We start from the raw sequence: 63,220 nt of genomic DNA, 5'->3' as shown, positions 1-63,220 counted from the left end.
TCTGACCAGGAATTGAACCCAAGGCCACAGCAGTGAAAGTGCCAAGTCTTAACCACTGGACTGCCAGGGAATTCCCTGTAAGATATTTAGATGAACTATATTGCACCACCTCTAAGGTGTCTGCATGTGTGTTATTTACAGGTACCCACAAGAGACAAGGCCACCACAAGAAACTAAAGGAGGCACAGTTTTTTTAAGATTTATTTATTTATTATAATAAATCTTATTATAAATTATTTATTTATTTGGTCACGCCAGGTCTTAGGTGTGGCATGGGAACTCTTAGCTGAGGCATGTAGGGTCTAGTTTCCTGACTAGGGATCCAACCCGAGACCCTGCATTGGGAGCGCAGAGTCTGAGCCACTGGACCAGCAGGGAAGTCTCCCAAAGGAGGCACATCTTCACCCCAGTGCCAGAACCTGGGGAAATGCAAACTCGAGACGCAACGTCCTGGACTGGTGAAATCCCTGTAGTGTTCTTTTAGATTAAAGAATGATTAATTCATGCTTTTGTAAAAGCACTGCCAGGGGATATTTTTCAAAAATCCATTTCATTGAGGCATCATTAATATATCATTAAATGCACGCATTCAATGTGTAGAATTCATGAACCTTAACAAACGTGTGTACTCACACAATCACCACTGCAGTCAAGATGTGAAACATTTCTACCACTCCTGGGGGATTCTTAATCCCTATAAATTCCCCTGGTAAGGGGAGGGGGAGGTCACACCTCTGGGTAGTAAGTGGGCTCTGCTAAAAGGGAGAAGGAAGTCATAGTCTAAAGGACTGAGGGACGTGGTTTCATCACCAGAGGAGGATGTGATGGTCGTGGACCACAGGAGAAGGAAGCTGTCTGGGAACCAGAGTTTTCCCTGAGAAGGTCCCAAGTGAAGTCTCTTCCACCTTTTTTTTCCATTTCTATTTTCTCTAAGTCATACTTAGTATTCTGTGGTGGTGTTGTGCTTTAGTTGCTAATTCATGTTCAACTCTTTGCAACCCCATGGCCTGCAGCACGCCAAGCTTCCCTGTCCTTCACTATCTCTCAGAGTTTGCTCAAACTCATGTCCATTGAGCCGGTGATGCCATCCAACCATCTCATCCCCTGTTGCCCCCTTCTCTTCCTGCCTTCAATCTTTCTCAGCATCAAGGTCTTTTCCAATGAGTTGGCTCTTCGCATCAGGTGGCCAAACCATTAGAGCTTCAGCATCAGTCCCTCCAATGAATATTGTGGGTTGATTTCCTTTAGGATTGACTGGTTTGATCTCCTTGCTGTCCAAGGGGACCCTCTAGAATCTTCTCCAGCACCACAATTTGAAAGCATCAGTTTTTTTTTGCACTCAGCCTTCTTTATGGTCCAGCTCTCACATCTGTACATGACTATTAGAAAGATCATAGCTTTGAGTATAAGGACCTTTGTCGGCAAAAGTCTGTGTTGAGTGTCACCAAATCTTTTACAAAGACACAGACTCTGTTAGTGGTGTATGGCGGGTGTCAAGGGGAAAAGAGCAATGGGAAATGCCACTAGCTGAGGCCAGCAAGGCAGAGACTGCACCACTTTAGGATGAACAAGGGCTTGGGAGGTCCTGGAATGAACAGGCACAGAGAATGATGGCTTCAGATGGACTGAAAACAGCAACTGCAGCTTAGGCTGACTCAGAGACAGACATGAGATGAGTTCAACAGAGGAAACCCTTAAAATAAGGTTGTCGTATTTAGCAAACAAAAATTAGGATGCCCGTTTAAATTTGAATTTCAGATAAACAAGGAATAATTTTAGGGTAAGTATGTCTCATGCAGTATTTGAAAAACATTACTCTAAAAAAACTTGTGCTTTATCTGAAATTCCAGTTTAACTGATCATCTTTGTATTTTATCTGGAAACTCTAACTTATAAGAAAGAAACTCTAGTAACTGGATTGCAATGTTAGCCACTTAATCAAAATAATTAAAAGTGAAGAATGAAAAATAAGAATCCACATCTTATGGAGGTTTGAATAAAGGATAATACGTGTGTATATATGTGTGTGTGTGTGTGTATATATATATATATACATATATATATGTATATATATATATATATATATACATACACATTAAAATGATTAAAGAGAATTAAAACTGAAAGACATGGATATATTTTTGGACTTCAACATAAAGTGAACTTGATATTTTATTTACTTGACTTGAATCTGTTTTCTAGGAAGCTAAGGAAGTTTTTTTAGTTCCAAACTGGCTTAGTCTTTAAAAGTCTGAGTAGGTTATGGTTTCCTTAGAGACTTTTGATCTGGGCACCATTTCAACAAGAACAATTTTCTACCTGTGGGCATTTGTTGCTAGAGACTGGATCACAGAGGCCTTTGACCTTTTTTCTTTATTTTTTCCTTATTGGTTTATTTATTATTTTAATTTGTTCCCTATTTCACTTTTATTGAAGTAAAGTTGCATTATAATATTAGTTTCAGCTGTACAGTGTAGGGATTCAGTATTTCAACAGATTATACTCCATTAAAAGTTGTTATAACAGCTATAATTTCCTGTGCTGTACAATGTAACCTCATTTCTCTATTTTATACACAGTAGTTTGTATCTCTTAATCCTACACCCTTATTTTGCTTTTCGTCACTGAGTGTGATGTTAGCTATGGGACTGTCATAAATGGTCTCTATTATGTTGAGACATGTTACCTCTTTACCAAGTTTGATGAGATTTTCTATCATTAATGGATATTGAATTTTGTCAAATGCCCTTTCTGCATTTTTTGAGATGATCATTTGATTTTTATCCTCCTTTTGTTAATGTGGTGTATCACTTTAATTTATTTGCAGATATGGAAGCATCCTTGGGTCCGTGGAATAAAATCCAACTTGAGTGTAAGTGTATGATCCTTTTTTTATATTGTTGGATTTGGTTTGCAAATGATCCTTCTTCACAATTAAAAAATTATTTATATGGAAGTTTCATATGTAAAAAATTCAAGTAGTGTCAAAATACTTATTAGAAAAATAAGTGACCTTCTGTTCAAAACTTTTTCATTCCATACCTCCAATCCCCAGTAATAACCATTTTCAGTCCTTTTTAGAAAATATGTCTGATCTGTAATTCCACATGTTAAATAATATTCTTATGTTAAAGAATCTCTTCAGATTATTTTTTTATTTCCTGCTAGATAGTTGAGAATTTCTCTGTCTTATACTACTCTCTGCAATTCTCTTTCCACTTCTCTCTGCCATCTACCCAATCTTTCCCAACTTTTAGTTCAGTTAAGGATTGTTTACACCATTTCAGTTTATAAAAGTCATTCACTGCTAAGAAATGTAATATATTGTGGTTGCATTTTAATACAATTTTTGTTTGTCTTAATATTTGCCTCTGCATTTTGAAAAAAAAATTATTTATTTATTTTTGGCTGCACTGGGTCTTTGTTGCTTCATTCAGGCTTTCTCTGCTCTTTACTGCAGTGCACGGGCTTCTCATTGCAGTGGCTTCTCTTGTTGTAGAGCACGGGCTCCAGAGCTTGAGCTCAGTAACTATGGCGCACAGGCTTAGTTGCTCCAAGGCATGTGGAATCTTCCCCAATCAGGGACTGAACCCTTGTCTCCTCCATTGGTAGGCGGATTCTTAACCACTGGACCACTGGGGAAGTCCCTTCTTTGGCTTTTTAAATTTTTTGGTCTTTTAAATTGAGGTCTAACTGACACAGAACATTTTATTAGTTTTGGATATACAACACAGTGGTTCGATGTTTGTATATACTGTGAAATGATAAGTCTAACATCTGTCCTCATACATGTTACAAAATTTTTTTTTCTTGTGATAAGAACCCTTAACATTTTCTCTCTTAGCAACTAACTTTTAAATATGTCATACAGAGACTTCCATGGCGGTCCAACGGTTAAGAATTTGCCTTTTAGTGTAGGGTGTGTGGGTTTGATCCCCGGTCGGGGAACTGAGACCCCACATGTCATGGAGCAACTAAGCTATGGAGCCCTCCCCCTCTGGAGTCTGTGGGCCACAACAAAGAGCCCACATGCTGACGCAAGATCTGACACATCTTTTATGCCACGGAGCACTACAAACCATGGTCACCACGCTGCATATTACAGCTCCATGATTATTTATTTCATAACTCCAAGTGTGAACCTTTTGACCCCCTTCACCAATTGTGTTCACCTCCTGCCCCACCTCTTACATCCACAGTTGCCTGTTTTCACTTTTGATTAGTTTTCTACAGACTTCTATTTTTTCCCCAAATGCTCTCATTGATCTGTTAAAGGTAGCAATATATATACATATATTTTCCAGATGATCAAAAGACTCTGATGCTGGGAAGGACTGAAGGCAGGAGGAGAAGGGGATGACAGAGGATGAGATGGTTAGATGGCAAAACCGACTCAATGGACATGAGTTTGAGTAAACTCTGGGAGTTGGTGATGGGCAGGGAGGCCTGGCGTGCTGCAGTCCATGGGGTCGCAAAGAGTTGGACACAACTTAGTGACTGAACAACAACAACAACAAAACACATTAAACAATTTGGTTCTTTTTCCCCACCCTACTCAGATCTTCCTACCTCTGTCTATTGGGTTGGCCAAAAAGTTCATTCAGATTTTCTGTAAGATTGGAGGAAAAGCCCGAACAAACTTTTTGGCTAACCCAGTATCTTCCTGTTGCATCTGAAATGGTTGATCTCAGGGCCTCCACTCTGCTATCAACATGAGTCTTCCCTTCACAATCTGCTTGTGACTTCCCTTCACTATTTCCTTTGGTTGAAGAAGAAAGGATATGTACTAAAACTCTATTCTTCTTCTTTCTTTTACCGAAGCATATTTTTTGAATAGTTTCCCATCAAAAGGGTGCATTAGAGGTTTGCTTATTTGAGGATTTTATGCTTGAAAATGCATTCTCTCCTTATACTGGATCAGTGGTCAGACTTTGCATAGAATTTTAGATTAATAATGACCCTCAAGGACTTGCCTGGCAGTCCAGTGATTAAGAATCTACCTTCCAATGCAGGGGGCATGGTTTTGATCCCTGGTTGGGGAACTAAGATCCCTCATGCCTTGGAGCAACTAAAGCCACGCACTACAAGTAGAGAGCCTGTGTGCCACGACGAGAGAGGCCTGAGAGCTGCGACTGCTGCGCCTGCTCGCGCTGAAGCCCGTGCTCCACAGCCAGGGAAGCCCAGAGACCACAGCGGGAGAAAGCCTGCATGCAGCAACAGAGAAGCTTCATGTCCCAGTGAAGAACCTGCACGGCCAAAAAAAAAAAAACAGAATAAGAACTCTGAGAAATTTGGAGGCACCTAGGTGGTTGCCATGCTTGCTTTCAATATTTGTGTGTGACGTATTTTCTCACTGTAAAAGTGTTTAGTCTTCATTTATCCCAGCTGTTCTGATTTTTCATGAGGGTGTGACTTTGGCTTAGACACTAATAATTCATTGTATTTGTCACTTATGGAACTAGAGACACATGTCTTTAGCCATAGACTATCTTCTTTGCTACTTTAATAATTTTACTCATTGTCTTCCTCTATTATTTCTTGAATTCATATTAATTAGACATTGAACTGCCTGGACTGATTATCTAATTTTGTTTCATTTCCCCGCCCCCATTTCTGTTGTCAGAAAATTGCTCTACTTTCTTGGTAAGTTCCCTTCTTCCAAGTTCCTCAAATTTATCATCTACCCTTTCCATCAAAAATTTAATTTCAGTTAAATTTTACATAGGGCTTCCCAGGTGGTGCAATGGTGAAGAAATAGCTTGCCAATGCAGGAGACACAAGAGAGGCAGGCTGCTCCTCACTGTACTTTGACTGGTACTTTTTACCAGCTTCTTAGTCTTGTTTCACAAATACAAATATCTTAGCATTCTAAAAATACACAGTATAGGTTTTTCAAACTTCATTCACTGTCTCTGTTTCCCTCAGATCCTCCTTTTCTGATTGTTTTGATATTTTTCATGCCAGAAGTCTGCTCTTGTAATGGGTCATCTTTGGCTTTCTATGTATAATTGAGAGGAAAATACAGAAAGAAGACTAGAATCTGTGTGTTGTGGGAAGGGAACCTTTTCACCAGTGGGCTTCATCTGAAGATGAGGAGGTAATGATGGGGCATTTTTACTGGGGGACTTTACCTGTCTCAAAAGATCTTATATTTGTGCTTAGTTTCTCTATAGAGGAGCCTCCAGCTTGCAGATGGAGTTAGATGAAGGGACAGTAAATTGCCTGGCTGCTGTTATTTTGGGACAGGTAGAAGAAGAGGGAAGAGGTTCTTGTAGTTCAGAATGTGGGTTAACTGCTGTTTTCAGTCCCACCTCTAACTTCATTCCTTTGCTAGCTCCTCTATCCTTCTACTCGTCCTCTTGGGTTAACACATTTTTTTTTTTTTAATTAATTTGCTGGAATTTCAGTGGAGTCTGGCTGGAAAGGGAGAAAACCATAGAGGATTATCCATCTTACTTAGAAGTTTAAGACAACTACTCTTCACAAACAATCTTTATCAATCGAGTCCCCTTAATTTCCATATAAATAGACTGTGTTGACTTTAAAGAATGGTATGTATTACTCTCCTTTCCAACCAGACTCTGAGCTAAGTGATATCTTACCACTGATATGGGTCCTATATGGGACCCTGGGGTTCTGAATTTCTATATTTTAGATCATCCTTTCCTTTTTGTGGGCTTGTTGTAATGGATAGAAAGACACAGGCCCACCTGGAAACAGCTCAAAATGTAGGTCTGGGAAGTGGGCTGATGAAAGACATAAGTTCATATCCTCAAAGGTTCAAAGTCCCATTGAGTGCTAAACAGAGATTCTTTGACATTGGGTCCTTTAATCAAGTTACAAAAATTCTGTTGAAGTGAACATGTGCCTTTATTATTAGGAAGCAGGATAGCATTTGAAGTGCAATTGTAGAAGCAGTGAAATACATCCAAGAATTCATGAAGCAGACATAAGTCTATTATCACTCATAATGGACCTGAATATAAAGAGTTTGATTGAAGTCTTTCGCATTTATGACTTCAGAATCTATTTGTGATAGCTAATGACAGTCCTTGGTTATCATTAAGAATATTCCTAGACCCCCCCAGGGGTAAGAGAGATTCTTAAGAATGCCTTGATGTATAATTAGGTGGGAATGCAATCATATTTCTCTTTGAAAGTTCTGAGGATAGTCCCTTAGCTTGCCAACTGGCCTTATTATAAAGCTATTATGCTTATGGAAACTGGTGGAGCTTTTATGATCTCATATGAGTGTGGAGAAGGCAATGAATGGGAAAATATTCCATTAGATCGCTGTGAAAATTTTGGAATGTTTGACTAGGTGAAAAAAATTTTGTTGAGTGTCTACTATATGCTAGGTATTGTGCTAGAATTTAAATCCATTATCATTATTTAAGTCTTTGGGATAACCCCATAAGGTGGGGGCTATGATTATATACATTCTAAAGAGCAGAGGTCCCCAACTTTTTTGGCACTAGGGACCAGTTTCATGGAAGACAATTTTTCCATGGATCAGGGTGGGGGATGATTTCGAGATGATTCACACACATTACATTTACTGTGCACTTATCTCTATTTTGCTACATCAACTCCACCTCAGATCATTAGGCATTAGATCCTGGAGTTTGGGGACCCCTGCTACAGAGCAGAAGACTGAGATCACAGAGGTAGTAAGTGGTGGAAACTTATTTTGAAACTAGGTATTTTAGTTAGTCTGTGTTGTGGATGATACAGGAACTCTTCCAGTCCTCAAGCATCTGATTTTGCTGTGTGTGTGTGTGAATGTTTATGCTGTATGCTTTTGCTTGAGCTGTTTATCACCTGCAGCTCTTTCTTGGAGATCCACACTCAGAACAATGGAGCCTACTTTTCCTGGAGTGGTCTTTAACCAATACCTGCCAGATACGAGACTATGAAAGGTCAGGTTTCTCGTGGTAACTTGGCACAGCTGTGAAGTGTTGTGGCACAGTCTTCCCTCAGAGATACCTCCAGGGAGCAGGCTTAAGCTCCCATCCTTGAAACTCTGCATTCCTCCCCTCTCTTCCTTACTGGCTTCTTCAGGGCGTACTTCCTTATTAAGTGCCTTGACACGAGTCCTTGCCTCGGGGTCCACATCTAGCAAATTTCAGCTAGGACAATAATCTGTTTGCACTGACTAGTTGTGAGCCTGCGCTTACCCAGCTCGTGCACAGTAGGGCTGGAGAGATATGGGGAGGCCACCGAGGCCAGCTCTCCTCACTCTGACTTGTGATGACCACCCTCTACGAGCACGGAGAAATTCACACTTTTTAACCTGGTCTTTAAGACCCCAGGCGATCCAGGTTTGACTTACTGCTCCAGTTTCCTCTCAGCATCCTCCTCCTCACTTCACAGGCACCTGGCCCTCTTTCTGCTCCTTGAAGGCACCAGGCTCATGACTCCCCCCGGGTCTTTGGACATATTCATTCTCATCATTTAGGTCTCAGTTCAAATGACATGACCTTAGAAAACTCTCACCTACTGCTCTATGTGAAGTAACAGCCAACATCTGAGTTAGTTAAAAAAAAAAAAAAATCACCTTTTCTTTTCAAGATTTTGTTCACCTTATTTTGTTTTCTTTTCTTTCTTTTTAAGGTTTTTTTTTTTTTTTTTTTTTGATGTGGAGCATTTTAAAGTCTTTATTGAATTTGTTACAATATCGCTTCTGCTTTGTGCATGCTCAGCTGCACAGTTGTGTCTGACGCCTTCAAACCCCGTGGACTACAGACTGCTAAGCTCCTCTATCTGTGGGATTTCCCAGGCAAGAATACTGGAGTGGGTTGCCATTTTCTCCTCCAGGGGATCTTCCAGACCCAGGGACTGAACCTGAGTCTCCTGTGGCTCCTGCATTGGCAGGTGAGTTCTTTACCACCAGGCCACCTGGGAAGTTTCCTGTTTTGGTTTTCCTGGCTCCCACCAGAGGTGAGCCTGCATACCCTGCACTGAAGGCGGAGTCTTAACCACGGGACTGCAAGGGAAGTCCTCTGTTTTAATTTTCTTCTCACACTTATGATCTGATGTTAGTGCCTGCTCATCTGTTCATTCACTTCCTCGTTGTCTGTTCTTCTCCATTAAAATGTTGCCTCCTTGAGGTCAGGGACCAGGTTGTGCCGTGCGCATCACCACCTCTCGTGTCTTGTGTTCTGCTCTGGTGGTATGTGTGGGACGCTGAGCAGGCTGCCTGCATCGAGGGCGTAAAGTGAGATCCTTTCCTTCTACGCCTGTCATACGCTCTCCTCTCCGTGACACTGTTTGTTAAGAATACCAGATGACTGGCAGTGGAAACAGAAATCTATGTCTCGGAAGCACACAGCAAGAGACAGACTAGAGACAGGATGTTACATGATAAAGGCAACCTGGATAGCTTTCTAGTGTGCTAATGACAGTAGACTTGTGTTCACAACAAGTCTATACCGGCCTTTCGGGGGCTTGAGTCTAGAATTCCTGACGCAAAACTTTCCTGCCAACCAAGGAACGTCCTCTTCCTCTCCCTTCCTGAAAGGGTAATTTTTTAAAAATAAATTGCATCCCTCTGCAAAAAAAAAAAAACAGAAAATCTGACTCCCATTCCCACATCCTCACCCTAGCCCTTGACTCCCAAGAGGAGCTTCAATAAGATTTTTACATTTCCAAGTAGATATTTTGATTTGAACAGGACAAGCCTCCACTTGGACACATTAATTGCCTAAATATGGACAGTTGATTTGTTCTTTTCATCATAATTTCTGAGAGCAAATGCTTGACCACATAACTATGTATGTAAAGATGACTATTACTGATGGCTATATGCCTGCTTCATTAGTACTTTATTTCGCTTCTATTTTTATTTATACTTTATTTTGTTAGTTTACATTTTATTTTCTCTATTTAATATTTTTTTAATCTTATTTTATTTTTGGTGGCTTAAAATAACAGAACTTTATTCTCTCACTGTAGAGAATTCATCAGAAGGCCAGAGGCCAATGGTCTGAAGTCAAGTGTTCGCAGGGCCACACAGGCTCTAGGGAGATGCCTTCCTGGTCTGTTCCTAGTTGGTGGTGATTGTCAGCAACCCCTAGTGTTCCTTGGTGTGCTGATATATTACTCCAATCTCTGCTTTCATCCTCAACATGGTATTTTTTAGGTGTGTCTCAGTGTTGCTATGTCTTCATACAGTCTTCTTTTTTCTCTGTTTCTTTAAACAACTTGTATGCAAATTTTAAAGGTTACACCCCAGTTACAGTTATTATAAAATATCCCCTGTATTCCCTGCATCGTACAATACATCCGTGTAGCTTATTTTAGACAGAATAGTTGTACATCACACTCTTGCATCCCTACATTGCCCCTCCCCACTTCTCCACTGATAACCACTGGTTTGTTCTCAATCTCTGTGAGCCTGCTTCTTTTTGGTTATATTCACTAGAATGCTGCCTTTTTAGATTCCATGTATAAGTGATATCATATAGTATTTGTCTTTGCCTGACTGACTTAGCCTAGGACGTGCCCTCCAACAAAATGAGAAACAACAACCTCATAAAACAATTCTTGGCTGAACCTACACAGGTCTGTGCGCACGTTTCTAACATTTTGCAACAACATCCAGTTTCTTTCTGCTTGTCAGTGTCATTGTTTCACAGCCAGTGTGTTTATGCCAGGAGGTTTTTTTTCTAGAGAATTTGTTGGGGATTAGCATGAGACCTGAATAGTCAGAGGTCAAACAGGATACAGGACAGTCTAGAGAAGGGGCCAAGTCACAGGGCCTTGCCTGCAAACAGCAGGGAAGGAAAGAGGAAGTGGAGCGTAAACACAGGTACACAGAACCCAGCTGTCAGGCCAACGATGGGGCCACAAGGAAACAAAGCTTGTTGTGAGGCTAAGACTGGGATATGACACTGGTCCACATGAAGATCAGGAACACAACAATAAAGGGGGAAATGTCCTGTTGAGGACTTTGGAAAACGGGTTGCACATCATGCTTTTCATTCATCAATTTTTCCAACCTTGCATTCATTGAGCTATCAGGTGTTTATTGAGCACTCACTTTGTTTCGTCTTGATGCTTAGGTCTTAAACTCTCTGGTGTTAAACTCTCTGTATATAATTCAGTGGCTTTCCCAAAAGGTGCTGGTGGTTGAAGCATTTTGCAATCTCGAAAGTTTCTCTAATAGACAGCCTTCTAACTTTCTTTTGCTGGTTTAGATCCTTAGTTGTGGAGTTGGAGCAGAAGAGAAAAGGGGAGAAGAGGGAACATGCTGTTGGGGCTACAGTACAGTTGGGGATGAATGGACCCGACACTGGCTGGGGGATGGGGAAGGCGGCATGTCTGTGTGGGGTAATTCTACCACGAACTCAGGTGAGTCTTGGACAAGGAAAGTGAACATCCTGTGGTCCCAAGAGCCTCTCCGATAGGTCTAGCAACGTGTACTCTTTGAGGCTAGGATGTCCAAAGACAAGATTGTTTTACGAGCTTTCAGTGGCTTCTGCCTACTGTGTCTTCCTGCTTTCCATGTTCTGGGCATGTAGTGGAATTAAGCCTCCTGGTCCCCTGTGATTGTGGGGACCATATGGCTTATTTCTGTCCAACCAACTGAGATGCAAGTCTCCTGAGTTGCAGCATTTAGCAGTAGGTGTGAGACCTTCCTAGGCACTGTTTTCCCTCCGCCACTGGTATCCAGCGATGACAAAACTGGTGGTTGCTTTGTCAGCCTAGATCCTGGGGTAAAGAGATTTGGGAGCAGCCCCCACACCATTCCCTTCCCACCCCTACCATCTGACCCCTGATATACAGGGAAAGTCAGTGAGAAAAAACTTTGTTGTTAAGTAGGTACATGGAAGAACAGACTGGTTCCAAATAGGAAAAGGAGTGTGTCAAGGCTGTATATTGTCACCCTGCTTATTTAACTTATATGCAGAGTACATCATGAGAAACGCTGGACTGGAGGAAGCACAGGCTGGAATCAAGATTGCTGGGACAGATATCAATAACCTCAGATATGCAGATGACACCACCCTTATGGCAGAAAGTGAAGAGGAACTAAAAAGCCTCTTGATGAAAGTGAAAGAGGAGAGTGAAAAAGTTGGCTTAAAGCTTAACATTCAGACAACTAAGATCATGGCATCTGGTCCCATCACTTCATGGCAAATAGGTGGGGAAACAGTGGAAACAGTGTCAGACTTTATTCTTTTGGGCTCCAAAATGACTGCAGATGGTGATTGCAGCCATGAAATTAAAAGACGCTTACTCCTTGGAAGGAAAGTTATGACCAACCTAGATAGCATATTAAAAAGCTGAGACATTACTTTGCCAATGAAGGTCTGTCTAGTCAAGGCTATGGTTTTTCCAGTGGTCATGTATGGATGTGTGAGAGTTGGACTGTGAAGAAAGCTGAGTGCCAAAAAATTGATGCCTTTGAACTGTGGTGTTTGAGAAGACTCTTGAGAGTCCCTTGGACTACAAGGAGATCCAACCAGTCCATCCTAAAGCAGGTCAGTCCTGGGTGTTCATTGGAAGGACTGATGCTGAAGCTGAAACTCCAATACTTTGGCCACCTCATGTGAAGAGCTGACTCATTGGAAAAGACCCTGATGCTGGGAGGGACTGGGGGCAGGAGGAGAAGGGGGCGACAGAGGATGAGATGGCTGGATGGCATCACTGACTCGATGGACATGAGTTTGAGTAAACTCTGGGAGTTGGTGATGGACAGGGAGGCCTGGCATGCTGCGATTCATGGGGTCGCAAAGAGTCAGACACGACTGAGCAACTGAACTGAACTGAACTGAAGATTTTGGATTGTTTGTTACCAAGCAGCATCTAACCTATGCATTCTTAAGAGGAACTATATCACTTCCATGGAGGTAAAAACTGGCTCTTGGAATGGGTGAAAATATAGTCTATACATACAGTAAATAAATAAATATATAAAGTATCTGTGGTAATTAAATTTCATGGGCAGTTTAAGAAAAAAGTCTGAAAAAGACTCCCTGGGGAGGTGATAATGAAAAATAGATTGAGAAAACTGATCTAACTTATCCTGAGTGATATAGTTATGAAGAACATAGTCTTTTTTAAAAAATGAAGTATAGTTAATTTACAATATTGTGTTAGTTTCAGATGTACGGTAAAGTGTTTCAATTTTACATTTTTTCATTTTTTTCCACTACAGGTTATTACAAGATACTGAATATAGTTTCCTGTGCTATATAGTAAATCCTTGTTGTTTACCTAGTTTATGTATAGTAGTATTTGTTAATTCTGTACCCCTAACTTAACCCCCTCTTTCCTCTTTGGTAGCTATAAATTTGTTTTCTATGTCTGTAAGTCTGTTTCTGCTTTGTATATAGATTCATTTGTATTATTTTTTAGATTCCACATAAAAGTGATATCATATAGTATTTGTCTTTCTCTGACTTACTTCACTAAGTATAATGTTCTCTAGGTTCATCCATGATGCTGCAAATGGCAACATTTCATTCTCTTTTATTCCATTGTGTGTGTGTGTGTGTACATACATACACACACATCACATCTTAGTCAATTGTCTGTTGGACACTTGGGTGGTTCCCATGTCTTGGCTATTGTAAACAGATGGAATGCACAGTCTCTCTCTGTTTCTGTTCCTTTCTGCATCCTTTTCCCCCTTCTATGTCAGCTCTAGAACACTTTGGTTACCAGTGCCAAGATGAGTATATGTTTGAAACTTTTTAGGACAAGCCTATTCTTAAATTTTTTTCTTTGTCCCCATAAGTACTTTTGAATATCCAGGCACATTCTTAATTTTTGGCTTGAAAAAATATGCTTGATTTACCCCAGTGCCTTCATGGTCACTTGACTTATCTTGAATAGAAAGGTTTTTAAAATTTTCTTAATGTTCTTTTGTGGGGGATGAGAAAGGGACAGTCAGGGTCAGCTTGTGTCTGGGGAGTTTCCAGAAGTTCATCTCGCCTTGAAGAACAGTGAAGGAAGAAGCACATTTAATTTCTTGGTTAAGACACTGAGAATGTTTGGGCTTAGGGTAGAAAAGTAAACAGATAAGAGTTTTTCTGTCCTTGCGTGCATGTATGCTCAGTAGTTCAGTCAAGTCCTACTCTTTGTGACTTCAGGGGCTGCAGCCCACCAGGCTCCTCTGTCCACGGGATTCTTCAGGCAAGAATACTGGAGTGGGTTGCCGTGTCTTTCTCTAGGGGATCTTCTCGATTCAGAGACTGAACTACGTTGTGGCAGATTCTTTACTGCTGAGCCACCGGGGAAACACTTTTCTGTCCTTAAGACCTGACTAAAAAAGGCTTCTCAGTTGAGCGGGGAGATGCTGAGTACTGGCTCTTTGAGTAGACAGAGGAGCCAGATACCCAGGGGGGCATTCCTGGACAGACTGTCTCCTCAACCTGAGAACATGGGCTTCTGCAAGATAAAGTAAAGAAACCAATATAAACAAGCGCCTATGACTCAAAGCTATTAAACCAGCAATCCCCAACCTTTTTGGCACCAGGGACTGGTTTCACGGAAGACAGTTTTTCCACGGATGTGGGTGGGGGTGGGGGGATGGTTTCAGCCTGATTCAAGCACATTATATTTCTCATGCACTTTATTTCTGTTACTATCACATCAGCTCCACTTCAGGTCATCAGGCAGATCCTGGAGGTTGGGGACCTCTGTATTAAACAACTCAATGAGAAGTAAGACTACTTCTGGGGAGAAGTTTAGCAGACTAGTCAGCGCCCAGACAGACAGGAGTGACAGGAACCTAGTCAGAGTGTGGGACCAGGACAGCGAGCTTCTGCTCCTCTGACTGATCTCATGAGACTCCAGGTGAGCTCTGCCATATACTCAGTGCTTAGTAAGGCCGTTTTTAATGAATGAACACATGAGTGAATAGCTTCCATCAACCACAACGATTCCCAGGGAAAATAGCTGGGCTGTGAAGACATCCTTCCCTGGAAGCAAGGGTGGAGCATCCTTGGGGAACTGCCCCATGTGCCCCCTTCTTTCTTCCTCTCTTTGTCCAGTATTCCCAGTAAATAGGCAACTTTTCTCTTTTAACCTCCCCATCGTTGGGTGCTTAATTTGAACAGTCCTCCTGGGTATCAACTTATTTAGCTAAATTTGGGAGGTCTTCTAACAGTTCCAGGGAGACCTGGGTTTGATCTCTGGGGTGGGAAGAAGAAGGGCAAGGCTACACACTCCAGTGTTCTGGCCTGGAGAATTCCATGGACTATGCAGTCTATGGGGTCACAAAGAGTCGGACACGACTGAGTGCCTTTCACCTCACTAACAGTTCCTCTGTTCTTTATCCTGTTATTCTACACATCCTTACTACTCTAAGTGTGGTTTTTGGACCATCAGAATCAGCCTTACCTGAGAGCCAGTTTGAAATGCAGAATCTCAGGCCCGATCCAAGACCCACTGAATCAGAATCTGTGTTTTATGAAGATCCCCAGGGGATTCATCTGCCAATCAAAGTTTAAGAGGCTTTGCTGAAAATGATTATAAAGGCCATGTATTATGTTGTATAATTAATAAAGCCATAGAAGAAAGGAAAGACTGTGTAAATAAGTAATTATTCACATCTATGAGCTAGAAAAAGAAAGCACTGTGTGAAGGGATGCCCCCAGAGATTCCTACAACCTTCATCTAGTGAATCAGTCATGGGCCCCTCAACCTTGGAGGCGAGGTGTCCCCACTGGATATGTCGTTCATGATACTGGCTGCTTTAGAAACGGAGCTGGTCCATGTCTTTGTGTGATCGTTTAGTAAGAAGAGGATTTGCCCTTTTCTTCATTTTAAATCCACTGCTCCACAACAATTGGTTTTGAAAAGGTTAATGACAAATCAGAACCTTTCTTAAGAGTCAGACTCCTTAATATAAGGATACATATTTTATTTGGAATCCATTTTATGATCAGAACATTTTCTTAATGGAATAGTTTATTGCCCACCTGAGTGCAAGAACTCTTCAGGTACCAGGTGTCATCTTGTAGGAATTTATAAATGTTCATCACAGACCTGTGAATGTGATACTTTACAGCATGGCGGCTCTCAAACTTGGACGTGTATCACTATCTCCTGCAGAGCTCTTTAAAATACAGGCTCCCTGCTCCACCCCCCCAATTTCTGCCTCAGAAAGTCCAGTGCGGTCCAACACTTTGCATGCCTAGCAGTTCCCAGGTGATGCTGGTGTTGTTGGTCCCAGCCACTCTTCAAACCAATGTGATAGAGAAACTTCAAAAATACTGGGACTCGCTCATTAAAGTGGTTGATCTCTGTCTGGCTCAAGAGAAAGCTTCAAGCCTTTGGCTTGATTTCACATACATCATTACATTACTGCTTGCTATTGCAACTTCAGTCCAGGAATTCATATCTCTCTGAGGGGAAAGTCTGAGAGAGGACGTAAGTTATTCCTTGAAATCTCTCCTCCCTTTGTCTATAGTAGTCAAAGCCCTGCTATTTAGCCGGGCATCTGGCTTCCCAGAAAAGTGACTACATTTCCTTGCCTTCCTACACCTAGACATGACCCTGTGACTAAGCTGTAGTCAGTTATACATGGGCAGGAGTGATGTGTGTAATCTGGGTCATGCCTTAAAGGGAAAGGACATTTTTTAAAATGCAAGTTAACCTTATTTTGCTTTTAATTCTGTGGCTGTGCCCCACATACATGGGTGGGGTCTTAGCCACTGGATCACCATGGAAGTCCCAAAAGGACATTTCTCCTTCTCCTTTCTCCATCTTGCTGCCCTGAATGTGGGTGTGATAGGTGCCATTTTGGACCAAGAGGAAAATCCAACCAGATATGCTAGAGGAGAAAGAAAACTGGGCGCCTGACAGAATGGAGCTACCACACCACCCCGGACTGCTAATGTCTGAACTGTTAGGCTGGAAGTAATCATCTTTTTATCAAAGCCAGTGTTATTTTGAGTCTATGACACACAAGCCCAACTAATATTCTCACTAGTGTCAGAGAATAGTGGACAATTCTATTTACTGGAAAGATTCTGTTTACTTTTGAAGATATTCCAGGATGTGGAACCATGAAAGAGTTTGGAAGAATAGCACAGAGACCTTACTGTTTGTTTCACTGGCTTTTTCATCTTTATGTGTTCAGAAGGAAAAAATGCCTGCCCACTTTAAAAAATAATTATGAAAAAGAGAAAGATGAAGCTTGTAGAGAAAAAAGTCTTAAGAGGCTTAATGTTAATCCAGATCAAATATCACAGAAACAAGATATGACACAACACATCTATTATCTTCATTCTTTCCAGGCCAAGAGCAGTGGTTAAAGAGTAAAGCTATAGGACAGTCAAAGGAGGGAAATATCATAGTATCAGTATACTGTGACTTGAGGGGAAAATTGAAATAGTCTTTCATGATACCTTCATGGATGAAATAAAAAAATTAGCATTGGAGTTCACTGTGGCTAGACAGAATTGTGTCTGTTTGATCAACTATACTTTTAATATTGATTCATGGTGACATTTTAACTAAAGGTATGATTCAAGCCATGTTTGACTGTAAAGCACAGAAAACCTAACTAATAGTGGTTTAAGGGATGTCCCAGGTGGTCCAGAGGCTAAGACTCCAGGCTTCCAATGTAGGGGGCCCAAGTTGGATCCCTGGTCAGGGAACTAGATCCCACATTCTGCAACTAAGAGTTCATATGCTGCAAATAAGAGTTCACATGCTGCAACTAAAGATCCCACATGCCTCAATGAAGACTGAGGATCCTATGTGCTTCAGTGATCTAATGCAGCCAAATAAATAAATATTTTAAAAATTACTGGCTTAAGCAATAAAGACAGTTATTTGTCATAACAAGAACTCTAGCTATAGCCACAATAGTCCAAAGTTTCTCCATCTTAATATTGCCTCTGCCTTTATGCCTGTCACCTCATGGTTGCAAGACAACTGCTATGGCTCCAGGCGTCCAAATCACATTCAAAGGTAGAAATAATGGAATAATCAGTGTAAGAGAGGACACCTTAGACTGACTTTGCTTTTTTTAAAAAATGGGAGCAGAATATTTCCCTATGCTCCTTCCTCCTTGTTGATGTCTCTTTATGCCTCACTAGCCACAACTAGCTGTAGGAAAGTTGGCATAGTGGGTTTTTGGCTTTTCTCAGCCTCTATAATTAAAAGAGAGCAAGGAATAATAAAGTTTGGAGAAATGGCTATTGGATGAGTTGACCAATTATGTCTGCCACACTGAGAAAGAGGACTGTAGGTGTATTTGTAGGGTTTTCTGGGGGCTAACATGGACAGACCACTTGTTAGCAAGTTGAAAAAAGGCATGATAGTCATAATTACAGTATTTTCAAATGATACCTGGTAAGGTCAGTTAATATCTTGGATGACAGAATTTGGTTTAAAAATTGTACTTTTCTCCAAAGTTAAGAATTTTATGTGCCGATGAAACACAATTACTTCAGCACAGAGGCACACCTAACTCAACATCAGTTAATGTGGAAAAAGCCACTGGGGTTTACGCTGATCACGGATTTCAATGTGAGTCACTGAGGAAGAGCATCTCAGTTTACAGGAATAAAAACAAACAAATTTTAACTTAGCTCCAGAAAAATTCTCTCTTTTCTTGTGACTTTATTTCAGCTTCTATTATTCACTTTTTCATTCAGGACAGTTTCCTCGAATGTGCAGGATATAGTGCCAAGCGCTAGACATACAACAATGCAAAAAACAGGAAACAAGCAACTATTCAGAGTGGGTTAATTAGAAAGCATGACAAATCCTACAAAAGGAGAGTCAAGGAGACTATGAAACTGGACAAGTGGAGGTTCTGACCTGGCCTTGAGGATGCAGGATAGTTGCTGTGAGAAAGTGGTAATTCTGCTGACACTAGGAGGATGAGAGAAATTGGCCCAGCAGATTCACCAGGAGAAAGCGGGTAGCTGCAGAGAAAATGAGGCCCTTCTGAAGGTGCTGGGGGGAGGAGCAGGGTGAGACAGGGGAGGGGGTCTAGGAATAAAACCATACCTCAAACTGGACTTAAACCCATAATAATTCAACTGAAACTGTACAACTTATCTTAGGACTTAAAGAAGCTCAGGTTCTGAGTGTGCTGGTGCAGAAGAAATTCAGTGAGAGGAAAAGTGATGGGTGAGAAGTAAATTTATTAAACCGAGGCAAAGTGGAGAAGAAGAAAAGACCACCCTCCTCCTCTTCCTTTGTAAAGATGTTACCAAAAATGGAGTGGAAGAGAATGGTCATGTTGCAGTCTCTGGAGGGTTCCTGGGACAGGCCACCAAGTGAGGGTCCTGGACTTCAGGCAGGAAAAACTCAAGGGTGAATGGTAGTAGAGAGAAAGCAGAGATGCACATCCCATAGGCAGAATGTGGTCCATCTCACGTGAGAGGTGGCCTCAGGGCATGGGGTCCTCTTGGAAACTGACAGCAGCCCTAGGCATGGGGATGGTTAGTTTTCACAGGCTGGCTAATTCCATAAGCTAACAAGTGGGAGGGGTATTCTATCTTGGAGAAGCAGTGGGAATTTCCAGGAACTGGGTCACCACCCACGTTTGTGCCTTTTCTGGGTGGCCTTGGAACTGTCATGGTGCCTGTGGGTGTGTCATTTAGCATGATAATATAATGAGTATGTAATGAGGCTCAAGGTCTACCAGTAGACAAATCTACCATCTTGGGCCTGCTAGGTTCTAACCAGTGTATATCATATCCTGCATGGCTTTGTCCTACTTTTAAAAGTTGTACCCCGCCCTCTTCCCTTCAGTTTCAAAGTGGAGGTTCTGACTTGACCTTGGGGATGCAGGATGGTTAGTTTGAGGTGAGGAAGCGGTAATTCTGCTGATACTGAAAGGATGAAGGAAATTGACTCAGCAGATTCACTGGGAGAAAGCAGGCGCTTGCAGAGAAAATGAGCCCTTCTGAAGGTGTTGACATGAGGAGGAGCTGGGCGAGCTGGAGGAAACGCAAGTCCTGTGTGGTTTTCAGACTACACCCAGGGGGCGGGAGGCATCTAGAGGTGAGGCTGCAGAGGTGGGCTGTGTGGGCCACGATAGGATGTCAGTCTTTATCCTAAACGCATTAGAAGGCATTGCTTTGCCTTGCAGAGACCTACCCTGGCTAGTGCATACAGAATGAACTGGAGGGGCCAAAAAATGGGTTCAGAGAAACTGGATAATAACATATTGCCATTTTGGACAGAGAGATGCTAGCAGCTGGGACTTTAGGAGCAGAAGAAGCAGAAGTATTTTGGATTTGAAGATGCAATAGATAGGAGGTGAGGACAAAGAGGTTTCAAAACTGACTCCTCATGTTCTGATTTTTGAAATGGAGTAGATGGACCTACACTCACTGAGAAAGTTTTACTAAAAGTGGGGTCCAGCTCCTCACTGCTTTAAGCCAGTAAAGAGGCAAGACTGGTGGGAAGGAAAGTTTGATAAGGAAAGTTGAGGTCAGCAACTGGGGAGGAGGGTAGAATATGTCCTGTCCAAAGGCTGATTCCCCACCTCTGACAATCAGTGGGCAAGAGCTTTTATAGGAGGAGTCATCTGTCTTCAAAAAATTTTTTAACTGAAATACACTTAATTTACAGTGCACTAATGCCTGCCATACAGCAAAGTGACTCAGTTATACCCTTGGTGCTAGTGGTTAAGAACCCGCCTGACAATGTAGGAGACATAAGAGACGTGGGTTTGATCCCTGGGTTGGGAAGATCCCTTGGAGGAAGGCATGGCAACCCACTCCAGTATTCAGAGAATCCCATGGATGGAGGAGCCTGGTGGGCTACAGTCCCTGGGGTCACAAAGAGGTGGACATGATTGAAGTGACTTAGCACATACACATATACACATATATATTCTTTTTTATATTCTTTTCCATTGTGGTTTATTGTAGAATATGGAATATAGTTCCTTGAGCTTTAGGGTAGGACCTGTTTATCCATTCTATATATAATAGTTTGTCCCTGCTAATCCCAAACTCCCAATTCTTCCCTCCTCTACCCGCCAACCTTGGCAACCACAATCTGTTCTCTGTATCTGTTAGTCTGTTTTTGTTTCATAGATATGTTGATTTGTGTCATATTTTAGATTCCACATCTAAGTGATATCACAAGGTATTTGTTTCTCTTTCCGACCTACTTCATTTAGTACGATCATCTCTAGGTCCATCCACATTACTGCAAATGGCATTCTTTCTTTTTCTTTTATGCCTAAATAGTAGTCTATGGTATACATGTACCACATCTTTGTCATCCATTAATCTGTTGATGGATATTTAGGTTTTTCCATGTCTTGGCTATTATGAATAGTGCTGCTATGAATATTGGGGGGCATGTATCCTTTTGAATGACAGCTTTGACAGTATTTTGAAATTGGTCATGTAGTGGTCTGATCAGCATCATCTTGATTATTTTAAATACAGTTAATATTTAGTTTCAGGGTTGTTCTCATTTCTTTGAAGCCAGTTCTCAGAATTGAGGCAGCTTATGTCATGGCTACCATCTGGTCACTATGTAGTTAGTTAGCTTTTTCTACCTGGTGGGGGTTGGTTTCAGTATCTATAAGACAGCTCAAAGGATATGGCTCAGAATATTACCTATGGCCCTTGAGGAGGAACTAAAAGTCCCTGACTTTATTAAATGACTATACTAATATTTTGTCCTGTTTGACTGCTTTCCTTTGCTTCTGCATTTTTTCCCCACTTCTCTGATTAAACTTGAGTGAGGGAGTGAAAGTTGCTCAGTTGTGTCTGACTCTTTGTGACCCCATGGACTATACAGTCCATGGAATTCTCCAGGCCAGAATACTGGAGTGGGTAGCCTTTCCCTTCTCCAAGAGATCTTCCCAACCCAGGGATCAAACCCAGGTCTCCTGCATTGCTGGCGGATTCTTTACCAGCTGAACCACAAGGGAAGCCCCTGATTAAACTTATCCTTTGGCTAAAGTTTTTCCACAGACAAAAGGCAGGCCAAAGACATGGGAGGCAAAGACCGTAAGGTCCTGCTCCATTTCAATTCTCCCTTTTCTTTAAATCTCAATTTTGAGGAGGGATGGGTACTGAACAAGAAATGGAATCAAGCTTTTGATACATAAGTTAATCCTAAACTTGGCAGAGGAACTCAATTTTAGTTCCACTTTTGTTCCAATATTCCCCAAGTCTTTGAGGGTGTTGACTGCTCTGGTTACTTTCTGCTGAAATGGGATGCAGTCCTACCTAATTTGGGGAATGGACACAGAATTGGAAATAATTTCAAGTTCCAAGTTTAGCATCAATATTTTGTATTGTGAAAACACGACCTCTCTTTGATTACCTTGTCATAGCACTTAGACAAATGCTTGAAAATTAGTAGACATATTACAATGAGTATAACAACCAAAATGCATCTTTGTATTATTCTCTGAATGTATTTTTCCCTAATGGTTAAATGTACAGAGGTACAATGTATGTATGTGAGTGTTGCTTACTATTATTTTTTAATTTTTGATTTACAGTGTTACAATGTGTGTTTAATAGGCCACCAGGAGGCTGTTTGGTTAGTCTGAAGTTCAACTTAAGACATGTATAGACCAGAATGACTTTTCCATACCTCAATATGTGAAATTTCCCTTCATCATTTTCCCCTTTTATTAATAATGGCAAATCTTTCCACAGAAAAGTGATAAACAACATATTTTTTCATCATTGCCAGAGTGACTCAGTTTCCTGCTCTGGGGCCATTCATATCCCTTGGTGTTAGGCCAATTTTTTATTTAAATATTGGCCTAGTTATCCATGTTGGGAGAAAACTAATCAGATTTAACAAACAAATACAGAGAGATATGTTAACAGGGAAACATTTCATAGGCATACATTTTATCACTTATGCACAGTTGTGACACAAACAATGTATGTGTGCTTTTAGCGGTGAACTTAAAGCCAGCAATGATACACATCATAAGTAATTTTACTTCATGATAACTTTACTAGACAATTTCTGCATCCTGAACATTGGAGTCAAAAATATATTCGGAAGCAAAACAATAGCTTTCTATTAAAATTCTTTAACTTTCTTACCCAGTTCAGCAGTATGGTCTGAAACTTATCAAATGTGTTCCAAATAGTTTAACATACCAAAAATCCTAGGTACTTTAATATTGCTTCTTATTAATAGCTACCTTGGGGCCCTCTGGAATACTCAAAATTAGCTAGAGAAAGAAACTTACAATCATTTATCAAAAGCAGCTCAATATTCCAGGAAAAATTTTTTCCCATAATAGGAAGAAAGAAAACCAAATTCCAGTCTTAAACCAGATTACCATTAATAACAAAGTTCATTTACCTAATTAAATCTGATCTTAATTACTCCTGACAACATACAAATTTCTTTTCTCAAAGTTCTCTTTTTTTTACAAACCTTATATCACTTTTTGTATCCATATGGTTTTTCCATTATTTTTCCCTATCCAGAAGCAAATTGGCTCTATGACAAAATTATCATTTTTCTGCAACAAAAACATCTCCATTCTTTATACCTTCTCTCACTTGCAAGACATATCCTAGTTGCTTTACACACTGCAATGCTTCCCTTGTCATTTCTAGTAGCTTTAATTATATATTATAATTTTTAGTCCTTAAAAGTCTTAACAAAACCAAGAATCAAGTAATTGAACAATTATACCAGCATTTACTGATTGGCAAACTTAAGAACATACTGCATAACCTCTAAAAACATACTTTTTTTCCCCACATAGCATACGTTCTCTTTAATGTAGTACATGATATGTGTTTAGTAAACCTAAACATCTTTAGTGATTTTTTTTTATCTCCTAAGGGTTTCCTAGGCAGAACTAGCAGTAAAGAACCCACCTGCAATGCTGGAGAGATCAGAGACATGGGTTCGATCCCTGGATGGGGACGATCTCCTGGAGGACGATCTCCTGGAGGAGGGCATGGCAACCCATTCCAGTATTCTTGCCTGGAGAGTCCCATGGACAGAGGAGCCTGGTGGGCTACACTCCGTATGGATCTGAAATGACTGAACAGACTTAATATGTAAGAAGGCAAAAGTAGGCAAACTTACATTTGTTCAGCAAAGTTCCAGTATTTTGTCTTAAAAATTATTTAGATATTCAATTAGTTTTCATAGTTTAACTTAATTTAGCAAAACTGTAAGGTTTTAAGTTACCAAAAATCTGGAAAAAACTTTTTTAGGTAGACATTCCTGAAACATAATTATTTTCAAAGAGTTTATCCAAAAGCTTCTGATTTCATTTTGGACAATGTTACATATAGACATATAATATTCAGACAGAAATCTCAAACCAGATATTTCAATAGAGAAGTTATCAGTTTATAAATAATAGTTGGAATAAACTGAATTTACTCACTTGAGTTTAAAAGGCTTCTCCCCCCACCTTTTTTCCCCTTTTCTTGAAGTTCTACCAGTTAACCTAAGGCTGAATTCTTACGAGGAGTGGACTGTGTTTGTATTAACATTTCAAGGACATGATTTAAGAGTTAACTTCAAACTTTCTCCTAGGCATATTTTTGTTCTCTTTGCGGTCAAAATTCTGAAAACAGCATTTTATCTAGCCAGTGTTCTCTAAGTGTACTTCCCAAAACAAACGGGCCTCCACATCAGAAACACGTCAGAACCAACTGGCAAAACACCCAAATAGCACTTTGAGCTCAAAAGAGAAGTTGCCAGGTGCGCACTGGTGAACTTACAGGGTCTGGGAGCTCGTCAGCTTGTCCAGAGATGTCTTCTCATTCCACCAAGGAAAAGCTCATATGGGCAGCCAGTGCCCAGCAGTGGAGAAACAGGGAGGATCCCCGAAACCAGTGGTCTAGGCAGCTGCTAGGAATACCCTCCCCAAACCTCCTCCTGAGGCCAGCCAGGATCCTCACAGCCTTCCCAGCATATCGTCATGTCAGCAGCACCAATGGAGAAAACCCCGGGAGCCAGATATCGCGAGAGCGCGGCCTCACGTTGGCGCCAAAATCTGATAGCGAAAGTGGGTCCCCCTGCTTGCTGCTGAAAAGCCAATAAAGAGGTCAGGCTAGGGGAAAGAAAAGTTTGCTTTATTTTGGAGGCTGGCAGCCAAGGGCAGCGGCCTCATATCCAAAGGCCGACTCCTCCCCAACCCCAATCAGTGGGCAAGAACTTTTATAGGCAGAGGGAGCGGGCTCCATGTATAAACAGCGCAGTCAGCTCTGAGGGTCGCCTTGAAACTGGTCATCAGTCGTCTAACCAGTGTCATCTCGATTGTTTCTATACAGTTGGTATTCTGTTCCAGGGTCGGATTGTTCCCATTTCCTTGAGGCCAGTTCCTGGGACTGTGACAGCTTACATCATGGCTACCGTCTGGTCATCATGCAGTTATTAATATCTTCTTCCACCTGCTGGGGTTTCAGTATTTACAAGACAGCTCACAGGATATGGCTCAGAATATTAGCCCTTGAGAAGGAACTAAAGGTCCTTGACTTTGCTTAATAACTAAACTATTATTTTTATTTTTTAGTCCTATTTGACTGCTTTGTTTCTTCATTTTCTCACTACTCTGATTAAATTTATTCTTTGACTAAAGGTTTCCCACAGACAAAAGGTAGGCCGAGGACATGGCGGGGAAGGACTGTAGGATCCTGCTCCACTTCAGCAAGATATTGAATAGTGTTCCCTGTTCTATACAGTAGGACCTTGTTGTTTATCCATTCTGTATAAAATAGCTTATATCTGCTAATCCTGTTCTCCACTCTATCCCCCTTCCTCCTTGACAACCACAAATCTGTTTTATTTTATTTTAGAAAATTTTTTGCTTGTCATCTTTAATTGCTGAAAATTTTCCAAAATTCTTTTGATATATACATTTTTAATATTCTTTTCCATTATGGTTTATCCCAGGATATTGAATAGAGTTCCCTGTGCCATACAGTAGGACCTTGTTTATCCATTTTATATAGACCTGTTTGCAGCTGCTAACATCAAACTTCCAACTGGGCCTGGAGCTTTAAAAAAAAAAAAAAAAGAATTAGACATGGAGAGGAATCAGGGCATGAAAAGGGATAGTCCAGGTAGAAGGCATGTGGGAGGAATCAAAGCAGACTCAGGACGAAGTCAGGAGCCAACAACTTCCAGGTCTGAGATGGGGAGGTGTGTGCTAAGTCACTTCAGTCGTGTCTGCCTCTTTGTGACCCCAGGGACTATAGCCCGCCTAGGCTCCTCTGTCCATGGGATTCTCCAGGCAAGAATACTGGAGTGGGTGGCCATGCCCTTCGGCAAATGACTCAGAGGAGGAGAGTTTAGGAAGGGAGAGGAAAGTAAGATTTTGGCATCTCAGAAGCCAGAAGAGGTTAACGTTGCCTGGAGGACACGTTGCCTTAGGCTAGCCTTGATATGGACCCATTTGTTGGACCTGCATGATATTTGGTGAAGGTATAAGTACCAAAGCCCGCCTTACCTACTCTGCATCTGAAACTGAACTGCCTTTGCCCGCACTTATTCATGTTGAATATTCCCTCTTCTCAATATTTAAATAGTGTAAGTTAACCCTTTGATTCATCTCACTTTGTAAACCACTCAGCCTAAATTACTTTTTGGTGATTATTTTTCCCCTGTTGTGTGTCACAGTGGCCCTGAATAGAAGACAAGTTTCCAACCCTCAGCTCTGGAGGTTTGCATTTCAAAAGACCCTTCAGCGGCCAGCCAGACACCCGGTGGGTGTGCAGTCTCTCTTTTCACTTCCTCTCGAAGAAGAGCAGCCAGGCAGCTCACAGAAGAAGACGAGGTGTTGACCTTGAGTTGGCCCCCGATCCACTGTGCATTTCAAAGCAGACTAGGAGACACTTTGAACAAGCAAGCCCTCGCCGCTTGTCTGTGTCCTTCCCAGCACCTCAGGTGGAACTGGAGATGAGCTCCATGAATTGTTAATGCTGATCCAAAATGGGGCTTCAATAATTCCTGCCCCATTCTCTTCTCTGGGTGCATATCACACCCCAAAGTAGGACAAAAGGCAGTCCTCAAAAGGAACCCCACAAATGGTCACTGACAAATTAGGAGAGATGAGAAATTGAGGGGCAAAATTCAAGTTTTGAATTTTAAAAAATAACCACATCGTTATTTTTTTAAGCTCACTACTTTCTCATTATGAGTAAGAGTATGTAAATCTTGCCTAATGCATTTTACCCTTTCTGGCAGTTGGGGATGATTTCTTATGGAGCATTTGGTGTGGAATCATTAATATTTTTAGTTGCTATGGCCAAATAACAGCTTTGCTTGGGCGGTGTAAGATTTTGTGTCCTAAAACATTTTTTTTTTTTTTTTTTTCAGTTGACAGTGTCTTCGAAGCTGCAGAAGTAACTATCTCTCTCTCTCTTTTTTTTTTTTTACTTTAATTTTTTACTGATGTATAGTTGTGTTGCAGGAAAGGGGACCCCTTCCAGGGCCTGAAAGTGGGCTCTTGTCTAACACTCAGAAATGAATTGTCCAAGGAGACACATGTGCTGACAAAGCAAGAGATTTTGCTTTGGGAAAAGCAAAATGAGATTTTGCTGGGGAAAGGGCACCCAGGCGGAGAGCAGGAGGGTAAGGGAACCCAGGAGAACTGCTCTGCCATATGGCTCACAGTCTTGGGTTTTATGGTGATGAGATTAGTTTCTGGGTTGTCCCATCATTTGATTCAGAATCCTTCCTGGTGGCGCATGCATTACTCAGCTAAGATGGACACCAGCGAGAAAGACTCTGGGAGGTGGTTGGACACGTGGTGTCACCTTTTGACCTTTCCTGAACTCTTCCAGTTGGTGGTGGCTTATTAGTTCGTGTTTCTTACCAGGACCTCCTGTTGTAAAACCAACTCATGCACATGGCAACTATGGTGCCCATCCAGGGTGAGCGGGTTTCAGTCAGTGTCCTTCCCCTAACAATTGGGCTTCCCTGGTGGCTCAGATGGTAAAGAATCCACCTGCAATGTGAGAGACCTGGGTTCGATCCCTAGGTTGGGAAGATCCCCTGGAGGAGGGCATGGCAGCTTCTTGCCAGGAGAATCCTCAGGGACAAAGGAGTCTGGCGTGCTAGAGTTCACGGGGTCACAGAGAGTCAGACACGACTGAGCGACTAAGCGCACATAGTTGGTCTACAATGTCGTGTTAGTTTCTGGGGTACAGCAAATTGATTCAGTTACGCACGTGCACATGCACGTGCACGCACACACACACACACACACACACACACACACACATATATTACTTTTCCAGATTCTTTTCCATTATCGGTTATTACATGATATTGAATATAGTTCCCTTTGCTGTAAATAGTTGGTCCTTGTTGCTTATCTACTATATATGTGCATGTTCAGTCCCTTCAGACTCTTTGCGACCCCATGGACTATAGCCCACCAGGCTCCTCTGTCCATAGGATTCTCCAGGCAAGAATACTGGAGTGGGTTGCCATGCCCTTCTCTAGGAGGTCTTCTGACCTAGGGATTGAACCTCTGTCTCCTGCATGGCAGGTGAATTCTTTAGTAGTTGAGCTAGCAGGGAAGCCCATTATATATGTAACAGTCTGTGTCCACTAATACCAAACTCTTAATTTATCCCTCCCTCCTCTTTTGCCTTTGGTAACCCTAAGTTTGTTTTCTATGTCTGTGAGTCTGTTTTTGTTTTATAACAAAGTTCATTTGTATCCTTTTTTAAGATTCCACATATGAGTGATATCATATGGTATTTGTCTTCCTCTGTCTGACCTATTTAGTATGATCATCTCTAGGGTCATCCACGTTGCTGCAAGTGGCAACCTTTCATTCTAAAACACTTTAAATGTACACACACACACAAATGCAGAACTATGCCTTACTAACCTTTTTATTTTCAATTTTAGGTTCTTGCTTTGTGTCTGTCACTGACTTTCCATAAATTCTGCCCACCTCCCCTCTTCCTGCCAGGCCCACCCCCTAGCTTCTTGGACGTGTTGTTTCACCCCTCTGCTACCCACTGTCCTAGCCCCTTCCTTGCTAAATGAATTCTCTTCGGGCACAGTGATACCTGGCAGAGAAAGAAGAAATAATCGACTGCAGCTGAGAAATATTCCCTAGTGATACTTGCAAGCCTGAAATTTCAGCCTCGTGTCAGGGAGAGAAATGAACGGATTGCTTGTAGGACGTTTCCCTTTCTAATCTGAAGAAAATGTAAACAGAGAGTACACAGTAAAGGATTAGGAAAAAAAGATTATAAGATTTTCTTAATGTTATCAGCACAGGAATCCAGAGTCATGGGGTTAAAGGACCTTTAGGGGTCATTTAGTTCAATGGAACCTGAATTATTGAAGACAGGTGGTTGTCTATATCTGCTTTTAAATGGCCTCCAGGGAAAAATTCCACAGCTTCCCTTGGTAACCAGTTCCAGTCCATAATAACAGTGATGGAAATGAGGATGGTTAACTCTGAGGTGTCTCACGGCATTGCTGTCAATTAATGAAGAACCGATGGGCAGAACCGCATTGTTTGCATCTGAGTTTTTCTAAGTTTATTCTTCTCTAACCCTCTGATGTCAGCCTTTGGTTTACAACCTTGACAGTCCAAAGGCTGTTTCATCCTTGCTTCCTAACCCAGTCCTCCTGCTGTATTTTAAATTAGTTTGTTTTTGTTTGGGCCTTAGGGGAGAAGAGCCTAGCTGGCTCCTTTCTGCTCTGGGTTATCTTTCCTAGACTAAGAAATTGTTATTATTTCAGATCTGTCTACAGTTTGTTCTTTACTGCATACTCAATGTGATTAGAATTGTTGGTGGAAATCGCAACAAAGCGTGAAGGCAAAGCTGCGCTGGATCTTACCACAGTGATGGCTCACACATTTCACTTGTAGGGACTTCTTTCTAGTACTTGTCCATACATACTATGTGTGTGTGTCCATATGTGTGCTGTGCTAGTTGCTCAGTCCTGTCCGACTCTTTGCAACCCCACGGGCTGTGGCCTGCCAGGCTCCTCTGTCCATGGGATTTCCCAGGCAAGAATACTGGAGTGGGCTGCTATTTCCTTTTCCAGGGGATCTTCCCAACCCAGGGATTGAACTTGTGTCTCCTGAGTCTCTTGCATTGTCAGATGGATTCTTTACTACCACTGTGCCACCTAGGAAGCCCTGTCCATATGTATACATAATTTTTTAATATAATTTTTATTACTTTAATATTCTGTTTTTAAAAATTTAACATTATATGTGAAGCATTTGTCTTTTCCTCAGAGCTCTTTTATAAATCAGTGCATACAATTAATTCAGTATTGGTTTTTCATGATGTACACAACTACTTTCTTTCTCTTGGGCATTTAAGTGATTTCCAGTTTTTAAAGGCAAAATGAAGACATTGGTGCCAAAGCAAATAGAAGTTGCCAGCAATCCCCAAAGTTGACATCTGGGCACAGAGATGCAAAGAGAGGTCTCTAGAGTCTCGCTGAGGCTCAGACTCCAAGTCCTGCTGAAGGTAATGCCCGAATTTTTCCCCAAAGCACGTGAACCAAATGAGCTGCCAACAATGCCCAAACTCAGTTCAACTCTAAAGATTCAATACACTCACTATTGTGCCCTACCTCCTTGGAGCCCCATCTGCCAGGCTACCCACACGTCAGCAGCCGACAGAGCCATGGGCATGGTCTTTTCTGGGGTTAAGTCTTATCAACTTCAGGCTCTATTATTTCCTTGCACACAATTTTGGGCATATAACAAAAATAGCCATCATGAGAAAAAGTAGGAAAATATGATCAATAAACCAGAGAGAGAAGAGTTGAAAGATTTGATTGAAGTATGGCACAGAGGTTGGAATTAGCAGATGCAGACTCTTTTGGGGGGTATGTATGGTTGAATTTATTAAATAACACAGCATATCACCAGCCCAAGCTGGATGCATGAGACAAGTGCTCGGGCCTGGTGCACTGGGAAGACAAGAGGAATCGGGTGGAGAGGGAGGTGGGAGGGGGGGACCGGGATGGGGAATACATATAAATCCATGGCTGATTCATGTCAATATATGACAAAAACCACTACAATATTGTAAAGTAATTAGCCTCCAACTAATAAAAATAAATGAAAAAAAATAAAATAAAATAAGCATTAAAAAAACACAGTGTAACAATTAACTAATCTCTAATGATCATATACAAAAAGCAATAGCCAGTTTAGCACCAGATATAGGAATAGCCTTTTACGTTAATCAGGTATCTTCATTAGCTCTTAGCTACTAATAATTAAGCTTAATTTTACTTTGATGAAAAAACCATTTTTTATTGTAGTGGAATTGCTTTACCACTGTTGTGTTGGTTTCTGGTGTACAATGAAGTGAATCAGCTATATGTATGCATATATCCCCTCCCTCTTGGACCTCCCTCCCATGCCAACCCTCCCATCCCACCCCTCTGGGTCATCACAGGGTACTGAGCTGAGCTCCCTGTGCTCAGCAGATTCCCACTAGCTGTCTGTTTCACACAAGGTGGTGTATACACGATGCCAGTGTATATGTCAAAGCTACTGTCCCCATTTGTCCCACTCTCCCCTCCCCTGCACCATGTCCACTTGTTCATTCTCTACAGCAGGTGTGGACTTTTGAATAGATATTATAAATACATCAAAGGATCTAGTGGAAAAGATGAATAACACATGTAAACATAGGTAGAATTTCAGCAAAAAAGGGAAATGTTGGAAGTACCCAAATGGCAATGCTGAAAAATGTGTATCAGAATTGACTTTTTTAATTGAATTGATGCACCTAACAGCAGGGAAGGATTAGTGGGCATGGAGACAGGTTAATAGAGATTACAGAAGCTGAAAACAAAGAAGAAAGAAGAATGCCAAACCAAAAGGGACAGCTGAGACCTGTGATCTAATATAAATATAATGGAGTCCTGAAATAAGAGGAGAGAGGGAACAGGGCGTAAAAAATATTTGAAGAAATATGGCCACAAATTCCCCAAGTTGATGAAATATAATTACCCACAGGTCCAAGAATTTCAGTGAATTCTAAGCAAGATAAATTCAAAGTAAACCATAGGCAGAGAGTCAACTTCCAAAAAACAGAGATAAAGAGGAAATTATGGAATTAGCTGAAAGAAAAGATTTATTACTTACAGCATAAGGGCAGATTTCTCACCAGAAGCAATGTATATATATCTGTTCATACATGTATACACTCTTTAAAAGATTATTGGTCATTTAAAAGCGTAATAAAGATGTATTGTGGGATTATAACATATGTAGAAGTAATCTATGAAACAATTACGTTCTACGGAGCCCCCTCTAGTCTGTTGGGGCCAGCAGGGCCCTGACAACCTGAGGTTGTTTGGTGGAAGCTACTGGTGCCCTCGGGGAGCTGGTGATGACTTCAGCCTAGGCCACCCCAGAAATGCTGTGTGGGGCTGAGGGGGAAGTGTGGGGACTGGTCCAGACCTTGGTGGTGCTACCCACTACCTGGGAGATGGTGGTACAGGCTTTCCTGTAGACAAAAGCCAGCCTTTAAATGCCGGGAGAAAGAGTTCAGCATAACGTTTTCTGGCCTTGATAAAGAACAAGTCAAGTCTCCAAGCTCAGGAATATTAAGTGAGATTATGAAGACCTGGAGTCGTTTTGGAAGGAGGCCGGCCTTGAGACCAAGTCATGAAATCCTCAGAAATGCTGAGCCTGGAGGCAAATGATAAAAAAAAAAAAAAATAAATAAACTTTCATTCTTGAGGTTAACACAGAATTGCCAGTAAAAGAATGAAGGGAAGAGACTCCTGCAAGTCCAGGATGAGTGCTGGGGAGGGCTTCTCACAGGATGCCCCATCACTGGAAGGTGCTTGTCGGGAGCCATTGAATTCCAAGTGCCCTGCGGTCCCATCAGGGGCGCGAGACCAGCTGTATACTCAATGGCGCCAAAGAAAGGTGTGGACCATCTCCAGGGAAGTGTAACGCTACCTCAGCAAGAGCTGAAGGGTGCAGAGGGGAGAACTCCATAAACCTGATGAACAGAAAAAACAAAAATTTGATGACTTGAAAGCAACAGCTTTCAAGGTTTTTGGTGTCAGGACCCTTTTGCTTTCTTAAAAATTGTTGAGGATCCTCGGGGGCTTTGGGTTTCCCTTGTGGCTCAGCTGGTAAAGAATCCGCCTGCAGTGCAGGAGACCTGGGTTTGATCCCTGAGTTAGGAAGTTCCCCTGGAGAAGGGAAAGGCTACCCACTCCAGTATTCTGGCCTGGAGAATTCCGTGGGCTGTGTAGTCTGTGGGGTCGCAAAGAGTCAGACATGACTGAGCAACTTTCACTCAAGGGCTTTTGGCCATGTGGGCTCTATCCATTGGCTTTTACTGTATCAGAAATTAAAATAGGAACATTTTGAGAATGGTATTTATTCATTATTTTATTATCAAAATAATAAGTTATGCAATGATTTGTTATTTATTTTTAATTATAAATCCCTAATATTTATTTATTTATTTATTTTTTAAAATTTATTTTTATTAGTTGGAGGCTAATTACTTTACAATATTGTAGTGGTTTTTGCCATACATTGACATGAATCAGCCATGGATTTACATGTATTCCCCATCCCGATCCCCTCTCCCACCTCCCTCTCCACCCGATTCCTCTGGTCTTCCCAGTGCACCAGGCCCGATGACTTCTCTCATGCACCCAACCTGGACTGGTGATCTGTTTCACCCTAGATAATATACATGTTTCGATGCTGTTCTCTCGAAACATCCCACCCTTGCCTTCTCTCACAGAGTCCAAAAGTCTGTTCTGTACATCTGTGTCTCTTTTTCTGTTTTGCATATAGGGTTATCATTACCATCTTTCTAAATTCCATATATATGTGTTAGTATACTGTAATGGTCTTTATCTTTCTGGCTTACTTCACTCTGTATAATGGGCTCCAGTTTCATCCATCTCATTAGAACTGATTCAAATGAATTCTTTTTAATGGCTGAGTAATATTCCATGGTGTATATGTACCACAGCTTCCTTATCCATTTGTCTGCTGATGGGCATCTAGGTTGCTTCCATGTCCTGGCTATTATAAACAGTGCTGCGATGAACATTGGGGTGCACATGTCTCTTTCAGATCTGGTTTCCTTGGTGTGTATGCCCAGGAGTGGGATTGCTGGGTCATATGGCAGTTCTATTTCCAGTTTTTTAAGAAATCTCCACACTGTTCTCCATAGTGGCTGTACTAGTTTGCATTCCCACCAACAGAGTAAGAGGATTCCCTTTTCTCCACACCCTCTCCAGCATTTATTGCTTGTAGACTTTTGGATAGCAACCATCCTGACTGGCGTGTATTGGTACCTCATTGTGGTTTTGATTTGCATTTCTCTGATGATGAGTGATGTTGAGCATCTTTTCATGTGTTTGTTAGCCATATGTATGTCTTCTTTGAAGAAATACCTGTTTAGTTCTTTGGCCCATTTTTTGATTGGGTCGTTTATTTTTCTTGAATTGAGCTGTAGGAGTTGCTTGTATATTTTTGAGATTAATCCTTTGTCTGTTGCTTCGTTTGCTATTATTTTCTCCCAATCTGAGGGCTGTCTTTTCACCTTGCTTTTAGTTTCCTTTGTTGTGCAAAAGTTTTAAAGTTTAATTAGGTCCCATTTATTTATTTTTGCTTTTATTTCCAATATTCTGGGAGGTGGGTCATAGAGGATCCTGCTGTGATTTATGTCGGAGAGTGTTTTGCCTATGTTCTCCTCTAGGAGTTTTATAGTTTCTGGTCTTACATTTAGATCTTTAATCCATTTTGAGTTTATTTTTGTGTGTGGTGTTAGAAAGTGTTCTAGTTTCATTCTTTTACAAGTGGTTGACCAGTTTTCCCAGCACCACTTGTTAAAGAGGTTGTCTTTTTTCCATTGTATATCCTTGCCTCCTTTGTCGAAGATAAGGTGTCCATAGGTTCGTGGATTTATCTCTGGGCTTTCTATTCTGTTCCATTGATCTATATTTCTGTCTTTGTGCCAGTACCATACTGTCTTGATGACTGTGGCTTTGTAGTATAGTCTGAAGTCAGGCAGATTGATTCCTCCTGTTCCACTCTTCTTTCTCAAGATTACTGTGGCTATTCAAGGTTTTTTGTATTTCCATACAAATTATGAAATTATTTGTTCTAGTTCTGTAAACCCCTAATATTTAAAATAATACATTTAATAAAAAATTGCCAATTTTCCTCCCCCAAACAACAAAAATTACTAAGAAGACTGGCATTATTTTACAGATTTGTAAATTTTTTAAAAGATGTCTGACTTAATAGAAGGTAGCTGGATTCTTATATTTGCTTCTGCATACAATATGTTGCAATGTATTTCTGTAATTTGGATATATGAAAAAAATTCTTTCTTACACAAATACATAATTGGAAAAGAGAGGAATATACTAGCAGGTTTTTTTAGGTACTGGTGGGTATTCTTTGTTACTGTATTAAAACTTGATAGTTGTTTATTAAAGGGTAGTTGTGATGTGGAATCTGACATCATATCAGTGAAATTTCCATACTCTGCTACATTAAAATTAATCAGTCTATCTTGTATTTTGAATAACTCTTTTCCCTTTGTATGATTTTATAATATCATGCATTGCCCCTTGAAAAATACTGATTTACTGAGTTATTTAAATCCTCCAAATGTTGATGTATTTCATTAAAAAATATAAAGACATTATATTTGTTAATAACACCACTGATTAGCCAGAAAAGGCTTTTAGTATTGGGATACTGTCAAACTCATGATGACTGATAAATTCTTTTTCCCCCAAATTCTGGTGTTCACTTGAAAACTTGAATTTTATCTCGGGCAAAAACACTATCAACTGTTTTCCTTGAAGTGACAGGCTTGCTTTGTTTATTTGCAATAGCTTGTCTGCCAAATCCCTAAATCTGTGTGGTTTGTCAGATTTTCTTTCAAATGAAAATAGTGTTATATGAAAAAGTGGCTAGTTCAGCTTGCAACTCAGTCAATTACACACATGCTTTCCATCCAGATAATCATCAGACTCAGTATGAAGCAGAAGCTGCTTTTTATTTTATTTATTTATTTTTTAAGCCAAGATTGTAAGATGATGAAGAATACAATGATTACTAGGACATTTTGGTGCTTCTGCTGTGATTCATACTAAAATGTTACCAGCTCTACTCATCATTGTTTCTTACACTGTCAGTGTAAATGTCAACTGTGGAAAAGGAAATGGTATCTTGGTATTATTCTGAGAATACTTTTGACCTCACAGATCTGCCAAAAGAATCTTGGGGATGCCCTGGCTCTCACAGACTACGGTTTGAGAATTACTGCTCTAAAACATGGATGGGAAAAATTCTACATGAGAAGCAACATCAGATCAAAACTGACGAAACGTTTCCTGAAGACAGCAGATTGGCTGCGGTCCTTGAAAAAGATACCACCAGGAAAAGGACATAAAGAGACAATGAAAACTAGAACCACTTAGATGATGAGTCAATATGACCTTTGCAGAAACTGATCAATGCTATCAAGTTAAATGCTTGCTTATAAACCGTTGAAGTAGGAGGCAACCAAATATATATTGGATTAAGTAGAGAAGATAAAAATCTCTGACAGAACTAGACTGATTTATTTGTCCTTTGAAAAGCCAGCTGAATGCTCTTCACGCGGAAGACTGAAATCAATGCAGACAATACAACACTTGAGATTTTAGAAAAGGATCCACAAGATGCCGATGAGTCAAAAGAGTGTTAGGCCGAAGCCCAGGAGAACCATGAAATCATCTGGATATCAGATCCTCAAGAGAGGAGGTTTGTCTTCTCAAACTAGGGCCGTTCAGAGATGCAGGGTTCAGTGTTGCCCTGTGTCATCAGACATCGTGTCCACGGGTTCCGGAGCCAGGATGACAGAGCGTACACCAGCTTGTGCATATCCTGGTCCAGCTCTTTATTTACATGTGCAAGACAGACTCCCTTGCTGCTCCAGATGTTGGTCCTCTTTCTGCACCAACAAGACTTGTGAGTTTTAGTGGGCTAGCTTTGAGAGAGCAGTTAGTCCACATTTTAAAAAATGGCATCTGGTGGGACTCATCTGAGGATGTTTTTGATAATTTAGGCCCTCCTGACCCATTTCTGTCACTGGAATATGAAGTAGCTGCAGGCACTTTTCTTCAAACTCATCATCCAGGTGATGGTTCCACTCTGGGAAGGGATCCATTCATGAGAAAGGACCTCATCAATAAACCTGTATGAAGTCCCAAGATTACTTCCTGCAGGGAATTTTCCTGGCTTTTCATCCCCTAGTAGCACAGAGGAATATCCACCCACCAGGGGAGTGTTCTTGTATTTTTGCCCAAGAGTGACTTCTGAGGTGTGAGTGTTCTATGGCTGAGTTAGCCTTCCAGAGAGTCTCCTTGTGAAAGTTCACGCCAGGGCAATCGTGTTAATAATGTTTCTATCACTCTTCTAAAGACATTTTAAATTCTTTTTTTGTTTAACAGCTGTTGTTTAAGTAGTTGTACATTTGTTCAAATTGAAGCTTGATGGAATTATACCTCTTAGGGTAATATTTTGTAAGTAGTGGAGTGGTTTTATAAATTAGAATCTTATGAATGTGTTATTTCCATCTTATTGTTCTCTGTAGGTAGTGGAAGATTTGATTTTGATTTGATTAACCAGTCCACCAGAACATCAGCTAGAACAGGCACTTTGCATGAGCAGCTATGTACATTTAAAATTTCAAAGCCTGTTTTTCTCTGCTAAGAACTCGATTTTTAGTATAGCATTGAGAAAGATTGGAGGGTTGTTTGAAGTTGACTAAAATTTTCATTGGGGTTAAAAAGTAATAAAGAATGAAAAAAGTGGTGGCACAGAATGCCTTTTTGTCTTAGGGATGCAGCCGGTGTGAAAGAGGGTTAAGCACTTATGCATCTAAAGAGAAGGATCATTTGGTTATTTCCATGTCCTGGCTGCTGTAAATAGTGCTGCAATGAACATTGGGGTGAAACATGGGGTTGCACCATTGAACATGGGGTACAACATTGAGGTGACACAGTCTTTTTGAATTGTGGTTTTCTCTGGATATATGCCCAGGAGTGGGATTGCTGGATCATATGGTAGTTGTATGTTTAGCTTTTTAAGGAACCTCCATACTGTTCTTCATGGTGGTTGCACTAACTTACATTTCCATCAACAGTGTAAAAGAGGGCTTAAAGGGTTTAAAGACAGTTTTCTTTCCTCCACACCCTCTCCTAAATGTCCATCAACATAGGACTGGATAAAGTAGATGTGGTACATGTATACAATGGGATATTACTTAGCCATAAAAGGAATGAAACTGTCATTTGCAGAGATGTGGATGGCCCTGGAGACTGTCATACAGGGTGAAGTACAGCAGGAAGAGAAAATAAAATATCGTATATTAACGCATATATGTGGAATCTAGAAAAATGGTACAGATGACCTTATTTGCAAAGCAGAAATGGAGAAACAGACATAGAGAACAAACATGTGGACACCAAGGGGAAAATGGGGGATGAGATGAATTGGGGGAAGGGGACTGACATATATACACTACCGATACTCTGTATAACGTAGATAACTCATGAGAACCTACTGTATAGCACAGGGAACTCCGCTCAGCGCTCCGTGGTGATGTGAATAGTAAAGAAAGCCATAAAGGAGGGGATATATGTAAGCATATGGCTGATTCACTTTGCTATAGAGCAGAAAGGAACACAGCATTGCAGAACAACTATACTATAATAACAATTATTTTTTAAAAAATAGAGAGGCCAGACCACCCATGCAATCCTTCCTGAAGGGAGTTCCAAAGAACAAATTTCATCCCACATAGCCCATCGCTCACTTCTGTTCTGTGTTGGAGGGTGGAGGAATTCGTGGGTCTTACTAGGGTTCTCTGGGGAGAGCTGAAGGGGTACAGTGTTTCTCCCGATTCACACCCGCTGTGTGTTTGTGTGTGCTAAGTTGCTTCAGTCATGTTTAACTCTTTGCAACCCCATAGACTATAGCCTGCCAGGCTCCTCTGTCCATGGGATTCTCCTGGCATGAGTGCTCGAGTGGGTAGCCATTACCTTCTCTAGGGGATTGTTCTGACCCAGAGATCAAACCCCCTTCCCTTACATCTCCTGCATTGGCAGGTGGGTTCTCTCCCACTAGCACCACCTGGGAAACCCATTCACATCTACACGAGGCCCAGTAAGGGGATTCTCAGTAACTCCTGGAGGCATGTCCTGTGTTGGAAGATAGAGCAGCTGGGGTCAGGTTTACACCTAGACAGAGGCTGGTTACAGCTTTCCTTGAGGTCAGGGCACCAAGAGGACAAGGGCAGGAGCAAGGAGGGCTTTCAGCTGTCTTCGGAACAACAGTGGTCCTTGGAAGGCAACTGGGCTTGTGTGTAATTTAAAGCATCTGCCCAGGAGACATCCCTGGCGGTCCAGTGGATGAGACTTCACCTTCTAATGCACGGGGTAGGGGTTCAATCCCTGGTCAAGGAGCCAAGATCCCACATGCCTTGTGGCCAGAAAAACCACCACGTAAAACAGAAACAATATTGTAACAAATTCAATCAAGACTTTAAAAATGGTTCACATTTTAAAAAATTATATAAAAAAATATAAATAAAGCATCTGCTTGGGGGATCAGCCTGTGCCAAAGTGGCAACCCAGAAGCAAAAGTCTGCTTTACTGGAACAATGAGGGACCCCCTCAAGTGAGGAATCCACCCCCAAGAAAGACTGAAGAGAAGGGGCTACAAAGAGAAAGAGCTACTGTGTGTGAGTGCTAATTCGCTTCAGTCATGTTTGACTCTTTGTGACCCTATGGACTGTAGCCCACCAGGCTCCTCTGTCCATGGGATTCTCCAGGCAAGAATACTGGAGTGGGTTGCTATACTCTCCTCCAGGGGATCTTCCTGACCCAGAGGTCAAACCCACATCTCTTCCATCTCCAGCATTAGCAGGTGGGTTCTTTACCACTAGCACCACCTGGGAAGCCCAACAGCTACTAGTATTGAAAGGTTTTTGCTGAACCATGAAAGAGGCCAGGATTCTTGGCCTTCGGAGGAGGAAAATTCAATCTGGGGCCAAAGACGAGGCTTGATCACTCAGAGCATTTGTGTAATAAAAGTTTCATTAAAGTATAAAAGAGATAGAGAAAGCTTCTGACATAGACATCAGAAGGGAGCTGAAAGAGTGCCCCTTTGCTAGTCTTTAGTCAGATGTTATGTAGTTACTAGCGCCCCACTCCAGTGCTCTTGCCTGGATAATCCCATGGACGGAGGAGCCTGGTGGGCTGCAGTCCATGGGGTCGCCAAGAGTCGGACACGACTGAGCGACTTCTCTTTCACTGTTCACTTTCATGCATTGGAGAAGGAAATGGCAGCCCACTCCAGTGTTCTTGCCTGGAGAATCCCAGGGATGGGGGAGCCTGGTGGGCTGCAGTCCATGGGGTCGCACAGAGTTGGACACGACTGAAGCGACGCAGCCGCAGCAGCAGCAGCAGCAGTCTGCTAATTAGAGAAAGGAAATGTCTCAAAACTCAGACAATGGCACCAGGCCCCTCACCCACAACATGCATTGAGATAATAATGGCACCAGGTGAGTCATCCCAGGCCATTAAAAAAAAAAAAAAAAGATTGACTTGAATCTTGAAGGAAGGCAGATTTCCAAACAACTATATAGTTTCATTAACATAGATTAGGAGAACAATGTATGAATATAACATACTGGTTTGACAAGTTGGTTCTGAGCCTTTAGGCGGAACCTTTAGGAGCCTTTAGGCAACAGACTTGAAGATAGCTCAGTTCAGTTCAGTCGCTCAGTCGTGTCAGACTCTTTGCGACCGCATGAATTGCAGCACACCAGGCCTCCCTGTCCATCACCAACTCCCGGAGATTACTCAAATTCATGTCCATCGAGTTAGCGATGCCATCCAGCCATCACATCCTCTGTCCTTCCCTTCTCCTCCTGCCCCCAATCCCTCCCAGCATCAGGGTCCTTTCCAATGAGTGCACTCTTCCCATGAGGTGGCCAAAGTATTGGAGTTTCAGCTTCAGCATCAGTCCTGCCAATGAACACCGAGGACTGACCTGCTTTAGGATGGACTGGCTGGATCTCCTTGCAGTCCAAGGGACTCTCAAGAGTCTTCTCCAACACCACAGTTCAAAATCACCAATTTTTTGGCACTCAGCTTTCTTCACAGCCCAACTCACATCCATACATGACCACTGAGAAAACCATAGCCTTGACTAGATGGACCTTTGTTGGCAAAGTAATGTCTCTGCTTTTCAATATGCTGTCTAGGTTGGTCATAACTTTCCTTCCAAGGAGTAAGCGTCTTTTAATTTCATGGCTGCAATCACCATCTGCAGTCATTTTGGAGCCCAAAAGAATAAAGTCTGACACTGTTTCCACTGTTTCCCCATCTATTTGCCATGAAGTGATGGGACCAGATGCCATGATCTTAGTTTTCTGAATGTTGAGTTTTAAGCCAACTTTTCCACTCTCTTTCACTTTCATCAAGAGGCTTTTTAGTTCCTCTTCACTTTCTGCCATAAGGGTGGTGTCATCTGCATATCTGAGATTATTGATATTTCTCCCAGCAGTCTTGATTCCAGCTTGTGGTTCATCCAGCCCAGCGTTTCTCATGATGTACTCTGCAATAAGTTAAATAAGCAGGGTGACAATATACAACCTTGACCTACTCCTTTTCCTATTTGGAACCAGTCCGTTGTTCCATGTGCAGTTCTAACTGCTGCTTCCTGACCTGCATATAGGTTTCTCAAGAGGCAGGTCAGGTGGTCTGGTATGCCCATCTCTTTCAGAATTTTCCACAGTTTATTGTGATTCACACAGTCAAAGGCGTTGGCATAGTCAATAAAGCAGAAATAGATGGTTTTCTGGAACTCTCTTGCTTTTTCAATGATCCAGCGGATGTTAGCAATTTGATCTCTGGCTCCTCTGCCTTTTCTAAAACCAGCTTGAACATCTGGAAGTTCATGGTTCACGTATTACTGAAGCCTGGCTTGGAGAATTTTGAGCATTACTTTACTAGCATGTGAGATGAGTGCAATTGTGCGGTAGTTTGAGCATTCTTTGGGATTGCCTTTCTTAGGGATTGGAATGAAAACTGACCTTTTCCAGTCCTGTGGCCACTGCTGAGTTTTCCAGATTTGCTGGCATGTTGAGTGCAGCACTTTAACAGCATCATCTTTCAGGATTTGAAATAGCTCAACTGGAATTCCATCACCTCCACTAGCTTTGTTCGTAGTGATGCTTTCTAAGGCCCACTTGACTTCACATTCCAGGATGTCTGGCTCTAGGTGAGTGATCACACCATCGTAATTATCTGGGTCATGAAGATCTTTTTTGTACAGTTCTGTGTATTCTTGCACCTCTTCTTAATATCTTCTGCTTCTGTTAGGTCCATACCATTTCTGTCCTTTATCAAACCCATCTTTGCATGAAATGTTCCCTTGGTATCTCTAATTTTCTTGAAGAGATCTCTAGTCTTTCCCATTCTGTTGTTTTCCTCTATTTCTTTGCATTGATTGCTCAGGAAGGCTTTCTTATCTCTCCCCGCTATTCTTTGGAACTCTGCATTAAAATGGGAATATCTTTCCTTTTCTCCTTTGCTTTTCATTTCTCTTCTTTTCAGAGCTATTTGTAAGGCTTCCTCAGACAACCATTTTGCCTTTTTGCATTTCTTTTCCATGGGGATGGTCTTGATCCCTGTCTCCTGTACAATGTCACGAACCTCCGTCCATAGTTCATCAGGCACTCTGTCTATCAGATCTAGTCCCTTAAATCTATTTCTCACTTCCACTGTATAATCATAAGGGATTTGATTTAGGTCATACCTGAATGGTCTAGTGGTTTTCCCTACTTTCTTCAATTTTAGTCTGAATTTGGCAATAAGGAGTTCATGATCTGAGCCACAGTCAGCTCCCGGCCTTGTTTTTGCTGACTTTATAGAGCTTCTCCATCTTTGGCTGCAAAGAATATAATCAATCTGATTTTGGTGTTGACCATCTGGTGATGTCTATGTGTAGAGTCTTCTCTTGTGTTGTTGGAAGAGGGTGTTTGCTATGACCAGTGAGTTCTCTTGGCAATACTCTGTTAAACTTTGCCCAGCTTTCCGTACTCCAAGGCCAAATTTGCCTATTACTCCAGCTGTTTCTTGACTTCCTACTTTTGCATTCCAGTCTCCTATAATGAAAAGGACATCTTTTTTGGGTGTTAGTTCTAAAAGGTCTTGTAGGTCTTCATCGAACAGTTCAACCTCAGCTTCTTCAGCATTACTGGTTGGAGCATAGGCTTGGATTACTGTGATATTGAATGGTTTGCCTTGGAAACTAACAGAGATCATTCTGTCACTTTTGAGGTTGCATCCAAGTACTGCATTTTGGACTCTTTTGTTGACCATGATGGCTACTCCATTTCTTCTAAGAGATTCCTGCCCACAGTAGTAGTTATAATGGTCATCTGAGTTAAATTCACCCATTCCAGTCCATTTTAGTTCACTGATTCCTAGAATGTTGACATTCACTCTTGCCATCTCTTGTTTGACCACTTCCAATTTGCCTTGATTCATGGACCTAGCATTCCAGGTTCTTATGCAATATTGCTCTTTACAGCATCGGACCTTGCTTCTATCACCAGTCCCATCCACAACTGGGTATTGTTTTTGCTTTGGCTCCAACCTTTCATTCTTTCTGGAGTTATTTCTCCACTGATCTCCAGTAGCCTAGGGTATATAGCTTAAGTACAGAGTTAAATAGTTAAGTACATTAACATAGCTTAAGACAAACATTTCCATAAGAAAAATGCATTGGTTAGCTCAAGGTTTGAGAAAAGTTAAGTTCAGGTGGAACCAGGTGTCATTATGGCAACACAGAATTTTAAGAGAAACCTCTTTTTAAATTTGTATAGGGAAGGGGAAAAAGACATAACACTAGTTTGTTTCCTCCTGCCGCTTAAAAGAGAGAGATAAAAAAATGTCTGACACTTGCAGCCTATTTCCTCCGTTTGGAGACCCCTGGCCTTCCTGCCTGTTACCCTCTCAGCATTTGGATATCTGATCCCCAGAAAGGGCTCTGACCCCAGGTTAATATCAGCCCAGGAAGACGTTTCACATACCACACTCCCTTTACCTTTCCTCTTTCTCCTGCTCCCATCCCGAGCAGGGAAGAGGGGAAGGAAGAAAAAAGACAGTAATCTCCCCACACCTCCACTGCCTCCCAATCTACATCGCAGGTTTCTAAACTCAGATTACATCAAGAGTTTTAAATTAAATGGGACTGAAGTTTTAATTCCGATTTTATTAAACATTTTAATACCCGCAAAATGAGACTGTTATTTATTCTTAATACTTTAAAGTGATTGAAAGGACTGTAGGATTGGCTTCAAATATCATCTAGTTGAAAAACAGAAATGTTAAGGAAAAGACTATTTCAATATTTTACTCCCACTTGGATTGTTAAATATACTTATGGTAGTAGTGAACATCTTTGGGCATGGACCTTGATTCTTCTTTGAAGCCATTTCCTTAAGATAAATGCCCAGATGTGGGGTAATTGGTCAAAGGTTATGAACATCATTATGGCTTCAGATAAGCAATACTAAACTGATAACCCATAAGTTTACTGAAATAAACTGCTACTGGCAATGTAGGAAAACATAAATTTTACGCCAGATTTCGTTGTACCATTGTCACCCTTGTGAGATGAGGTCCCAAGTCAGGGTCATAATAATAGAGTGGACAAAGTAGAACAGTACTCAGAACTCAGTTTCTATTTGTACCTATGCATATTTAGGGGAAAATTGCAGGTATTCATACAGATTTTGTTTTGCAAAGACAAAAATGTGATTATATAGTACATATTTATATTCACTTGTTTGTTAGTATTTTCCCATATCAATATATAAAGTTCTGTCTTATTCTGTTGATGGATGTCCCAATTTCTTTTAACAAAACAATAATATATGTTAAAAAGAAAATGTTAGGGGAAAACCATACTACATTTCTCATAGCTAATTGATTTTTACGAACACTACAGTCTTTCTTTGCTGCCTCTTTTCTTTATTGTTGCATTCTATAATATACATTATTTTCAAGGTACTGTGTTGTACTCTGTAGCATTCACTCATTTAATATACAGATATTGTATATACAGTCACAAATGAAACAAACATAGCATCTGCCTTCAGGAGGAGTTTCCAACCTAATGGAAACTTTCAGTTTCTACTTTGCCTTCCAAGGGTAAGCTTAATACTGAAACCCCAAATGCATATTATATCCCATATAGTTTGCTAGAACTTTGGCTACATTAATAGTGATTTTCCTAGTAGCTAACAGAAAGTGAGACATTTAAGCAGTAATTGCAACATAAGTTACAACTGCTGAGGAGATGGAACTCTATGCACGGTTTGGGGAATCAGTTCAGTCCAGTCATTCAGTCAACTCTTTGTGACCTCATGGACTGCAGCAAGCCAGGCTTCCTTGTCCATCACCAACTCCCGGAGCCTACTCAAACTCAAATCCATAGAGTCAGTGATGCCATCTAGCCATCTCATCCTCTGTTGTCCCCTTCTCCTCCCACAATCTTTCACAGCATCGCCTTTTGCAATGAGTCAGTTCTTCGCATCAGGTGGCCAAAGTACTGGAGCTTCAGTTTGACATCAGTCCTTCCAATGATATTCAGGACTGATTTCCTTTAGGATGGACTGGTTGGATCTCCTTGCAGTCCAAGGGACTCTCAAGAGTCTTCTCCAACACCACAGTTCAAAAGCATCAATTCTTTGGCGCTCAGCTTTCTTTATAGTCCAACTCTCACATCCATACATGACTACTGGAAAAACCATAGCTTTGACTAGACAGACCTTTGTCGGCAAAGTCTCTGTTTTTTAATATGCTGTCTAGGTTGGTCATAGCTTTTCTTCCAAGGAGCAAGCGTCTTTTAATTTCATGGCTGTAGTCATCATCTGCAGTGATTTTGAAGCCCCCCAAAATAAAGTTTCTCACTGTTTCCATTATTTCCCCACCTATTTGCCAAGAAGTGATGGGACCAGATGCCATGATCTTAGTTTTCTGAATGTTGAGTTTTAAGCCAACATTTTTACTGCTCTTTCACTTTCATCAAGAGACCCTTTAGTTCTTTTTCACTTTCTGCCATAAGGGTGGTGTCATCTGCATATCTGAGGTTATTGATATTTCTCCCAGCAGTCTTGATTCCAGCTTGTGCTTCATCCAGCCCAGCGTTTCACATGATGTACTCTGCATATAAGTTAAATAAGCAGGGTGACAATATACAGCCTTGATGTACTCCTTTCATGATTTGGAATACTATTGTTCCATGTCCAGTTCTAACTGTTGCTTTTTGACTGGCATACAGATTTCTCAGGAGGTAGGTCAGGTGGTCTGGTATTCCTATCTCTTTCAGAATTTTCCAGTTTGTTGTGATTCACACAGTTAAAGCTTTTGGCATAGTCAATAAAGCAGAAGTAGATGTTTTTCTGGAACTCTCTTGCTTTTTCAGTGATCCAACAGATGTTGGCAATTTGATCTCTGGTTCCTCTGCCTTTTCTAAATCCAGCTTGAACATCTGGAACTTCATGGTTCACATACTGTTGAAGCCTGGCTTGGAGAATTTTGAGCATTACTTTACTAGGGTGCGAGATGAGTGCAATTGTGTGGTAGTTTAAACATTCTTTGGCCTTGCCCTTCTTTGGGATTGGGATGAATACAAACCTTTTCCAGTCCTGTGGCCATTGCTGAGTTTTCCAAATTTGCTGACATATTGAGTGCAGCACTTTCACAGCATCATCTTTTAGGATTTGAAGTCGCATAGAGGAGATGCAACTCTATGCACAGTTTGGGAGATGGAGAGCATGTTTCCTTTAAGTTCTCATTAAAGAGATACTTCCTAATGTAGAGACCTATGTTCTCAACATTATCTCATTAGTCAGCACAAACTGAATTTCAAAGCACTGTGTTCTCTCATGTATTTCAATGTAAGTGATGATGTAATGCCAAATGCAGTTCAGGAAAGTAAGTTCTCTAAGGAGAACAGAGCTCATGGGCAAGGCACACAGCTTTCTAACTTAACCCATTGCCATAATTTAGAGAGTCTAGAGTCTGCACTCCAGAATGTGTATATATATGTATATCTATATTACCATTATGGTTTGTCCAGGAGATTGGATATAGTTCCCTGTGCTGTACAGTAGGACCTTGTTGTCTAACCCATCCTGTATATAATAGTTGCACCCACTGATCCCAAACTCCCAGCCTGTCCCTCCTCACCCACCTCCCCCTTAGCAACCGCAAGTCCATTCTCTATGTCTGTGAGTGTGTTTATGTTTCGTAGATAAGTTCACTTGTATCAGATTTTTTAAATTTTTATTTATTATTTTTGGCTGCTGCTGGGCCTTTGTTGCTTTGCATGGGCTTTCTGTAGCTGCAGCAAATGGGGGCTACTCTTCATTGCGGTGTGTGGGCTTCTCACTGTGGTGGCTTCTCTTGTTGGGGGGCACATCTCTAGTGTGTGGGCTTCCGGAGTTGTGGCACACGGGCTTACTTGTGCCACGGCATGTGGAGTCTTCCTGGACCAGGGATCCAACTCACATCCTCTGCATTGACAGGTGAATTCTTATTCACTGTGCCACCATGGAAGACCTGTGTGATATTTTATGTCCCACATATAAGCAATATCATGATGTTTATCTTTGTCTGACTTACTCAGTGTGATCATCTCTAGACCTACCCATGTTGCTGCAAATGAGGAAACTGAGTTAGGGAAGGTAAGTCATTTTACTTCAGTGAGTTAGTAGCAGGGCTTGGATTGGATCCAGGTGCAAAGTCTAATCTAAAATTTGTATTTTTAGCCACAATATTAAAGGATTTAGTGACAGGCTGAGAAATCTCAGGATACAGACTCTTTTGGCTTCACAAATAACAGGTACCCAGAAAACCATCACAGAATCCAGTGTCCAAATCCAGAGCTATGTCTATGAACTTCTTCTCTTCGATTTATGGGGTTTCTCTGATTCCTGTCACGGCTTCCCTGGTAGCTCAGCTGGTAACGAATCCGCCTGCAGTGCAAGAGACCCCGATTCAATTCTGAGATCAGGAAGATCCACTGGAGAAGGGATAGGCTACCCTCTCCAGTATTCTCAGGCTTCCCTGTGGCTCAGCTGGTAAAGACCTACAACTGCCTTCTCTTGATGCGACATTTATGGGCTTCTTTTCAAACACTGAGATCTGAAGACTTGCCTGAATTTTCTCCAAAATTGTGTTTCCCGGCATCATCTGGAGTTTTCTGAATCCTTTGGTAGTTCGGTTCTACACAGGCAGAATTTGGGCACCGAAAGGGATGCCTTTTCTCATACATTAAGCTAATAACTATTTTTCCAACCACATTTGCTCACAGAATCGAAACTATTCTCAAAATCCATTAGCTGAGTGCTGAGATCCCTGATGACTTAAACTTTGATGGAGTGAGAAATTAATCAATTTCTGCCTGGAAGGTTTCTGTTAGTGCTACCAGATTAAGGAGCCTCACCAGAGCGTCTAATTGATAAACAGCAGGAATGGGCAGCCAGACAAAGCCATCTCCGGTGGGACTCTGGGCCATCAGAGAGCATGAGGGCTTGTGGGGTTGGTGTTGGCATGCTTGTCCCCCCTTTCAGGAAAGGACACGCTTACAATACTTCATTTGAGGTGTCTGTCTAAGGGTGGGGTCCCTGAGACAGAGACTTGAGTGACCTATGGGGGAGTGCTCTTCAGGAATAACCTGATGGGGAGCAGAGGAAGGGAATGGGAAGGGGGATGAGTGGAACACGTCAGTGGAAACAACTCACTTGCCAGTGGTCCATGGTGCTCTGGAGCGTACACAGTGCCCTGGGACTGCCTCACCTTGAAGGAAGGGGCTGGGCTTTTTTTTTTAATTAGTTAATTTGTTCATCTCTGGCCGCACTGGGTCTTGGTTGCTCCGAGAGGGCTTTCTCTCTCTGTGGTGCACGGGCTTCTCACTGTGGTAGCTTCTCTTGTGGAGCACGGCCTCTAGTGCGAAGGCTCACAGTTGTGGCACAAGAGTTTAGTTGCCCCAAGGTAAGTGGGCTTTTCCTGGACCAGGGATCAAAGCCATGTCCCCTGCATTGGCAGCAGATTCTTAACCACTAGACCACCAGGGATGTTCTGGACTCTTTTTTAAAAAATTTTTTAAATTAATTAATTAATTAATTAATTTTTTAATTAGTTGGAGGCTAATTACTTCACAATATTGTAGTGGTTTTTGTCATACATTGACATGAATTAGCCATGGATTTACATGTGTTCCCCATCCCGGTCCCCCCTCCCACCTCCCTCTCTACCCGATCCCTCTGGGTCTTCCCAGTGAACCAGGTCCGAGCACTTGTCTCATGCATCCAACCTGGGCTGGTGATCTGTTTCACCCTAGATAATATACATGTTTCGATGCTGTTCTCTTGAAACATCCCACCCTCGCCTTCTCCTACAGAGTCCAAAAGTCTGTTCTATACATCTGTGTCTCTTTTTCTGGACTGTTTTTTTTTTTTTTGAAACTCTTTATCAGTCCCTCTCCTCTGTCTATCAACTTCTAGGCATCCTCTGCCCACCTGGTGATCTTCAGCCAAGTATTAATATAATCCCCGGCAAAGCTGCTTAGGTGAGCCGTTATCTGCTATACTTGCAGCCACTGGGGACTGGACACATCGGCTGGTCAAGGGTGTTGGCTGCTGTGGTTCCAGTGGGGCCCACTCCCTGGGCTGATGGTGACTCCCAGCCATGTCCTCACATGGGTGTTGGCTGCTGTGGTTCCAGTGGGGCCCACTCCCTGGGTTGATGATGACCCCCAGCCATGTCCTCACATGGGTGTTGGCTGCTGTGGTTCCAGTGGGGCCCACTTCCTGGGTTGATGATGACCCCCAGCCGTGTCCTCACATGGGTGTTGGCTGCTGTGGTTCCAGTGGGGACCACTTCCTGGGTTGATGATGACCCCCAGCCATGTCCTCACATGGGTGTTGGCTGCTGTGGTTCCAGTGGGGACCACTTCCTGGGTTGATGATGACCCCCAGCCGTGTCCTCACATGGGTGTTGGCTGCTGTGGTTCCAGTGGGGACCACTTCCTGGGTTGAAGGTGACTTCCAGCCGTGTCCTCACATGGCGGGGAGAGAGGGAGGTCCCATCCTCATGACCTGTCTACCTTACCTCCCAAGTCCTTACTCCCTGAAAACATCACGTCAAGGTTCAGTGCTTCAGTGTATGAACTGGGTGAGGGACACAGACATTCAGTCCATAACAGCAGGAAGATGGAAGGAAGAATAGAGTCAGCCCCAGTGGATGCCTGCCCTTGGCTCACCAGGTATAACTATGTCATGTGCTACTACAAGAGTGGCTGAGAAAACGAGATTTTGGCATTTCTGGTCTCAGCAGTAGAGGTAGGGAGGGGACCCAGCTGACATTGGGGGCTGGGCCAGATCCCTGGCAGTATCTCTGTGGAGTCTTTGTTTGTTGACATTGTTTTCTGAGGAGCTGCTTATTGATGACTAAATGTGGGCAACATTGCTAGTTTTCTTAAGAAGAAACAAGAGTTGCTAATGAGCTTTGGGGATCTTGCAGTTTCGGGAGGGAAGTCGATCAGTAGGTCAAAACCTCTATTCAGTGTGACAAAGGCTATGACAAAGGCCTGGCTCCACCACATGTTCCACAAAACAGGAAGCCCAGAGGATGGACTCGGTCAGTTGGCTTGAGAGAGGCAGTTGGTTCATCACATGTTGGAACAATACTCTTGGTGTCTAATGTGATTGGGGGTGAGGAATATGTGGGAATTGGAGGGGATCCGTCACTTTGCAGATTTGGAGAATGGATCACAAGTTTATTGTGATCACAAGTTTAGATCACAAGTTTATTGCGGCATGTGGAGCCTAAGTGCTCTTAAAACAGTTGACAAGAGCTGTCCAGCATGCAGCTGGAAAACCAGTGGCTAACATCAACTTAGCTCTCACTCTGGGTCAAGTTCTGTGAGTCAAGCTCTTCACATTGACGAGCTCTCCCAACTCTCACAGCACAACTGGCCTCTAGTATATCCTCCCCATTTTACAGAGGAAGAAACTGAGGCTTAGGAAGAGTAACTAACTCATCTAAGGTTACACAGCCCTAAGTGATGGCACCATGTGTGAACCTGTGTGCTAAGTCACTTCAGTCATGTCCGAGTCTGCAATCCTATGGACTGTAGCCCAGCAGGTTCCTCTGTCCATGGGATTCTCCAGGCAAGAATACTGGAGAGGGCTGCCATGCCCTCCTCCAGGGGATCTTCCTGACCCAGGGATCCAACCTACATCTCTGGAGTCTCCTGGAGTGGCAGGTGGGTTCTTTACCACTAGCACCACCTGGGAAGCCCAATGGCACCCAGATCTGAGCCCAGATAAGTCTGATTCCGGTGTCTGCTCTTAACTCTTGATTAATTCAGCAGACGTCTCCTGAGCATCAGTGATGTGTCAGCCGCTGTTCTAGGTGCAGGAAAACAATGTATAAGATAGACAAAATTGTGGTCCTTGTGGAGCTTATCTTTTAGTGTAAGTAGCGAATACAATATTGTATGATAAATGAATCTTATAACAGAATAAAATAAATAAAAATATCTATTTTAAAATAAACCACATTTTATAAACCACACGTAGTACTAATGTAACTATGTAATAACAAGGCTTTACCTTCGTGGTAATGCTCTGCCACTGTAGCATCCTGCCTCCCGGCAGAACTGGGGCCCAGTGTGGCCTTTGGGAAGCACAGGATGGGTCTTGGGGTCAACACGGGGATGGAGCTGACACCTCTGTGCTGGTACTACTGCATGAAAGCCTGGGATACCTGTTTCCAGAAAGGAAATCCTGGCTGGCTGGTGCTTCCTTTTTTTGTTGTTGTTTTTTGTTTTTTTAAGCCACATCAGACAGCTTATGAGATCTTAGTTCCCCACCAGGAGTTGAACCCAGGCCCTCAGCAGTGAGCATGCAGAGTCTTAACCACTGGACCACCAGGAAACTCCCCCCATGAATGGTGCTGGTTTTGATGAGAGCTTTGTCCTGGGAGGATCAGAGATAAGGGGACATAAGACAACCAAGCGATGGAGTACATCAGGACAGGTCAAGACTGAACTCAAAGTCAGACATCACAGTGGCAGCTCTGGGAAAAAACTCAGGTGTTTAATCAGAAATCTAGTTTGCAGCTAAAGATACACCGTGTGGGTCTGAGTTTGAAACCATCTGCCTCTTTCTGTTTTCTTTCCAACCTCAGGGTCATGATCAGAGATAGGCCTTTATGTGGCAAGTTCTATTTTTTTGATTCCATGAGGTTGGATCTCATTTTAGACTTCAGAGAGTCAAGCTATAGAATCATACCATAAGTCTTATTACAGAGGGATGGGACAGCTTCTAGTTGAAGAAAAGGAACTGTAATCTACTGTACAGCCAGGGAAAATAACATAGCTACAAAGCTCTATGCCCATAACACTTTGTGTTTAGGGGTCAGGTTTGTTCAGGAAATTAAGGGAATTCTTTAAATTATGCACTGAGTTTGCTGTCAAATAGGAACAAGTAGAAGAATTAAAGAGGGAAAAAAGGGAAAACAGCTGACTAAAGTGAAAAGGAGAGAAATTTATTGAGCAGAGTGACTGAGATCTTAGAGTGTAGTCTGCACAGATATGAAACGAAAAATGAAATCTTGGTTCTCCTTTTTTTTCTTTGTGCAAAAACTGAAAAACTGTTACTGGCTTTGTGTTGAGGTTTCAACCGTTTTGCTGCTTTGGGGACACTACTTTGCTTAAACACTTGGTCGTGGCTGCATTGTTTTTCTCCCCCCTTTGGTGTTCAAAAGAATAAACATTTTCTTACAGAGTAAAGAAAGCTCTTTTCTTTCTAGAAAAAATAAAATAGTATTTTTTTCTTAAAAAGAATATGAGATCTTAGAGGCTGGATGAGACATATCTAAGAATGGACAGGAGAAGCCATTCATCCAACCCCCTTCCTAATGAAGAGGTTGCTCTAAGATCAGAGAAGGTCACTCATCTCAGGGAGGAGATGGGACCAATTTCCCCGGCAGTTCTTGACTTTGGGAAACCATTGAGGGGTGTCTCTATAACACTGCAGGTTGTTCTTCCCAAATAAGAACAATTGGGTAAGCTGCCTTGAGGACCGAGACAACTGTGCACAATATTTGGATAGATGTGAATGACGAGTCCTGAGAAGATAAAATTCTCAAGTCTCTGAGTCATGAATTGGAAACTGGTACTGTTATCATTTCTCACAGGTGGGAAAGCAGGAATTGCCTGTGCCAGGAGGGAACTCCTAGGGAAATTTATGGAATTGGGATTTCCTTACAGGGAGAGGCACAGGGCATATAAGACATCCTCCAGAGGAGCCAGGCAAGATAAAAATAAACCAGGTCAGTCCTGAGTCCGTTATTGATCTGAGGAGGGCATCCCTCCTGAGTGTGTTTGAATAACTCAGGAAAGTGAAGCTAGATAAGATTTGTTTGAAAATTGTATGCTTGGAAAATGATTGACTCCTTGACTTGGTATCAGATTCTCTGAGGGACCCAGAGAGACAAACTCAAGAGGAGGAAGTTAGAAAGACAAGTGTCTGGGTCAGAAAAGCACTGTGAAAGCAAACAGAAAGAAAGTGCCAGGCCAGCAGAAAGATATGGTCCTGCTCCCCATAGGGAAGGTGGGGGATCCTTTAAGAAGCAGGTTCAGCTGCTATCATCTCAGCTGTAGCTTCTGAGGGGAGCAGGGGGGTGCAGATACCAGAGGCCTGTCACACTCAAGCAGAAAACAGACAGACCAGAAGGAAATGTTAAAGGCCCAGAAAAAAGCAGAAAAAAGACAGTCTTGAGGTGCATACCATAGAAGATGCTCTTACTGGATCCTTAGACACAGGCTTCAGAGCCACCCCTGAGCAGCATCCTGGGGATGCTCAGAGTGAAACTGGCCAGAGGTTGTGAAAATAAACAAGAGACCACCTAAATGAGAACAAAGAGAGGCTGTTTACAGCATCTGCTATAGCAAGGGGATCGCCCATCATCACCTGTGTTTGCCAGAAGCTCAGGGAGGCAGGGATGGGGGAGCTTTACAGTGAAAAATAGGGAAGATGTCAAGAAGGCAGGAGGAGAAGGGGATGACAGAGGATGAGATGGTTGGATGGCATCACCGACTCGATGGATGTGAGTTTGAGCAAGCTCTGGCAGTTGGTGATGAACAGGGAAGTCTGGCGTGCTGCAGTCCATGGAGTCGCAAAGAGTTGTACATGATTGAGTGAACAGAACTGAACAAGAGTGCTCTGATTGGAGGTTGTAGGCACAGGGAATCTGGAAGTGGGCTAACCAGAAGTGGAGCATCTTATGTTTCTAATCTGGGGAACAGAGTGGGCTTTCTCTGGTCGGTCATGAGTTGGAACTGAGAGCAAACATTTGGAAAGCTGGTGATTGTTGACCAAGTCTTGGTTGTCTGGGATGATTTCTGCAGAGGTTCGTGATTTGTCTTCCTAGACTAATTGCTGCAGAAGTTATGGGTCAGAGTTCTATTTTCACCTATTGTCTGGCCATTTGTCTGGTCTCTTAAGAGTGAAACTGTTCTAGAGAGCAGATTGTATGGACCTGCACATTTCCATAGTAGGAACCCTATGACTTGGATAGTAAATGGCTGACCACAAAAAATGCTGGTTCTTAGCATTTTCCTGGCCTTGTACATGGCCCTGGGCATGCACAGAAACTTGTACATGTGTGTGATTATCTGGACTTCCAGGGGTATTTTTTCAGAGATCTTTACAGACTTTGCTTTTCCTTTTAAGTTTCTTTTCAGCTTTTGTCTGTCCCAACTGTTATTGCCACCTCAGGCAAGTGCAATATTAAACAATTGCTGCTGATTATTTTTGATAAATACCCCTGAGGAAAAGGTTGCTCACTCGGAGTAAGCTCTGAGTCAAGTCCCATAAAGACTGGCCTAATGACAGTGTCCAGGGAACTGCAAGAGACGTCAAATAGTACAGTTCTCTGGAGTGGTGACTGGGGGAGGTCCTAGCCTGCTGCCTCCCCCAGTGGCTGCTAGTTTTACCTTGGATTGTGGAACTGTGGTTTTCAAGGCTGCTGTGAAGCTGGAGAGGGGAAGGGATCAGAAGAGAGCAAGTTAAAATGATACAATCCTGCCTATTCTTACCAAGATTTGGTTCTTTTCCTTGGGTTGTTGGAAACCTTTTGTTAATTTCCAGAGTTTTGGAAAAGTTGACTTTCACAATCTTGCTCACTCATTGCTTTTCTGGAGAAGCAGATTTTCAGAGGTCCTTACTCTCGCATGCGATAGCTTTGGTTCTGCTTCCACTGAGGAGCATATGCTCTCCTTCCTCCCTCAAACCTGTAGTCGTCCGTGTTCCAGGTTCCCCCACCCCCACCCCTTTCCAGACTATCTGGGTAAACCATTAGACATTGCCCAAGAATCAAGATTGATCCATCCCTTCACCATCTCTTTGTCCAGGCAAAGTGGATAATCAGATATACTACTTCAGGTTTTGCCCAGGTAAGGATTCCTCGACACTTTTTTCACAGATGCTTTAGAGTGAATCAGTAATATTTCTGTTTGACTTGTGCCACAATATTTTGTAGACCACCTGTAAACCAGACTTGAGTATTGTCTTCCTCAAATGGTCACAGGAAAGTTTCACGAGGCTGTAGGTATAGGTTAAGAGAGAAACGGCAATGCAACAAGAGTGAGTGTTATGGGAGTCTAAGCCAGTACAATGTACTAGTGCTTTCAGGGCCTGGTTAAGCTCAGTCTTGGATAAGCCATTTTCATTTGATGATGGATTAATGCTATGTATACCCATTTTTATGGTTGGTGGGTCAGATAATGATGGAAATTTAATAATGGGAAGCTCAGACAACATGGTCAATTGATACCCCCTGTTTAGGTGTTCAACCTCTACTTGGGCATAGTAGCAAGCCAACAACTATTTCTCAAAATTAGGATAATTACAGGCAGAAGAAGACACGGCATTACGCTGAATTCTATATGTATCTGCCCTTGAACTCTCCAACTAGGGTTTACCAGATGTCCCATTGTTGTTGTTTAGTTGCAAAGTCATGTCTGACTCTTTTGTGTGACCCTGTGGACTGTAGTCCGCCAGGCTCCTCTGTCCATGAGATTTCCCAGGCAAGAATACTAGAGTGGGTTGCCATTTCCTTCTCCAGGGGATCTTCCCAACCCAGGGATCAAACCCGGGTCTCCTCTATTGGCAGGTGGATTGTTTACCACTGAGCCACCTGGGAAGGCCAGATGTCCCATTAAGCATCCCTATTTGCCACTGCATCTCAGGTACCTGGTGAAATGTTTGCAGAATGTTGGACCCTTAAACCAAGTAGCCAGTGGTGGTCCAGTGGTTAAGACTTCACCTTCCAATGCAAGGGCTGCAGGTTTGATCCCTGGTCAGGGAGCTGAGATCACATATGCCTCAGGGCCAAAAAACCAAAGCATAAAACAGAAGCAGTATTGTAAGAAATTCAATAAAGACTTTAAAAAGAATGGTCCACATTAAACTGTAAAAAGATAAAGCAAGTAGCTAGTTGTCTTTCATTAACCCTTGTAGAGACCAACCCATGTAGTTAACACCCTGGGTTGGCCAACTGTGGCCTACAAGTCCAATCTGGTCACGTACATTTGTTTAAATATCATCTATGACTATTTTTATGCTACACACCTGGAGGTTTGAGTGTTTGTGACAAAGACCAGATGGCCCACAAAGCCTGAACTATTACCTAACTCTTTACAGGGACTTGTTTGCTGGCCCCTGGCCTCTACCACTGGCTGCTTCGCTCTCTGAATTCCTTGTAGGTTCAGTCCTGGGAGCATGGCAGAGGCTGAAGGGAAGGAGGAGAGGGAGCTGGGGGTTTCATTCCTTTAGTTTCCTTTCTTCGCTGCCTCAAGTTCAGGACTAAAAAGTCTCAGGTCGTCTTGGGCCCCTGCCTCCAATCAGCCATTTCTGCCTCTGGATTCTGGTAATGTCAGCCCATCCTGCCCCTTCTGGTCCAAGGATGACACCTCCTCCCTGTGTCCTTATCCCCAGGGCCCTGTGCTGTCCCTCATGGTTTTTGAACCTTTGCCTGTCCTTACGCAATGGCCCTTTATTAAGCTCTCCTTAATTTAAGGATACCTTCTGCTCCTGGAACTCTGACTGACACAGCAGATTTACAGTACTGCCTTTGTAGACAAATATGTAACTCTGTCATCCTAATTTTATAGAAGAAAGAAGATACTGAAAATAATTTTACAAAAATGGTACCAGTAGGTATCTGTGCTTTGTGAAATTATCAAAGATTTTTATTATGTTCTTTTTGCTTTTCCTTGACTTTATATGGTGACGATAGCTTACTTTTGTGCTAAGAAAAATGTTAAATAATATATAATCAAGCAAAAAAAAAGCCCAAACTCTTTGTCTTGGACCAAACCCCACTGTGTCCTAAAGCTCAGTGATCTGTGATGTCTTTTCCGGGAGGTTGTGTAGAGGATGGAGCGGCCGCTGCCTTTAGAATCTACAGCTCACCGTGCACTCAGCCTGCATTGACAGAGACCGTCGGGAGACGCACACGGGTCCAGTCCTGTGTGAAGGAGAGCTGCACTGCGCAAAATAGCCTGGAGCCAAAACTCCCCTCCAGGTCCTCCCCTCCATCCTATACAGAATAAAGAGCTTTCTCCCCTGAAGAAAGGAAGGGACGTGAAGATTGATTACATTCAGCTCCCAGGCGATCCCAGTCTCCGGCTGGTATTGGGAATTCCTTACCCCAGTTGTTGAAAGCTATCTAATAAAAAATAATCATGAGGAAAAAGAGCCCCCCTCAAAATGATGCATCTCCGCACATGTATGTTTTCTGTATATACCTACTCTCTTCTTGCCTTAGCTCAGCAGTGCACTGATCTGACTGCTGCCCCTTCTCGCCTCATCAGAGGTGATCTGTTCCTGTGAAGTACCGGTCTCGTTCTTTTTCCTCGAACCTCACCTTCTCTAACTCCCTTACCTTACAATGTGGGTGTGCACAGCACAGATACACATGCATACACCACGCGCATGCACACCCCCACACACACACCACACACTCCAGATACACACTATATACATATGCACCCCACACACTCTATATGCATACTTACCACAGATGCACACACACATACTACCCACACCCACACCTACACACCACACGCATACCACAGCACAAGCATATATGCACACACATCCCCCACACATACTATACACACACACATACTATACACACACACCCCTACATACCACATAAATATCACAGCACAAACATATATGCACACACATCCCCCACACATACTATATATACACACACACACATACTACACACACACACACCTACACATGACATACATACCACAGCACAAGCATATATGCACACAAATCCCCATACATACTATATATACACACACACATACTATACACACACACACCTACACATGACATACATACCGCAGCACAAGCATATATGCACACAAATCCCCATACATACTATATACACACACACACATACTACACACACATACCTACACACGACATACATACCACAGCACAAGTATATATGCACACAAATCCCCATACATACTATATACACACACGTACACACATACTATACACACACACCCCTACACACCACAGCACAAGCATATATGCACACACATCCCCCATACATACTATATACACACACACACATACTATACACACACACCTCTACACACCACATAAATATCACAGCACAAACATATATGCACACACATCCCCCCCACATACTATATATACACACACACACATACTATACACACACACCCCTACACACGACATACATACCACAGCACAAGCATATATGCACACGCATCCCCCATACATACTATATACACACACAGATATATACTATACACACACACGACATACATACCATAGCACAAGCATACATGCACACACATCCCCCATACATACTATATATACACACACACACTGTACAACACCCCACACACACTTAAACATACACCCCTCCCACACACAGCACATACACACCACCACACACCCCCCATTCAAACACCCCACAGACACACACACCATGTACACACACACCACACTGTCACACCCACCACTTTCACACACAAGGACAGTTGCGTCGGCCCAGTGACCTTCACTTCAGGGGCTGCCTTGTGTCCTGTCCAATGTGACTAGTGTCTGCCACGCCTGCAGCCGATGGTCCTGGATTAGTGTTAAGCCGAAGAAGCAGGATAATACTCTCTTTGCAGAGTCCTTTCTCTGTGTAGCTTCCTCTTCGAGTATTCCACACTGAAAATCCTGTCTCCACCTCCCTAAACCCTGACATTTGTCTCTTTAACTCAGAGTGCTTGCCTGGTTCTATTTCAGCTCTCCATCCCTACTGTGTGTTTGGAAATTGCCTCAGGGCAGAAAGATGGGGCAATCCTAGGTTATTCCTCCTTTGTTTCTTCTAGAGATTACGGTCCTCAACTGCCTGTTGTCCGACATCTGAAAATACGTGTGTCCTATGTCCCTCTCCTCCCAAGTTTTCTAGTTGTTTATTACAGGAGGGTCATTCTGGACTTTGTCACTCCCTTACCCTGACTGGCACACACAAGTTTTGAATACCTGCCTGCCCGAATGAATGAATAACATACAGAGAAGTGGACTATGATTCGTGAGCAGGATCAGAAGATCTGCACCTCAGGTGTGACTAAGAGCCAGCAGACTCAGGGAATCTTGGGCAGGAGCTGAATTGTGAGATGGCTTAAAGAAAGGCATCTGCTCCTCCAGGAAAGAGAGGTGGCCTAACATAGTCTTTCTTAAAAATATTTCCTTTATTTATTTATTTGGCTGTGCCAGGTCTTAGGTGCACCAAGTGGGATCTAGTTCCCTGACCAAGGATTGAACGTGGGCCTTCTGCATCGGGAGTGCAGAGTCAGCCACTGGACCACTGGGGAAGTCCCAATCCAACACGGTCTTGACTGTGGTTTTGTGTTGCAGAAAAAGCTTCTGAATTGGGCCTGGAGGGACCTGCATTCTGTTCTTAGCTTTGTTACAAGCCAGAACTTTGAATGGCGCATGGCAGTATGTGATCTGCTTTAACCAGTGAAATGTTAGTGAAACCCATGAGTCACTTCCAGGTGGCATCTTTAAAGGCTGTGTGGCATTTGTCACATTCTTCTTTTAACTATATAATCATGTATCTAGAAGCTAGTGACCCAAGTTGGACATGTAGCATGAATAAGAAATGAATTTTCTGCTGGGTTGAAATCTGGGAATTGTTTATCAGCCAAGCATAGCCAGTCACATCTGGACTCACGTAAACACTGCCCATGCATTATTCAATTACAATTACAGTTGAATACTTCCTACAATCTCTGAGTCGTAATCATTATTGAGGGTGAGGAGACCAAGGCACAAGGGGTTATTTAACTTTTCTCAATTCACAGCGTTGGTAAGTGGAGGAGATGAGTCAAGAATTCAACTCCAGGGAGTGGTCTGCAACACTCTCTGCCCAACAGTACAGTCATCAAGGGTGAGGCAGAGGGAGAAAGGTACCCAGGGCCTGGTGATGGTGGTGGGGGGCCCTGAGGAGCAGCGCTGTGTGGGCTGGCCTTTTACAGTCTGTTGCAGTGTTTGGGTTCAGCTAATTGCTTTATCCTTTCATTTACAAGCCTAGAGAGAGTCTGGACGTGTCCCTGAATCTGCTTTTGACATTTTGTATTTCATGCCCATGAAGTTGTGGGGATTTTTAATTGTTGCTTGCTTTTTCAGAATAAATGAAGAAATTATATTCAAAGGGATTCCTGCATGCCACATGGAAAGCCTTTGATGATGTCTTGGCATTTGAGGAAATGAGCTTCTAAATGAATAAATAGCTATTGTATGTGATTGGACAGAATTTAAATGGCAACAAGGAAGGACCAAGAATAGCTATTCAGGTCTCGCCTGGCTCTCTTGTAATCCTTTGAATACTTAATTGGATTTTCCTTCAAGTGCCTATTCCCCCATCTCTTTTATTTCTTCTTTTTTTCTTTATTGGAGTATAGTTGATTTACAATGTTGTGTTCGTTTCTGGTGTATAGCAAAGTGATTCCATTATACAACTCTCTCTCTCTCTCTCTCTCTCTCTATATATATATATATATATATATATACACACACATCTATACTTTCAGATTCTTTTCCATTATGGTTTATCACAAGATATTGAATATAGTTCTCTGTGCTGTACAGTAGGTCCTTGTTGTTTATCTCTTTTATGTGAAGTAGTGTGTAGCTGTCAGATGTCTTTCAGTATCTCCAGTGGTTTGAATGGAGCAAGCTCGTCAAGTCTGTTCATGAGTCATGATGTCAGCAAAGGGCCTGGAGTCAGCTGAGGAGGAGGACCCAGGGAAGCCCCGGGAGCGGAGGGCCGGAAGTGGAAGCCATCGGTGTCAGCGGCTTGTCCAGGGCCCTGGCCTCAGGGATGCCCCTCCTCGGAGCCCTGCTGGCAGCCAGGTCTGTGCCGGTCATCCTGTATCAAAGCCGTAGTAACTGCTCATGTCCGCTCGTTTCTCGGTCCTTTCTCTGTCTCATAAGTTAACCCACAGCCCATATGGACATGTTCTATGTGCATCTTTGATACATTTCCTAAGGTAGAACCCAGTATGTGGAAAACAATGACTGTTCATTAATTACGGTTAACCAGGAAACGGGGATTTGTTGAGAAGGAGGGTGGGAAATGCTTTATCCATCTCTTTCTGAAGGAGAAACTTGCCAGCTATCACTACCCCAAAGAAAGCCCTAGAAAAGTCTGTTGGTCAAAGAAAGATGTGTGTTAGACATACTCCAGCCTTGATAGCGTCTTAGTAGTACCTCACAGGGACATCAGGGAGGATATTTATTGCACTTTGGATCTGGGTTCGATGATTTTAAGGAGAGTCTTACAAGGCAGAGAACTAATTGATATTAGACAGAACTTATGACATCGTACTTTATGGAATATGGAGGTGAAGGTTTTGAGGTGCATATATTGGTGCATAAGCTGGTAGGTTTTTTCAGTTTGTTTTTTAAATTATTTATTTCTTTGTTTTCGGCTGCGCTGCATCTTCGTTGCTGCATGGGCTTTCTCCAGGTGCAGTGAGAGGGCTTCTCATTGCATTGGCTGCTCTTGTGGAGCACAGACTCTAGGGTGCATGGGCTTCGGTCATTGTGGCACGTGAGTTTAGTTGCTCCACAGCCCATGGGATCTTTCCGGATCAGGGATCGAACCCGTGTCTCCTGCAGTGGCTGGTGAATTCTTTACCACTGTGCCACCAGGGAAGCCCTAAGCAAGTAGTTTTAAAAGCAAACTGTTTCATTGCTTTAGAGACTTATCTTCAAGGTGTAAGTATTTCTTAGATCAAGTAGCCAAATGTTTTTCTGCCTGATCCCAGTGTTGTTAAGCACTGAGGGGAAAAAAAGAAGTATATTTGTACATAAATATTCCATAGTGAAGTTGTTATGGAAGAGTGCTCACACCCAGAACTGTTTCACACAAAGCCTGGAAAGTTGATTGGTTTTGGTTCTTGGGATAGACAGAGAGCCTGGCCAGTATTTTGGAGACTCTAAACCTCAGCTGTTAGCAAACAGCTGATGTCTTTTCTCTAACCTTTCTCACAGTGAGGATTTGCACCTTTCACATGGTACCAATCATCAAAGTTTGACCTGAATTATTTAAATCCACTGGGGTTGAGGTAAGGTGATACTAGAATCCTCTGGCAAAGAAGACTTAGTCTTCTGCTTTTCACAATTACTGAGGTTTTCACAGTGTCAATGAGTGGAGTATCTTTCAATGGATGAAGTAGTCTATTTTATTTCGTGTCCATCAGAAATAAGTTGACATTTGCATTTGTGGTAGTTCCTTTTAAAAATGGATTGACCCTGCATGGCTGTATAAATGGTTCTTAACCAACACGGTGGTATGTCCCAAAAGATTTAATATGATTGCTCCTTCATCTTGAGTAAATCATTTTCTGTTGCCTACATGTAGAGAAAGAAAGACCTCTTTCCTAGAGAACACAGTGAGGATAGTGGATTATTTTGCTTTTTGACCTATTGGCCATGGCATTGTAGCCTAAAGATGGCATGAAATGAAGTTGAAAATCATCTGCTTAAATGTTATTAATTTTATGCACTAGTGATTTGTGAAATGCAGGAACAATAAGAAAACATTCCTGAGCCTATAGAAAGATAAATTA

At 42.2% G+C, this 63,220-nt stretch overlaps 1 long non-coding RNA gene across 1 annotated transcript; it reads right to left on the bottom strand.

The window, feature by feature from the left end:
* Nucleotides 1-4,099: 4,099 nt before the first annotated feature.
* On the bottom strand, nucleotides 4,100-24,883 carry LOC139031289 (uncharacterized). The gene is made up of 4 exons (XR_011483772.1): nucleotides 24,669-24,883; nucleotides 23,808-23,976; nucleotides 15,352-15,443; nucleotides 4,100-5,246 (listed from the first exon to the last, which is right to left on the bottom strand). It is a non-coding gene; the product is annotated as an uncharacterized lncRNA (long non-coding RNA).
* Nucleotides 24,884-63,220: the final 38,337 nt, after the last annotated feature.

The sequence above is a fragment of the Odocoileus virginianus genome, chromosome 26 (genome assembly GCF_023699985.2).
Source record: "Odocoileus virginianus isolate 20LAN1187 ecotype Illinois chromosome 26, Ovbor_1.2, whole genome shotgun sequence".
NCBI classification, from domain to species: domain Eukaryota; kingdom Metazoa; phylum Chordata; class Mammalia; order Artiodactyla; family Cervidae; genus Odocoileus; species Odocoileus virginianus.
The sequence above is the reverse complement of the archived record's forward strand: the minus strand, read 5'-3'. Positions and strand labels throughout refer to the sequence as shown.